General features: G+C 62.1%; 4 protein-coding genes and 1 long non-coding RNA gene across 5 annotated transcripts; all 5 read right to left on the reverse strand.

Annotated features, from left to right (window-relative positions):
- Positions 1 to 2,044: 2,044 nt before the first annotated feature.
- On the reverse strand, positions 2,045 to 2,549 carry LOC128780094 (uncharacterized). The gene is made up of 3 exons (XR_011650829.1): positions 2,493 to 2,549; positions 2,216 to 2,327; positions 2,045 to 2,101 (listed from the first exon to the last, which is right to left on the reverse strand). It is a non-coding gene; the product is annotated as an uncharacterized lncRNA (long non-coding RNA).
- An 18,111-nt stretch (positions 2,550 to 20,660) lies between these two features.
- On the reverse strand, positions 20,661 to 22,733 carry LOC128780096 (testis-specific Y-encoded protein 1-like). The gene is made up of 5 exons (XM_053917805.2): positions 22,400 to 22,733; positions 21,410 to 21,507; positions 21,133 to 21,244; positions 20,874 to 21,019; positions 20,661 to 20,774 (listed from the first exon to the last, which is right to left on the reverse strand). Exons 1-5 carry the CDS (start codon positions 22,731 to 22,733, stop codon positions 20,664 to 20,666), a joined length of 801 nt encoding a protein of 266 aa, XP_053773780.2. The 3' UTR covers positions 20,661 to 20,663.
- Positions 22,734 to 30,103: 7,370 nt separating this feature from the next.
- LOC128780097 (testis-specific Y-encoded protein 1-like) lies at positions 30,104 to 32,176 on the reverse strand. Its single transcript, XM_053917806.2, has 5 exons — positions 31,843 to 32,176; positions 30,853 to 30,950; positions 30,576 to 30,687; positions 30,317 to 30,462; positions 30,104 to 30,217 (listed from the first exon to the last, which is right to left on the reverse strand). The coding sequence occupies exons 1-5, from the start codon at positions 32,174 to 32,176 to the stop codon at positions 30,107 to 30,109; spliced, it is 801 nt and encodes a 266-aa protein (XP_053773781.2). The 3' UTR covers positions 30,104 to 30,106.
- A 7,372-nt stretch (positions 32,177 to 39,548) lies between these two features.
- On the reverse strand, positions 39,549 to 41,621 carry LOC128780098 (testis-specific Y-encoded protein 1-like). The gene is made up of 5 exons (XM_053917807.2): positions 41,288 to 41,621; positions 40,298 to 40,395; positions 40,021 to 40,132; positions 39,762 to 39,907; positions 39,549 to 39,662 (listed from the first exon to the last, which is right to left on the reverse strand). The coding sequence occupies exons 1-5, from the start codon at positions 41,619 to 41,621 to the stop codon at positions 39,552 to 39,554; spliced, it is 801 nt and encodes a 266-aa protein (XP_053773782.2). The 3' UTR covers positions 39,549 to 39,551.
- Positions 41,622 to 48,989: 7,368 nt separating this feature from the next.
- LOC112303981 (testis-specific Y-encoded protein 1-like) lies at positions 48,990 to 57,117 on the reverse strand. The gene is made up of 9 exons (XM_053917808.2): positions 57,077 to 57,117; positions 54,936 to 55,035; positions 54,721 to 54,807; positions 54,498 to 54,600; positions 50,743 to 50,976; positions 49,746 to 49,843; positions 49,466 to 49,577; positions 49,203 to 49,348; positions 48,990 to 49,103 (listed from the first exon to the last, which is right to left on the reverse strand). The coding sequence occupies exons 1-9, from the start codon at positions 57,115 to 57,117 to the stop codon at positions 48,993 to 48,995; spliced, it is 1,032 nt and encodes a 343-aa protein (XP_053773783.1). The 3' UTR covers positions 48,990 to 48,992.
- Between the last annotated feature and the right edge of the window lie 1,773 nt (positions 57,118 to 58,890).

Genomic DNA, 58,890 nt, shown 5'->3' on the forward strand with positions numbered 1-58,890 from the left:
CAAGGTGCACTTCCCTCCTTCTCACAGGCCCTTCTCCACAAGCCTCCTCCGCAAGCGCTTCCTCCTCCATGCCTTCGGCTTCTGCCCAACGGCCTCACCCCGCTCTTCCATCTTTGCCTCCCTGCTCGTCCTCGGAAATCCTCCTTCTGCACCACTTACCCGCCCTCCCACCCCCTACCCCGTAGACTTACTCCTACTCCCACCGGAACTCCCTATCTGCACACTGCTTACACTTCCCAGGCATCGCCCTCCCCTTCATTACGGGGAACAACCACAGCCCTACTCCAAGGCCACCATGTCCCCCTTCCACCAACACTTCATTCCCTCACCTCACCTCAGTCCAGCTGCATGAGGTCCTCCAGATCAAACATTTCAGCGCTGCCTCCGCCCTCAGCCTGGGGCATGGATTCCTGACACTCATCCTACAGGAACACGAAAGCGTCCCCCTCCGGGCAGAACTGAAGCAGATCCTCTTATCTGCGACTGCACCCTCGGAGCCCGGAGCCCGACACTCTCTGTCACATCAAGTGCCCATTTACAAGCAGAGGCAAAGGAAGGCGCCTGGGGAGTCCCTGAGTGCACACATGCAGCCTACCCGCTGCATAAACTTCGTCCTCAGTCGAGGAACTACGTAGCAGCAGGTGTTGGGAGCACGGCAACTATACAGATGGACAAGCCCAAAGTACACTGACAGGACCCTATCTGGATTCTGGCTCATGACCCTGAGCTGGAGCTGCTTGGGTGAGGAAACAGGTTGCTGAAGTCGTAAGGTGGCATGGACGGGGCCGTGATGGGGCAAGGGAGTCTGCAGGCCCTGCCCGGCCTGCTACATCACACATCTCCTCCAGTCAGAGATGGGACCGTGGGCAGGATTCCACGTGCACTGGATGTGTGAATGGGGGCGCGGCCCTTGTGCTTAAGAGTGGCGCGTGACCCGGCTACAAAAGACACAGAGGCGGAAGCACTGCTGAGACCTTTATGTGTCTTTCCCCGTCACTCAGGCACACGGTGCCATCTGTCTGTGCGTCCACATCCACAGGCGATCCCCGGGGCAGCCTTTGTTCCTGTGCGGGAAAACCACACAGAATCCTTCGGCCATCACTGGCGCGGGAAGACCGCGCCCAGGCCGTGTCCTCCCTGGCCGGTTGCATGGTCTGCCCTCTTCACCGCATGCTCTGGACTGCCCCCCCCGAGACTCTCACCCCAACAAGAATGCCCAGTCGCGCACTCAGCGGCAGGGGCACACCACCCAATGGTGGTGTCTCGGGCCACTCTGTGACCCATGGTGTCCCCAGTCATTGCACCGTGCCTGAGAGGCCCCAGGACGTGAAAAGCGTGCTGCCTGGAGCCTGAGGCCACCAGAAGGTAGGTGGGATCGGCTGAAGGAGCCCTGGCTTAGACAGGGACCCCGGGCCACAGGCTGCAGAGCAGGTGCAGCATGGCTGCGTACAAGTTTGTGTGGAGAGCTGGGGAGGGGGCGCGCGGTACGGCGGCCCACTGAGTGCTTCCGGGCCCCGGTAGGGGGGGCGCCCAAATTGCCAGAGACAGGGAATCGCAGAAACGTGTTAAAGTATCCCGCTTTGGGTAAGCACTCCCTTGGCACAGGGGCCGGCCCCTGCCCTTTGAAATATCCCCGCGGACCACGTGGGGCCCTGGGGAACGTCCAGATGTCCTGAGCTTGACTTTTCCCTGCTGTTTCTCAGAGGAGTCTCCTGGGTGCAACCACTGACTGACCTGGGAACGCCTAGCCCCTGGGCTCCTCGGCAACGGGTCCTCTTGCAGCTCCCTCCAGTGGGGCCTTTGTACCCCTGAGGTAGTGCCTCAGGGGACTGGGCCACAGGTCCTCACTTATGAGCTGAAATGAAACAGCCCCTGCAAGCACTGTCCCTGACAGCTCCAAACACCCCGGGGCCTCCAGCATCGCCCTTTCTGACCATGGCCAGTGCAGCCTCACCTCAGCAATCTTGCCCCGAGCCGAGGAAGACTGTGCTCTGACAGCCAGTTGAAGAGGTTGACGCTGCTTGTGTCCTGCTGCGGCTGGGAACTCCGCGTTCATAGTCCCAGAACCAGTCGACGGCAGTGGAACGAGTGGCCCGATAGCCTGAAGCGAAGGACCTGCCTGTGTGCTTTCCTACTGCCCGGTGTCCACACCGGTCTCCCACCCCCACCCCTTCTCCTTGCCCTCCCACACCCGAGTCCAGCAACCCCACCTCACCTGCAAGGCTCACATGGTACTCCTTGATGATCACTTCATTCAGGAAGTAGGGGTTGCTCCGAAAGAAGAACTTCAGCCTGCAGCGGTGCTTCGGACCAACCAGTTCCTGCACCTGTGGAGACGTGGTGGGCGCAGGTGTCATCTGACCCAGCTGCCTGACTTTGCCTGCTGGCGGGAAGCACCCGCCTCCCCCTCCCTTCCTCCCTGTGCTCGACCACTCCCGCCTGGAGCCCAGGCCCCCCCACACCTGACTGCCCCTCTGCCACCCCAGTCTGACCTCCACAGTGAGCAAGTACTCAAGCATGTCTTCGTCTTGGTCACTGATGATGGCTGATATCTGGGGGTGGTTCTGAATCTGCTCTTTGGTCAAGAAGCCTTCAGAGCCAAGGCCACGCACAGCTGAGAGCCACGGATTTCGACTGAACCCGAAACAGAGACCTGCCGAGGCCCTCCCACCTGGACTCCGCACGTGTGCCCTCTTGCTGTGCCCTCCCCGACTGCCTTTACTCACACTGGCTCCCCAGTCTGCTACCTCTGGGCTCATGTTCTCCTGAGGCTGCCTGCACTGCGACGGCAGGCGCCCCCTCCACTCCTTCCCAGACACCAGCCCTTCGGGAGGCTGTGCTGGCGCAGAGGACTCAGCGCTGAGGTCCTCTGCCCGTGCCCTTTCCCTGTCCCTTGGGGTCCCAGAGAAAGCAGTGGCGCCTGTTCCGCAGATGACCGTGTCACCACGCAGTCGTTTCCAGACACCCCTGCGCTGCAGGAAGGCAGCGTTCCCCTTTGGAACTCCCCCAAACAGGCGGCTTGCCACCAAAAGGGTGTGTCTGCGCGTCTGTGTGTGTGTGCACGTGCCCGGACGAGGCTCGCCTGGGTGTGCCTAGGGAAGGAGGGTGGGAACAGGCTCTGTGGCCTGCCCCCAAACCTTCTTGGGACCTGCCCGTCTGACAAGAACACGGGAAGGAAGGCATCAGGGAGGTGGGCGCGGGCCACGTGTCTCCTTCCCCGAGCCCCCTGGGCAAAGCTCTCCTCTGGGCTCTTGGGTTGTAGCAATGCGCCCCGGATATCTGCAGGCGCGGGAATGGTGGCTGGTGCCCACACCTTCTGCTCTGACGGCCAGAGACAGCCCTTCCCTCCCTGCCCGGCCCTCCCTCTCCATGCCTCCCATCACCCGCCACGGCCCCTCTCCCCTGTCTTCCTATGCCTCTGCAGGTGCCAGGCTCTGTCCTCCGCGCACAACCCCCTCACAAGCCCGGACCCTCCTCCTCGCCCTCTCACCACAGCCGTCCTCCTCCACCATGCCAACCACCACCACACACAGCACGGGGAAGGATATGGCTTTGGCCCAGAAACCGGGGATGCGCTGGATGACGCTCCGCCTACGCTCCAGAATGGGCTTCCGCCGCTGGGCCGTGGCCAGCTTCACAGCAAGGTAGTCCCTGCGGGCCTCGGGCACTCTCGGCGCTCAGCTGCCACTGCAGGGCCTCCAGCACCTCCAGTGGCGGCCGCGCGCTGCTCCCACCTGGCTTCTCCTCGGCCCTTAATGGGGCCTCTTCTGCAGCCGACTTCTGGCCTCCTGCCCCCACTTCCAGCACCTGCACGAGACCCCCGCATGTCCAGCACCAACCCCGCCCGCAGCGCCACCCTCCACCCAGCCAGGCTCGCCCCCTCCAGCAGGCTCTGAGGGCCTGGGCTTCTGCATAGCATTCGCCCTTCCCTTGTAGCGATCCTTGGCCAGCCCTCCGCCACCTGGCCCCCAACGCCACCCCCGGCGGCCGCCACGGTCCCCTCGTGCTGCACTGCCTCGGCACCCCGGCAGCCCTGTCACCTGGAGGGCCCTGGCAGGGGCTGTGGTCACCCCCATAGCGCACGATGCACCGCCGATTGCGTGCCCAGCAGGACTCGCCATGTCTGCGGGCTCGGCGGCCGGGCAGCTGCCAAGGGGGCACCGCCCTTATCCCTGCTCTGTCAGCATTCCTGGGGCCCTGGCGACCCCAGGTTCTGGCGGGATCCCGCGCGCGCGCCTGTACCTTTCAGTCGCCCCCTAGTGGAGAGGAAGACCAGGGATCAAGGAGCGGGCTGTCAGCCACGCCCAGCCTGCTCGCCTCCTCTGGGGTCCTCCAACCGAGGCTCCCCTGAGCGGCACACTCCTAGTCCCGCCTGTCAGCCCCCTCCCTTGCGCAGCTAACCCTCTCTCGCATCAAGGCGGTGCCCACGAAGTTCACTCTCTGACCTTTTGCGGCCCTTCCCTGGCCGTGGCCGTCTGCTGTGTGTTTCCTGCAGGTGCTAACTAGAGCTGCTCACTACCTCTTCACCTCTCCATGGCACCTTCCCAGGGTCCCTGGGTAAACCAAGGGAGAGAGGCACAGGGACGCGCGTCCTGGGAGCAGAGGCTATTCCTGGGAGGACAGCCCCTGCAAGGGGGCCGGGGCCAGCCAGAGGGAAAGCCCGTGCCAGAAGAAGACTCTGGCCTCCCTTCAAGAGGGCAAAGAGCCAAGCAAAGGGTGCATTCAGTCTTCTGTCCATGTGTCACCTTCTCCCTGTTCCCTCTTTCAGTCCCGCTCCCTGTCTGTCCTTGCGCCCGGCTCTCTGTCCCCTCCCCACCTGGGGATTCCAGTGAGCTACAGCAACACGCTGCCTTAAGTAGGCAAGGCAGCTCCTTCTTACGGGGTTGCTGCGTTTCACACAGCACCCATCTCGGCCCTCTGCCCCAGTGACCCGTTCAGGTGTGGGAATGCCGTTGGGAACTCTGCGTCGCCAACTCTTTCTACCCTGCTTCCGCTAAGGGAAAGATGGGCCCCAGGTGTCCCCATTTCAGGCTGCGTTGCTGAAAGAAACTAAGGCCTGCTGGCCCTCTGAGAGCAGGAGTGAAGGCAAGGGGTTCGTGACCGGTATGTCCCCCTCTCTTCAGCTACCCTGCATTTCTCACGCGCCCCTGCTCTCGAAAATCTGCCCTTGCTCACGGACATCTAACCCGTTCGTCGCAGGGGACTGGTGCCCGGGGCCGGTGGGCTCCACCGCTACCGGGAGCGGCAGGGCGAGTAACGGGAACCAAGGGAGTTCACGGGCAGAGCCAACGCCAGGCTGTGGGGTAGGTTTCCAGGGAAGGGTGCAGGAGTAGGAGTGTGAGGTGTGTGGTGGCCGGCCCGGGAGGCTGCTCAGGCCCTGCTGTGTGCAAGCAGGTGCCCGGGGCAGCGCCACGCAGCACTCAGTCACACCAAAGGGAGACGTGGAAATCCGTGTCAGCGCACGGAGGTCTTGCACACTGAAGCAGAATGTGCAACGGTGGGCACACCCCGGAAACCAAAGTTGACGTTCCTGTCAAGTGAAGGTGCAGCCGTTCAAGCAAGGAGAGTGCACAGAGGCTGAAACACCTTGCGGTGTCACTGGGTAGCCTGCTGTGTGCACTCCACCCCAGGATGTTCGGCTTGATTCTGCCAGTGGGAAAATGAGATGGCCTTCCGTGAGGGTGGTGGTATGGGTGGACCTGTCATCACATGGCCATTATGAGGGTTGCACCTGTTGCCGGGGGGTCGGCTGGGCTGCAAGTAAGGGGTGGGGGTCAGCCGTGGGGCTTGCAGACTGGGCAACATCTGGACCACCCTCCAGAGAACCCGTATCGTAGGCAGGATTGCATTCCTTCTGCGTGCAGGAGCAAAAGCCCGCAGGGCCATCGGCCGCTGACTGGGAGGGGCCCGTCCTGCCTGGCCCAGCTCGCCAAACCCTCGGGCTTCCCTGTGTCACCCAGGGTGGACGGAGTAACTAACCCTCACTCCCACGTAGGGGAGAGATCCCCAGCGGGGATGTTGATGGCCGGGCTCGTCCCCGAATCACTCAAACATTGCCCGAGTCTCGAATTCCGGAAAGCTGTGCGCGCAATCTACGCTCTAAGATGTGCAGTCCATGTGCTTCTTTGCTCCTCGTCTCAAATGAATCCGAACACCGCACAGAGTGCATTTGTGGGTGATTTGCACATTGCATGCGGATCGAAGAGCCCAACCACAGGGTCCCTCACCCTGGCCTGTGCCCTGTGTAACTAACAGGAGCCCCGAGGGCGAAATGTCTTTCACAAAGGTGCAAGCCTCTAGGAATGAGAGAGCATGGCACCTGCAGCGCAGACCTCTTCGATGCCCTGCACCCTTGTGTTCAACACTTTCCTCCACAATGACCAGGTTCCGTGGTGGTGGAGGGCGCAGGAGGCCCAGAAGCATGCCCGCGATGGCTGTGAGGATCTGAAGGGGGCACAGGAGGGACTCGAGGAACCTCTCATGCTTCCTACACATGTGTGGGAGTGGAGGTGGCAAGAGCATTGTGCAGGCCACCGATCAAGGGGTGGAAGGTGGGCCGCAGGGTGGGGTGGTTGGCCTGGAATGGGAAGGTCAGGGTAGCGGAGTCACCGCAGCAGTATGAGTGCGGAGATACTCTGGGCACGCACGGTCCTTCGTCCAAGGCGGGCTTCGCCAGACAGAACCCGCTTTCTACTGCACCAACGAAGTGGTGCAGGCTGCCGTTTGCAATGGAACGGAGGCCCGCTCCGGGCTTCCCGTCTTACCCTGATGGCCTGGAGACCTGGGGTCCTGGGCTTTAGTCCTCCCTGTCTCGACGGGTCCAGGGAAGAATGAAATGGCCCATCTGTGGGTCACTCCTCCGCAGAGTGCCCTGCCAAGGGTGGTCTCCTCGCCAAGCTGCCCTTTCTCCTGCGCTTCTCCTGCCGCCAGCTTCCTCACACAGGACTGCAGAGGATTGGGCCACAGTCCACGGCAGACCCACTTGCAGAAGAAACAGAAAAGGTGAGGGGCCCGGGGCCGAGCTCTCACCCAAATCCTAGACTGCTGGCTCACACACCAAGGATTTTCCCGGCATTGCCAGGGAGGCCTGACCTCCGCAATCCCGCCAGCACCCCACCCCCCCCCCCCCCCCGCCCCCCGCCGCCTCCCCCCGGCCAAGCTCTGGGATGGGGAACGACAGCAGTGAGGACTACGGCCGCACGTCCTTAGGGCTGCCCTAGCGGTGGGTCCAGCACCGCTGGGTGCTGGCGCGGGTCCTAGCGCTGCCTCCAGCGGAGAGGCTGGAGGCCTCTCATTGGTCATGCTCACGCCACCGAGTGGCCCGGCAAACGGACAGCCTAGACCGTCAGGAAGAAAGGCAGCTGGAAAGAGGGCCGCCTGCAACAAGTTCAACCCGCCGGCTTCTGCCAGCCATGCGGGGATCCTGCAAATATCAGGATGTCAGGGAGCCTACTGACATACGGCTTCACAATCACATCACAGAGGAAGTGGGACCAAGTGCCAAACAAGAGCAGGGTCTGGCCTCGCTCACCGCCTTTATCCACCTGCTGGAAGAGTGGGCGCCCAGGGAGGAATCTCACTCCAGGTGCGTGCCATGTCCTGTTCCCGGGCACGGCGGCTGATCCTCCCCAGCTCCCTCCCTGCCCCGCCTTGCTCTACCCAGCCTCACCTTCAGATCGATCATGAGGTTTCCCCGTGTTCTTTTTCTCGCTCCCTGATCATGGCGGACAGCTCTAAGTGCTTGACAAACTGCTCTAGGTCAAGGAGCCTGCAGGCAGGGTCCTGAGCAGGGAGCGGCTAGGAAATGCAGTGTTTCTGGAGAACAGAGTGCCATCGCATCACCTCCGTTTTCCCCTAGGCCCATGCCTTGTCCTCACAGGGCAACGGAGCCTACGGTGGCTCTCCTTTGCTCCATTCCTGTTGCTCCCGAGAGGGGGGTTCCTGGCCCTCAGAGCCCCCATGGGCAGCCGAGCCTCCTCTTCATCACGCCACACACTCCTGCCTCTGACTGAGCATGTGGAACCTCAAGGCGCCCTCCTGCAGCCTTACTCACACAAGAACCTGTGCAGTACGAGCCTCGGTGTGTGTCCTGGTCTGGACTGCACTGTTTCCATGGGAGATGAGGCATGCCCTCAAAGCTCTGCATCTGCCTGTGGTGCCCACCCTGAGCTCTTCTGCACCATGTGGGAGCTCCGGAGCCCTTCTGGAAAATGCCCGTATCCTTTGCAAAGTAAGCCCGCTGATGCCTTACTCCGGGCCCTGCTCTGGCACCTTGTAGTCCCTGCGGTGCGGCCCCGAGGACTGCGCTTCGGCCCAGAATGCACACGTGCGCTGATGGACGTTGCTTCTGAGTTCCAGGTGGGACTTTCTCCTCTAAGAAGCCCCACACTCGAACCCAGAGAAGGCCCTGCTGGCTCGCTCATTCAAGGGCTCCATCTCCGCCTGCAGCGCCCCTGGAGGCTCCAGTGGCGTCCAGGTGCAGGGCCCCATGGGTCAAGGCCCAGCCTGCTCCTGTTTCGGTGAGTGCTGGCCTAGCCAATGTGCTTTGGCCTGGGCCCCGCCCTCGGGACCCTCCACCCGCCGGTCTCCCGGTGGGTCCCGCCGCTCTCCCGCACCAGCTGTCCCCCAGCAACCAATTGCCCCTGCAGCCTCTCCTCAGGGTGATTCTGCCCGTCCCTGCTCTCCCTCAGCAGAACTTCGTGTTACCCCACTCCTTCCACAAACAGAGTGTGAGCCTCTACTCGTCCTGCCTTCTTCTCACTTCTAGCTCTTGAAAACTCTCTCCCCCCTACCACCGCTTCCACTTGCAGGCCCTACGCTTCTCTCACTGCTACTCCTTCTTGGCTCCCTACTGCAGCACAAGCTGCGCCTCCTCCAGCAACTGCTCTTCAGTCACCACCATCCTCCTCCACACTTGCAGATTCCACCAGACATCCTTCCTTGCCACCAGCACTTCGCCCTAGGCCAAAACTGTCCCACTCGCATGAAGTCATCCACTTCGGCACCAACGTTGCCACTTCCACCTGTCCACGCTCTGGTCGCTGCTCTTGCTCGCACTGCTCAGCCCTCTAAGGTCCGTGTTTGGACCTCAGGCTCCTCATCGTCTTCAGGTGGTCTTCCGCCACCACCTCCTTCTGCGCGCGGCAACACCAGCTCCTGTAACACCCGGACCCGCAATTCCCCGCTTCTTCCCCCAACCCCTAAGCTTCCACAGCTCCTCTCTCTCTCGTTTCCCCTCCTGGGCGTTCTGTTCCTCTCCCACACTGATTGCTATTTTACCAGCACCTGCCTGCTCGCTCCCTACCTCCAGATCTCCTCTCCCACCACCCCAGCTGTTCCTCTGCTGACACATTTCCAAAGACCCTCCCCCACATGAACCAACCACACATCCAGTGCTAACTCCTTCCTTACCACCGTCACCTCGGGCACAACCTCTTCCCCAACTACCAGCCCCTCCTGCACCAAGTCCCCCAAGGTGCACTTCCCTCCTTCTCACAGGCCCTTCTCCACAAGCCTCCTCCGCAAGCGCTTCCTCCTCCATGCCTTCGGCTTCTGCCCAACGGCCTCACCCCGCTCTTCCATCTTTGCCTCCCTGCTCGTCCTCGGAATCCTCCTTCTGCACCACTTACCCGCCTCCCACCCCCTACCCCGTAGACTTACTCCTACTCCCACCGGAACTCCCTATCTGCACACTGCTACACTTCCAGGCATCGCCCTCCCCTTCATTACGGGGAACAACCACAGCCCTACTCCAAGGCCACCATGTCCCCTTCCACCAACACTTCATTCCCTCACCTCACCTCAGTCAGCTGCATGAGGTCCTCCAGATCAAACATTTCAGCGCTGCCTCCGCCCTCAGCCCTGGGGCATGGATTCCTGACACTCATCCTACAGGAACACGAAAGCGTCCCCTCCGGGCAGAACTGAAGCAGATCCTCTTATCTGCGACTGCACCTCGGAGCCCGGAGCCCGACACTCTCTGTCACATCAAGTGCCCATTTACAAGCAGAGGCAAAGGAAGGCGCCTGGGGAGTCCCTGAGTGCACACATGCAGCCTACCCGCTGCATAAACTTCGTCCTCAGTCGAGGAACTACGTAGCAGCAGGTGTTGGGAGCACGGCAACTATACAGATGGACAAGCCCAAAGTACACTGACAGGACCCTATCTGGATTCTGGCTCATGACCCTGAGCTGGAGCTGCTTGGGTGAGGAAACAGGTTGCTGAAGTCGTAAGGTGGCATGGACGGGGCCGTGATGGGGCAAGGGAGTCTGCAGGCCCTGCCCGGCCTGCTCATCACACATCTCCTCCAGTCAGAGATGGGACCGTGGGCAGGATTCCACGTGCACTGGATGTGTGAATGGGGGCGCGGCCCTTGTGCTTAAGAGTGGCGCGTGACCCGGCTACAAAAGACACAGAGGCGGAAGCACTGCTGAGACCTTTATGTGTCTTTCCCCGTCACTCAGGCACACGGTGCCATCTGTCTGTGCGTCCACATCCACAGGCGATCCCCGGGGCAGCCTTTGTTCCTGTGCGGGAAAACCACACAGAATCCTTCGGCCATCACTGGCGCGGGAAGACCGCGCCCAGGCCGTGTCCTCCCTGGCCGGTTGCATGGTCTGCCCTCTTCACCGCATGCTCTGGACTGCCCCCCCGAGACTCTCACCCCAACAAGAATGCCCAGTCGCGCACTCAGCGGCAGGGGCACACCACCCAATGGTGGTGTCTCGGGCCACTCTGTGACCCATGGTGTCCCCAGTCATTGCACCGTGCCCTGAGAGGCCCCAGGACGTGAAAAGCGTGCTGCCTGGAGCCTGAGGCCACCAGAAGTAGGTGGGATCGGCTGAAGGAGCCCTGGGCTTTAGACAGGGACCCCCGGGCCACAGGCTGCAGAGCAGGTGCAGCATGCTGCGTACAAGTTTGTGTGGAGAGCTGGGGAGGGGGCGCGCGGTACGGCGGCCCCACTGAGTGCTTCCGGGCCCCGGTAGGGGGGCGCCCAAAATTGCCAGAGACAGGGAATCGCAGAAACGTGTTAAAGTATCCCGCTTTGGGTAAGCACTACCCTTGGCACAGGGGCCGGCCCCTGCCCTTTGAAATATCCCCGCGGACCACGTGGGGCCCTGGGGAACGTCCAGATGTCCTGAGCTTGACTTTTCCCTGCTGTTTCTCAGAGGAGTCTCCTGGGTGCAACCACTGACTGACCTGGGAACGCCTAGCCCCTGGGCTCCTCGGCAACGGGTCCTCTTGCAGCTCCCTCCAGTGGGGCCTTTGTACCCCTGAGGTAGTGCCTCAGGGGACTGGGCCACAGGTCCTCACTTATGAGCTGAAATGAAACAGCCCCTGCAAGCACTGTCCCTGACAGCTCCAAACACCCCGGGGCCTCCAGCATCGCCCTTTCTGACCATGGCCAGTGCAAGCCTCACCTCAGCAATCTTGCCCGAGCCAGGAAGACTGTGCTCTGACAGCCAGTTGAAGAGGTTGACGCTGCTTGTGTCCCTGCTGCGGCTGGGAACTCCGCGTTCATAGTCCCAGAACCAGTCGACGGCAGTGGAACGAGTGGCCCGATAGCCTGAAGCGAAGGACCTGCCTGTGTGCTTTCCTACTGCCCCGGTGTCCACACCGGTCTCCCCACCCCACCCCTTCTCCTTGCCCTCCCACACCCGAGTCCAGCAACCCCACCTCACCTGCAAGGCTCACATGGTACTCCTTGATGATCACTTCATTCAGGAAGTAGGGGTTGCTCCCGAAAGAAGAACTTCAGCCTGCAGCGGTGCTTCGGACCAACCAGTTCCTGCACCTGTGGAGACGTGGTGGGCGCAGGTGTCATCTGACCCAGCTGCCTGACTTTGCCTGCTGGCGGGAAGCACCCGCCTCCCCCTCCCTTCCTCCCTGTGCTCGGACCACTCCCGCCTGGAGCCCAGGCCCCCCACACCTGACTGCCCCTCTGCCACCCCAGTCTGACCTCCACAGTGAGCAAGTACTCAAGCATGTCTTCGTCTTGGTCACTGATGATGGCTGATATCTGGGGGTGGTTCTGAATCTGCTCTTTGGTCAAGAAGCCTTCAGAGCCAAGGCCACGCACAGCTGAGAGCCACGGATTTCGACTGAACCCGAAACAGAGACTGCCGAGGCCCTCCCACCTGGACTCCGCACGTGTGCCCTCTTGCTGTGCCCTCCCCGACTGCCTTTACTCACACTGGCTCCCCAGTCTGCTACCTCTGGGCTCATGTTCTCCTGAGGCTGGCCTGCACTGCGGACGGCAGGCGCCCCCTCCACTCCTTCCCAGACACCAGCCCTTCGGGAGGCTGTGCTGGCGCAGAGGGACTCAGCGCTGAGGTCCTCTGCCCGTGCCCTTTCCCTGTCCCTTGGGGTCCCAGAGAAAGCAGTGCGCCTGTTCCGCAGAGACCGTGTCACCACGCAGTCGTTTCCAGACACCCCTGCGCTGCAGGAAGGCAGCGTTCCCCTTTGGAACTCCCCCAAACAGGCCGGCTTGCCACCAAAAGGGTGTGTCTGCGCGTCTGTGTGTGTGCACGTGCCCGGAGAGGCTCGCCCTGGGTGTGCCTAGGGAAGGAGGGTGGGAACAGGCTCTGTGGCCTGCCCCCAAACCTTCTTGGGACCTGCCGTCTGACAAGAACACGGGAAGGAAGGCATCAGGGAGGTGGGCGCGGGCCACGTGTCTCCTTCCCCGAGCCCCCTGGGCAAAGCTCTCCTCTGGGCTCTTGGGTTGTAGCAATGCGCCCCGGATATCTGCAGCGCGGGAATGGTGGCTGGTGCCCACAACCTTCTGCTCTGACGGCCAGAGACAGCCCTTCCCTCCCTGCCCGGCCCTCCCTCTCCATGCCTCCCCATCACCCGCCACGGCCCCCTCTCCCCTGTCTTCCTATGCCTCTGCAGGTGCCAGGCTCTGTCCTCCGCGCACAACCCCCTCACAAGCCCGGACCCTCCTCCTCGCCCTCTCACCACAGCCGTCCTCCTCCACCATGCCAACCACCACCACACACAGCACGGGGAAGGATATGGCTTTGGCCCAGAAACCGGGGATGCGCTGGATGACGCTCCGCCTACGCTCCAGAATGGGCTTTCCGCCGCTGGGCCGTGGCCAGCTTCACAGCAAGGTAGTCCCTGCGGCCTCGGGCACTCTCGGCGCTCAGCTGCCACTGCAGGGCCTCCAGCACCTCCAGTGGCGGCCGCGCGCTGCTCCCCACCTGGCTTCTCCTCGGCCCTTAATGGGGCCTCTTCTGCAGCCGACTTCTGGCCTCCTGCCCCCACTTCCAGCACCTGCACGAGACCCCGCATGTCCAGCACCACCCCCGCCGCAGCGCCACCCTCCACCCAGCCAGGCTCGCCCCCTCCAGCAGGCTCTGAGGGCCTGGGCTTTCTGCATAGCATTCGCCCTTCCCTTGTAGCGATCCTTGGCCAGCCCTCCGCCACCTGGCCCCCAACGCCACCACCCGGCGGCCGCCACGGTCCCCTCGTGCTGCACTGCCTCGGCACCCCGGCAGCCCTGTCACCTGGAGGGCCCTGGCAGGGGCTGTGGTCACCCCCATAGCGCACGATGCACCGCCGATTGCGTGCCCAGCAGGACTCGCCATGTCTGCGGGCTCGGCGGCCGGGCAGCTGCCAAGGGGCACCGCCCTTATCCCTGCTCTGTCAGCATTCCTGGGGCCCTGGCGACCCCAGGTTCTGGCGGGATCCCGCGCGCGCGCCTGTACCTTTCAGTCGCCCCCATAGTGGAGAGGAAGACCAGGGATCAAGGGAGCGGGCTGTCAGCCACGCCCAGCCTGCTCGCCTCCTCTGGGGTCCTCCAACCGAGGCTCCCCTGAGCGGCACACTCCTAGTCCCGCCTGTCAGCCCCCTCCCTTGCGCAGCTAACCCTCTCTCGCATCAAGGCGGTGCCCACGAAGTTCACTCTCTGACCTTTTGCGGCCCTTCCCTGGCCGTGGCCGTCTGCTGTGTGTTTCCTGCAGGTGCTAACTAGAGCTGCTCACTACCTCTTCACCTCTCCATGGCACCTTCCCAGGGTCCTGGGTAAACCAAGGGAGAGAGGCACAGGGACGCGCGTCCTGGGAGCAGAGGCTATTCCCTGGGAGGACAGCCCCTGCAAGGGGCCGGGGCCAGCCAGAGGGAAAGCCCGTGCCAGAAGAAGACTCTGGCCTCCCTTCAAGAGGGCAAAGAGCCAAGCAAAGGGTGCATTCAGTCTTTCTGTCCATGTGTCACCTTCTCCCTGTTCCCTCTTTCAGTCCCGCTCCCTGTCTGTCCTTGCGCCCGGCTCTCTGTCCCCTCCCCACCTGGGGATTCCAGTGAGCTACAGCAACACGCTGCCTTAAGTAGGCAAGGCAGCTCCTTCTTACGGGGTTGCTGCGTTTCACACAGCACCCATCTGGCCCTCTGCCCCAGTGACCCGTTCAGGGTGTGGGAATGCCGTTGGGAACTCTGCGTCGCCAACATCTTTCTACCCTGCTTCGCTAAGGGAAAAGATGGGCCCCAGGTGTCCCCATTTCAGGCTGCGTTGCTGAAAGAAACTAAGGCCTGCTGGCCCTCTGAGAGCAGGAGTGAAGGCAAGGGGTTCGTGACCGGTATGTCCCCCTCTCTTCAGCTACCCTGCATTCTCACGCGCCCCTGCTCTCGAAAATCTGCCCTTGCTCACGAGACATCTAACCCGTTCGTCGCAGGGGACTGGTGCCCGGGGCCGGTGGGCTCCACCGCTACCGGGGAGCGGCAGGGCGAGTAACGGGAACCAAGGGAGTTCACGGGCAGAGCCAACGCCAGGCTGTGGGGTAGGTTTCCAGGGAAGGGTGCAGGAGTAGGAGTGTGAGGTGTGTGGTGGCCGGCCCGGGAGGCTGCTCAGGCCCTGCTGTGTGCAAGCAGGTGCCCGGGGCAGCGCCACGCAGCACTCAGTCACACCAAAGGGAGACGTGGAAATCCGTGTCAGCGCACGGAGGTCTTGCACACTGAAGCAGAATGTGCAACGGTGGGGCACAACCCCGAAACCAAAGTTGACGTTCCTGTCAAGTGAAGGTGCAGCCGTTCAAGCAAGGAGAGTGCACAGAGGCTGAAACACCTTGCGGTGTCACTGGGTAGCCTGCTGTGTGCACTCCACCCCAGGATGTTCGGCTTGATTCTGCCAGTGGGAAAATGAGATGGCCTTCCGTGAGGGTGGTGGTATGGGTGGACCTGTCATCACATGGCCATTATGAGGGTTGCACCTGTGCCGGGGGGTCGGCCTGGGCTTGCAAGTAAGGGGTGGGGGTCAGCCGTGGGGCTTGCAGACTGGGCAACATCTGGACCACCCTCCAGAGAACCCGTATCGTAGGCAGGATTGCATTCCTTCTGCGTGCAGGAGCAAAAAGCCCGCAGGGCCATCGGCCGCTGACTGGGAGGGGCCCGTCCTGCCTGGCCCAGCTCGCCAAACCCTCGGGCTTCCCTGTGTCACCCAGGGTGGACGGAGTAACTAACCCTCACTCCCACGTAGGGGAGAGATCCCCAGCGGGGATGTTGATGGCCGGGCTCGTCCCCGAATCACTCAAACATTGCCCGAGTCTCGAATTCCCGGAAAGCTGTGCGCGCAATCTACGCTCTAAGATGTGCAGTCCATGTGCTTCTTTGCTCCTCGTCTCAAATGAATCCGAACACACCGCACAGAGTGCATTTGTGGGTGATTTGCACATTGCATGCGGATCGAAGAGCCCAACCACAGGGTCCCTCACCCTGGCCTGTGCCCTGTGTAACTAACAGGAGCCCCGAGGGCGAAATGTCTTTCACAAAGGTGCAAGCCCTCTAGGAATGAGAGAGCATGGCACCTGCAGCGCAGACCTCTTCGATGCCCTGCACCCTTGTGTTCAACACTTTCCTCCACAATGACCAGGGTTCCGTGGTGGTGGAGGGCGCAGGAGGCCCAGAAGCATGCCCGCGATGGCTGTGAGGATCTGAAGGGGGCACAGGAGGGACTCGAGGAACCTCTCATGCTTCCTACACATGTGTGGGAGTGGAGGTGGCAAGAGCATTGTGCAGGCCACCGATCAAGGGGTGGAAGGTGGGCCGCAGGGTGGGGTGGTTGGCCTGGAATGGGAGGTCAGGGTAGCGGAGTCACCGCAGCAGTATGAGTGCGGAGATACTCTGGGCACGCACGGTCCTTCGTCCAAGGCGGGCTTCGCCAGACAGAACCCGCTTTCTACTGCACCAACGAAGTGGTGCAGGCTGCCGTTTGCAATGGAACGGAGGCCCGCTCCGGGCTTCCCGTCTTAACCCTGATGGCCTGGAGACCTGGGGTCCTGGGCTTTAGTCCCTCCCTGTCTCGACGGGTCCAGGGAAGAATGAAATGGCCCATCTGTGGGTCACTCCTCCGCAGAGTGCCCTGCCAAGGGTGGTCTCCTCGCCAAGCTGCCCTTTCTCCTGCGCTTCTCCTGCCGCCAGCTTCCTCACACAGGACTGCAGAGGATTGGGCCACAGTCCACGGCAGACCCACTTGCAGAAGAAACAGAAAAGGTGAGGGGCCGGGGCCGAGCTCTCACCCAAATCCTAGACTGCTGGCTCACACACCAAGGATTTTCCCGGCATTGCCAGGGAGGCCTGACCTCCGCAATCCCGCCAGCACCCCACCCCCCCCCCCCCCCGCCCCCCGCCGCCTCCCCCCGGCCAAGCTCTGGGATGGGGAACGACAGCAGTGAGGACTACGGCCGCACGTCCTTAGGGCTGCCCTAGCGGTGGGTCCAGCACCGCTGGGTGCTGGCGCGGGTCCTAGCGCTGCCTCCAGCGGAGAGGCTGGAGGCCTCTCATTGGTCTTGCTCACGCCACCCGAGTGGCCCGGCAAACGGACCAGCCTAGACCGTCAGGAAGAAAGGCAGCTGGAAAGAGGGCCGCCTGCAACAAGTTCAACCCGCCGGCTTCTGCCAGCCATGCGGGATCCTGCAAATATCAGGATGTCAGGGAGCCTACTGACATACGGCTTCACAATCACATCACAGAGGAAGTGGGACCAAGTGCCAAACAAGAGCAGGGTCTGGCCCTCGCTCACCGCCTTTATCCACCTGCTGGGAAGAGTGGGCGCCCAGGGAGGAATCTCACTCCAGGTGCGTGCCTTGTCCTGTTCCCGGGCACGGCGGCTGATCCTCCCCAGCTCCCTCCCTGCCCCGCCTTGCTCTACCCAGCCTCACCTTCAGATCGATCATGAGGTTTCCCCGTGTTCTTTTTCTCGCTCCCTGATCATGGCGGACAGCTCTAAGTGCTTGACAAACTGCTCTAGGTCAAGGAGCCTGCAGGCAGGGTCCTGAGCAGGGAGCGGCTAGGAAATGCAGTGTTTTCTGGAGAACAGAGTGCCATCGCATCACCTCCGTTTTCCCCCCTAGGGCCCATGCCTTGTCCTCACAGGGCAACGGAGCCTAACGGTGGCTCTCCTTTGCTCCATTCCTGTTGCTCCCGAGAGGGGGGTTCCTGGCCCTCAGAGCCCCCATGGGCAGCCGAGCCTCCTCTTCATCACGCCACACACTCCTGCCTCTGACTGAGCATGTGGAACCTCAAGGCGCCCTCCTGCAGCCTTACTCACACAAGAACCTGTGCAGTACGAGCCTCGGTGTGTGTCCTGGTCTGGGACTGCACTGTTTCCATGGAGATGAGGCATGCCCTCAAAGCTCTGCATCTGCCTGTGGTGCCCCACCCTGAGCTCGTTCTGCACCATGTGGGAGCTCCGGAGCCCTTCTGGAAAATGCCCGTATCCTTTGCAAAGTAAGCCCGCTGATGCCTTACTCCGGGCCCTGCTCTGGCACCTTGTAGTCCCTGCGGTGCGGCCCCGAGGACTGCGCTTCGGCCCAGAATGCACACGTGCGCTGATGGACGGTTGCTTCTGAGTTCCAGGTGGGACTTTCTCCTCTAAGAAGCCCCCACACTCGAACCAGAGAAGGCCCTGCTGGCTCGCTCATTCAAGGGCTCCATCTCCGCCTGCAGCGCCCCTGGAGGCTCCAGTGGCGTCCAGGTGCAGGGCCCCATGGGTCAAGGCCCAGCCTGCTCCTGTTTCGGTGAGTGCTGGCCTAGCCAATGTGCTTTGGCCTGGGCCCCGCCCTCGGGACCCTCCACCCGCCGGTCTCCCGGTGGGTCCCGCCGCTCTCCCGCACCAGCTGTCCCCCAGCAACCAATTGCCCCTGCAGCCTCTCCTCAGGGGCAGAACTTCGTGTTACCCCACTCCTTCCACAAACAGAGTGTGAGCCTCTACTCGTCCTGCCTTCTTCTCACTTCTAGCTCTTGAAAACTCTCTCCCCCTACCACCAGCTTCCACTTGCAGGCCCTACGCTTCTCTCACTGCTACTCCTTCTTGGCTCCCTACTGCAGCACAAGCTGCGCCTCCTCCAGCAACTGCTCTTCAGTCACCACTCCTCCCTCCACACTTGCAGATTCCACCAGACATCCTTCCTTGCCACCAGCACTTCGCCCTAGGCCAAAACTGTCCCACTCGCATGAAGTCATCCACTTCGGCACCAACGTTGCCACTTCCACCTGTCCACGCTCTGGTCGCTGCTCTTTGCTCGCACTGCTCAGCCCTCTAAGGTCCGTGTTTGGACCTCAGGCTCCTCATCGTCTTCAGGTGGTCTTCCGCCACCACCTCCTTCTGCGCGCGCAACACCAGCTCCTGTAACACCCGGACCCGCATTCCCGCTTCTTCCCCAACCCCTAAGCTTCCACAGCTCCTCTCTCTCTCGTTTCCCCTCCTGGGGCGTTCTGTTCCTCCTCCCACACTGATTGCTATTTTACCAGCACCTGCCTGCTCGCTCCCTACCTCCAGATCTCCTCTCCCACCCCCAGCTGTTCCTCTGCTGACACATTTCCAAAGACCCTCCCCCACATGAACCAACCACACATCCAGTGCTAACTCCTTCCTTACCACCGTCACCTCGGGCACAACCTCTTCCCCAACTACCAGCCCCTCCTGCACCAAGTCCCCCAAGGTGCACTTCCCTCCTTCTCACAGGCCCTTCTCCACAAGCCTCCTCCGCAAGCGCTTCCTCCTCCATGCCTTCGGCTTCTGCCCAACGGCCTCACCCCGCTCTTCCATCTTTGCCTCCCTGCTCGTCCTCGGAATCCTCCTTCTGCACCACTTACCCGCCTCCCACCCCCTACCCCGTAGACTTACTCCTACTCCCACCGGAACTCCCTATCTGCACACTGCTACACTTCCAGGCATCGCCCTCCCCTTCATTACGGGGAACAACCACAGCCCTACTCCAAGGCCACCATGTCCCCTTCCACCAACACTTCATTCCCTCACCTCACCTCAGTCAGCTGCATGAGGTCCTCCAGATCAAACATTTCAGCGCTGCCTCCGCCCTCAGCCCTGGGCATGGATTCCTGACACTCATCCTACAGGAACACGAAAGCGTCCCCTCCGGGCAGAACTGAAGCAGATCCTCTTATCTGCGACTGCACCTCGGAGCCCGGAGCCCGACACTCTCTGTCACATCAAGTGCCCATTTACAAGCAGAGGCAAAGGAAGGCGCCTGGGGAGTCCCTGAGTGCACACATGCAGCCTACCCGCTGCATAAACTTCGTCCTCAGTCGAGGAACTACGTAGCAGCAGGTGTTGGGAGCACGGCAACTATACAGATGGACAAGCCCAAAGTACACTGACAGGACCCTATCTGGATTCTGGCTCATGACCCTGAGCTGGAGCTGCTTGGTGAGGAAACAGGTTGCTGAAGTCGTAAGGTGGCATGGACGGGGCCGTGATGGGGCAAGGGAGTCTGCAGGCCCTGCCCGGCCTGCTCATCACACATCTCCTCCAGTCAGAGATGGGACCGTGGGCAGGATTCCACGTGCACTGGATGTGTGAATGGGGGCGCGGCCCTTGTGCTTAAGAGTGGCGCGTGACCCGGCTACAAAAGACACAGAGGCGGAAGCACTGCTGAGACCTTTATGTGTCTTTCCCCGTCACTCAGGCACACGGTGCCATCTGTCTGTGCGTCCACATCCACAGGCGATCCCCGGGGCAGCCTTTGTTCCTGTGCGGGAAAACCACACAGAATCCTTCGGCCATCACTGGCGCGGGAAGACCGCGCCCAGGCCGTGTCCTCCCTGGCCGGTTGCATGGTCTGCCCTCTTCACCGCATGCTCTGGACTGCCCCCCCGAGACTCTCACCCCAACAAGAATGCCCAGTCGCGCACTCAGCGGCAGGGGCACACCACCCAATGGTGGTGTCTCGGGCCACTCTGTGACCCATGGTGTCCCCAGTCATTGCACCGTGCCCTGAGAGGCCCCAGGACGTGAAAAGCGTGCTGCCTGGAGCCTGAGGCCACCAGAAGGTAGGTGGGATCGGCTGAAGGAGCCCTGGGCTTAGACAGGGACCCCGGGCCACAGGCTGCAGAGCAGGTGCAGCATGGCTGCGTACAAGTTTGTGTGGAGAGCTGGGGAGGGGGCGCGCGGTACGGCGGCCCACTGAGTGCTTCCGGGCCCCGGTAGGGGGGCGCCCAAATTGCCAGAGACAGGGAATCGCAGAAACGTGTTAAAGTATCCCGCTTTGGGTAAGCACTCCCTTGGCACAGGGGCCGGCCCCTGCCCTTTGAAATATCCCCGCGGACCACGTGGGGCCCTGGGGAACGTCCAGATGTCCTGAGCTTGACTTTTCCCTGCTGTTTCTCAGAGGAGTCTCCTGGGTGCAACCACTGACTGACCTGGGAACGCCTAGCCCCTGGGCTCCTCGGCAACGGGTCCTCTTGCAGCTCCCTCCAGTGGGGCCTTTGTACCCCTGAGGTAGTGCCTCAGGGGACTGGGCCACAGGTCCTCACTTATGAGCTGAAATGAAACAGCCCCTGCAAGCACTGTCCCTGACAGCTCCAAACACCCCGGGGCCTCCAGCATCGCCCTTTCTGACCATGGCCAGTGCAGCCTCACCTCAGCAATCTTGCCCGAGCCAGGAAGACTGTGCTCTGACAGCCAGTTGAAGAGGTTGACGCTGCTTGTGTCCTGCCTGCGGCTGGGAACTCCGCGTTCATAGTCCCAGAACCAGTCGACGGCAGTGGAACGAGTGGCCCGATAGCCTGAAGCGAAGGACCTGCCTGTGTGCTTTCCTACTGCCCGGTGTCCACACCGGTCTCCCACCCCACCCCTTCTCCTTGCCCTCCCACACCCGAGTCCAGCAACCCCACCTCACCTGCAAGGCTCACATGGTACTCCTTGATGATCACTTCATTCAGGAAGTAGGGGTTGCTCCGAAAGAAGAACTTCAGCCTGCAGCGGTGCTTCGGACCAACCAGTTCCTGCACCTGTGGAGACGTGGTGGGCGCAGGTGTCATCTGACCCAGCTGCCTGACTTTGCCTGCTGGCGGGAAGCACCCGCCTCCCCCTCCCTTCCTCCCTGTGCTCGGACCACTCCCGCCTGGAGCCCAGGCCCCCCACACCTGACTGCCCCTCTGCCACCCCAGTCTGACCTCCACAGTGAGCAAGTACTCAAGCATGTCTTCGTCTTGGTCACTGATGATGGCTGATATCTGGGGGTGGTTCTGAATCTGCTCTTTGGTCAAGAAGCCTTCAGAGCCAAGGCCACGCACAGCTGAGAGCCACGGATTTCGACTGAACCCGAAACAGAGACTGCCGAGGCCCTCCCACCTGGACTCCGCACGTGTGCCCTCTTGCTGTGCCCTCCCCGACTGCCTTTACTCACACTGGCTCCCCAGTCTGCTACCTCTGGGCTCATGTTCTCCTGAGGCTGCCTGCACTGCGACGGCAGGCGCCCCCTCCACTCCTTCCCAGACACCAGCCCTTCGGGAGGCTGTGCTGGCGCAGAGGACTCAGCGCTGAGGTCCTCTGCCCGTGCCCTTTCCCTGTCCCTTGGGGTCCCAGAGAAAGCAGTGCGCCTGTTCCGCAGAGACCGTGTCACCACGCAGTCGTTTCCAGACACCCCTGCGCTGCAGGAAGGCAGCGTTCCCCTTTGGAACTCCCCCAAACAGGCGGCTTGCCACCAAAAGGGTGTGTCTGCGCGTCTGTGTGTGTGCACGTGCCCGGAGAGGCTCGCCTGGGTGTGCCTAGGGAAGGAGGGTGGGAACAGGCTCTGTGGCCTGCCCCCAAACCTTCTTGGGACCTGCCGTCTGACAAGAACACGGGAAGGAAGGCATCAGGGAGGTGGGCGCGGGCCACGTGTCTCCTTCCCCGAGCCCCCTGGGCAAAGCTCTCCTCTGGGCTCTTGGGTTGTAGCAATGCGCCCCGGATATCTGCAGCGCGGGAATGGTGGCTGGTGCCCACACCTTCTGCTCTGACGGCCAGAGACAGCCCTTCCCTCCCTGCCCGGCCCTCCCTCTCCATGCCTCCCATCACCCGCCACGGCCCCTCTCCCCTGTCTTCCTATGCCTCTGCAGGTGCCAGGCTCTGTCCTCCGCGCACAACCCCCTCACAAGCCCGGACCCTCCTCCTCGCCCTCTCACCACAGCCGTCCTCCTCCACCATGCCAACCACCACCACACACAGCACGGGGAAGGATATGGCTTTGGCCCAGAAACCGGGGATGCGCTGGATGACGCTCCGCCTACGCTCCAGAATGGGCTTCCGCCGCTGGGCCGTGGCCAGCTTCACAGCAAGGTAGTCCCTGCGGCCTCGGGCACTCTCGGCGCTCAGCTGCCACTGCAGGGCCTCCAGCACCTCCAGTGGCGGCCGCGCGCTGCTCCCACCTGGCTTCTCCTCGGCCCTTAATGGGGCCTCTTCTGCAGCCGACTTCTGGCCTCCTGCCCCCACTTCCAGCACCTGCACGAGACCCCGCATGTCCAGCACCAACCCCGCCCGCAGCGCCACCCTCCACCCAGCCAGGCTCGCCCCCTCCAGCAGGCTCTGAGGGCCTGGGCTTCTGCATAGCATTCGCCCTTCCCTTGTAGCGATCCTTGGCCAGCCCTCCGCCACCTGGCCCCCAACGCCACCCCCGGCGGCCGCCACGGTCCCCTCGTGCTGCACTGCCTCGGCACCCCGGCAGCCCTGTCACCTGGAGGGCCCTGGCAGGGGCTGTGGTCACCCCCATAGCGCACGATGCACCGCCGATTGCGTGCCCAGCAGGACTCGCCATGTCTGCGGGCTCGGCGGCCGGGCAGCTGCCAAGGGGCACCGCCCTTATCCCTGCTCTGTCAGCATTCCTGGGGCCCTGGCGACCCCAGGTTCTGGCGGGATCCCGCGCGCGCGCCTGTACCTTTCAGTCGCCCCCTAGTGGAGAGGAAGACCAGGGATCAAGGAGCGGGCTGTCAGCCACGCCCAGCCTGCTCGCCTCCTCTGGGGTCCTCCAACCGAGGCTCCCCTGAGCGGCACACTCCTAGTCCCGCCTGTCAGCCCCCTCCCTTGCGCAGCTAACCCTCTCTCGCATCAAGGCGGTGCCCACGAAGTTCACTCTCTGACCTTTTGCGGCCCTTCCCTGGCCGTGGCCGTCTGCTGTGTGTTTCCTGCAGGTGCTAACTAGAGCTGCTCACTACCTCTTCACCTCTCCATGGCACCTTCCCAGGGTCCCTGGGTAAACCAAGGGAGAGAGGCACAGGGACGCGCGTCCTGGGAGCAGAGGCTATTCCTGGGAGGACAGCCCCTGCAAGGGGCCGGGGCCAGCCAGAGGGAAAGCCCGTGCCAGAAGAAGACTCTGGCCTCCCTTCAAGAGGGCAAAGAGCCAAGCAAAGGGTGCATTCAGTCTTTCTGTCCATGTGTCACCTTCTCCCTGTTCCCTCTTTCAGTCCCGCTCCCTGTCTGTCCTTGCGCCCGGCTCTCTGTCCCCTCCCCACCTGGGGATTCCAGTGAGCTACAGCAACACGCTGCCTTAAGTAGGCAAGGCAGCTCCTTCTTACGGGGTTGCTGCGTTTCACACAGCACCCATCTGGCCCTCTGCCCCAGTGACCCGTTCAGGTGTGGGAATGCCGTTGGGAACTCTGCGTCGCCAACTCTTTCTACCCTGCTTCGCTAAGGGAAAGATGGGCCCCAGGTGTCCCCATTTCAGGCTGCGTTGCTGAAAGAAACTAAGGCCTGCTGGCCCTCTGAGAGCAGGAGTGAAGGCAAGGGGTTCGTGACCGGTATGTCCCCCTCTCTTCAGCTACCCTGCATTTCTCACGCGCCCCTGCTCTCGAAAATCTGCCCTTGCTCACGGACATCTAACCCGTTCGTCGCAGGGGACTGGTGCCCGGGGCCGGTGGGCTCCACCGCTACCGGGAGCGGCAGGGCGAGTAACGGGAACCAAGGGAGTTCACGGGCAGAGCCAACGCCAGGCTGTGGGGTAGGTTTCCAGGGAAGGGTGCAGGAGTAGGAGTGTGAGGTGTGTGGTGGCCGGCCCGGGAGGCTGCTCAGGCCCTGCTGTGTGCAAGCAGGTGCCCGGGGCAGCGCCACGCAGCACTCAGTCACACCAAAGGGAGACGTGGAAATCCGTGTCAGCGCACGGAGGTCTTGCACACTGAAGCAGAATGTGCAACGGTGGGGCACACCCCGGAAACCAAAGTTGACGTTCCTGTCAAGTGAAGGTGCAGCCGTTCAAGCAAGGAGAGTGCACAGAGGCTGAAACACCTTGCGGTGTCACTGGGTAGCCTGCTGTGTGCACTCCACCCCAGGATGTTCGGCTTGATTCTGCCAGTGGGAAAATGAGATGGCCTTCCGTGAGGGTGGTGGTATGGGTGGACCTGTCATCACATGGCCATTATGAGGGTTGCACCTGTGCCGGGGGGTCGGCTGGGCTGCAAGTAAGGGGTGGGGGTCAGCCGTGGGGCTTGCAGACTGGGCAACATCTGGACCACCCTCCAGAGAACCCGTATCGTAGGCAGGATTGCATTCCTTCTGCGTGCAGGAGCAAAAGCCCGCAGGGCCATCGGCCGCTGACTGGGAGGGGCCCGTCCTGCCTGGCCCAGCTCGCCAAACCCTCGGGCTTCCCTGTGTCACCCAGGGTGGACGGAGTAACTAACCCTCACTCCCACGTAGGGGAGAGATCCCCAGCGGGGATGTTGATGGCCGGGCTCGTCCCCGAATCACTCAAACATTGCCCGAGTCTCGAATTCCCGGAAAGCTGTGCGCGCAATCTACGCTCTAAGATGTGCAGTCCATGTGCTTCTTTGCTCCTCGTCTCAAATGAATCCGAACACCGCACAGAGTGCATTTGTGGGTGATTTGCACATTGCATGCGGATCGAAGAGCCCAACCACAGGGTCCCTCACCCTGGCCTGTGCCCTGTGTAACTAACAGGAGCCCCGAGGGCGAAATGTCTTTCACAAAGGTGCAAGCCTCTAGGAATGAGAGAGCATGGCACCTGCAGCGCAGACCTCTTCGATGCCCTGCACCCTTGTGTTCAACACTTTCCTCCACAATGACCAGGGTTCCGTGGTGGTGGAGGGCGCAGGAGGCCCAGAAGCATGCCCGCGATGGCTGTGAGGATCTGAAGGGGGCACAGGAGGGACTCGAGGAACCTCTCATGCTTCCTACACATGTGTGGGAGTGGAGGTGGCAAGAGCATTGTGCAGGCCACCGATCAAGGGGTGGAAGGTGGGCCGCAGGGTGGGGTGGTTGGCCTGGAATGGGAGGTCAGGGTAGCGGAGTCACCGCAGCAGTATGAGTGCGGAGATACTCTGGGCACGCACGGTCCTTCGTCCAAGGCGGGCTTCGCCAGACAGAACCCGCTTTCTACTGCACCAACGAAGTGGTGCAGGCTGCCGTTTGCAATGGAACGGAGGCCCGCTCCGGGCTTCCCGTCTTACCCTGATGGCCTGGAGACCTGGGGTCCTGGGCTTTAGTCCTCCCTGTCTCGACGGGTCCAGGGAAGAATGAAATGGCCCATCTGTGGGTCACTCCTCCGCAGAGTGCCCTGCCAAGGGTGGTCTCCTCGCCAAGCTGCCCTTTCTCCTGCGCTTCTCCTGCCGCCAGCTTCCTCACACAGGACTGCAGAGGATTGGGCCACAGTCCACGGCAGACCCACTTGCAGAAGAAACAGAAAAGGTGAGGGGCCGGGGCCGAGCTCTCACCCAAATCCTAGACTGCTGGCTCACACACCAAGGATTTTCCCGGCATTGCCAGGGAGGCCTGACCTCCGCAATCCCGCCAGCACCCCACCCCCCCCCCCCCCGCCCCCCGCCGCCTCCCCCCGGCCAAGCTCTGGGATGGGGAACGACAGCAGTGAGGACTACGGCCGCACGTCCTTAGGGCTGCCCTAGCGGTGGGTCCAGCACCGCTGGGTGCTGGCGCGGGTCCTAGCGCTGCCTCCAGCGGAGAGGCTGGAGGCCTCTCATTGGTCATGCTCACGCCACCGAGTGGCCCGGCAAACGGACAGCCTAGACCGTCAGGAAGAAAGGCAGCTGGAAAGAGGGCCGCCTGCAACAAGTTCAACCCGCCGGCTTCTGCCAGCCATGCGGGGATCCTGCAAATATCAGGATGTCAGGGAGCCTACTGACATACGGCTTCACAATCACATCACAGAGGAAGTGGGACCAAGTGCCAAACAAGAGCAGGGTCTGGCCTCGCTCACCGCCTTTATCCACCTGCTGGGAAGAGTGGGCGCCCAGGGAGGAATCTCACTCCAGGTGCGTGCCATGTCCTGTTCCCGGGCACGGCGGCTGATCCTCCCCAGCTCCCTCCCTGCCCCGCCTTGCTCTACCCAGCCTCACCTTCAGATCGATCATGAGGTTTCCCCGTGTTCTTTTTCTCGCTCCCTGATCATGGCGGACAGCTCTAAGTGCTTGACAAACTGCTCTAGGTCAAGGAGCCTGCAGGCAGGGTCCTGAGCAGGGAGCGGCTAGGAAATGCAGTGTTTCTGGAGAACAGAGTGCCATCGCATCACCTCCGTTTTCCCCCTAGGCCCATGCCTTGTCCTCACAGGGCAACGGAGCCTACGGTGGCTCTCCTTTGCTCCATTCCTGTTGCTCCCGAGAGGGGGGTTCCTGGCCCTCAGAGCCCCCATGGGCAGCCGAGCCTCCTCTTCATCACGCCACACACTCCTGCCTCTGACTGAGCATGTGGAACCTCAAGGCGCCCTCCTGCAGCCTTACTCACACAAGAACCTGTGCAGTACGAGCCTCGGTGTGTGTCCTGGTCTGGACTGCACTGTTTCCATGGAGATGAGGCATGCCCTCAAAGCTCTGCATCTGCCTGTGGTGCCCACCCTGAGCTCTTCTGCACCATGTGGGAGCTCCGGAGCCCTTCTGGAAAATGCCCGTATCCTTTGCAAAGTAAGCCCGCTGATGCCTTACTCCGGGCCCTGCTCTGGCACCTTGTAGTCCCTGCGGTGCGGCCCCGAGGACTGCGCTTCGGCCCAGAATGCACACGTGCGCTGATGGACGTTGCTTCTGAGTTCCAGGTGGGACTTTCTCCTCTAAGAAGCCCCACACTCGAACCCAGAGAAGGCCCTGCTGGCTCGCTCATTCAAGGGCTCCATCTCCGCCTGCAGCGCCCCTGGAGGCTCCAGTGGCGTCCAGGTGCAGGGCCCCATGGGTCAAGGCCCAGCCTGCTCCTGTTTCGGTGAGTGCTGGCCTAGCCAATGTGCTTTGGCCTGGGCCCCGCCCTCGGGACCCTCCACCCGCCGGTCTCCCGGTGGGTCCCGCCGCTCTCCCGCACCAGCTGTCCCCCAGCAACCAATTGCCCCTGCAGCCTCTCCTCAGGGTGATTCTGCCCGTCCCTGCTCTCCCTCAGCAGAACTTCGTGTTACCCCACTCCTTCCACAAACAGAGTGTGAGCCTCTACTCGTCCTGCCTTCTTCTCACTTCTAGCTCTTGAAAACTCTCTCCCCCTACCACCGCTTCCACTTGCAGGCCCTACGCTTCTCTCACTGCTACTCCTTCTTGGCTCCCTACTGCAGCACAAGCTGCGCCTCCTCCAGCAACTGCTCTTCAGTCACCACCTCCTCCCTCCACACTTGCAGATTCCACCAGACATCCTTCCTTGCCACCAGCACTTCGCCCTAGGCCAAAACTGTCCCACTCGCATGAAGTCATCCACTTCGGCACCAACGTTGCCACTTCCACCTGTCCACGCTCTGGTCGCTGCTCTTGCTCGCACTGCTCAGCCCTCTAAGGTCCGTGTTTGGACCTCAGGCTCCTCATCGTCTTCAGGTGGTCTTCCGCCACCACCTCCTTCTGCGCGCGCAACACCAGCTCCTGTAACACCCGGACCCGCATTCCCGCTTCTTCCCCCAACCCCTAAGCTTCCACAGCTCCTCTCTCTCTCGTTTCCCCTCCTGGGCGTTCTGTTCCTCCTCCCACACTGATTGCTATTTTACCAGCACCTGCCTGCTCGCTCCCTACCTCCAGATCTCCTCTCCCACCCCCCAGCTGTTCCTCTGCTGACACATTTCCAAAGACCCTCCCCCACATGAACCAACCACACATCCAGTGCTAACTCCTTCCTTACCACCGTCACCTCGGGCACAACCTCTTCCCCAACTACCAGCCCCTCCTGCACCAAGTCCCCCAAGGTGCACTTCCCTCCTTCTCACAGGCCCTTCTCCACAAGCCTCCTCCGCAAGCGCTTCCTCCTCCATGCCTTCGGCTTCTGCCCAACGGCCTCACCCCGCTCTTCCATCTTTGCCTCCCTGCTCGTCCTCGGAATCCTCCTTCTGCACCACTTACCCGCCTCCCACCCCCTACCCCGTAGACTTACTCCTACTCCCACCGGAACTCCCTATCTGCACACTGCTACACTTCCAGGCATCGCCCTCCCCTTCATTACGGGGAACAACCACAGCCCTACTCCAAGGCCACCATGTCCCCTTCCACCAACACTTCATTCCCTCACCTCACCTCAGTCAGCTGCATGAGGTCCTCCAGATCAAACATTTCAGCGCTGCCTCCGCCCTCAGCCCTGGGGCATGGATTCCTGACACTCATCCTACAGGAACACGAAAGCGTCCCCTCCGGGCAGAACTGAAGCAGATCCTCTTATCTGCGACTGCACCTCGGAGCCCGGAGCCCGACACTCTCTGTCACATCAAGTGCCCATTTACAAGCAGAGGCAAAGGAAGGCGCCTGGGGAGTCCCTGAGTGCACACATGCAGCCTACCCGCTGCATAAACTTCGTCCTCAGTCGAGGAACTACGTAGCAGCAGGTGTTGGGAGCACGGCAACTATACAGATGGACAAGCCCAAAGTACACTGACAGGACCCTATCTGGATTCTGGCTCATGACCCTGAGCTGGAGCTGCTTGGGTGAGGAAACAGGTTGCTGAAGTCGTAAGGTGGCATGGACGGGGCCGTGATGGGGCAAGGGAGTCTGCAGGCCCTGCCCGGCCTGCTCATCACACATCTCCTCCAGTCAGAGATGGGACCGTGGGCAGGATTCCACGTGCACTGGATGTGTGAATGGGGGCGCGGCCCTTGTGCTTAAGAGTGGCGCGTGACCCGGCTACAAAAGACACAGAGGCGGAAGCACTGCTGAGACCTTTATGTGTCTTTCCCCGTCACTCAGGCACACGGTGCCATCTGTCTGTGCGTCCACATCCACAGGCGATCCCCGGGGCAGCCTTTGTTCCTGTGCGGGAAAACCACACAGAATCCTTCGGCCATCACTGGCGCGGGAAGACCGCGCCCAGGCCGTGTCCTCCCTGGCCGGTTGCATGGTCTGCCCTCTTCACCGCATGCTCTGGACTGCCCCCCCGAGACTCTCACCCCAACAAGAATGCCCAGTCGCGCACTCAGCGGCAGGGGCACACCACCCAATGGTGGTGTCTCGGGCCACTCTGTGACCCATGGTGTCCCCAGTCATTGCACCGTGCCCTGAGAGGCCCCAGGACGTGAAAAGCGTGCTGCCTGGAGCCTGAGGCCACCAGAAGGTAGGTGGGATCGGCTGAAGGAGCCCTGGGCTTAGACAGGGACCCCGGGCCACAGGCTGCAGAGCAGGTGCAGCATGGCTGCGTACAAGTTTGTGTGGAGAGCTGGGGAGGGGGCGCGCGGTACGGCGGCCCACTGAGTGCTTCCGGGCCCCGGTAGGGGGGCGCCCAAATTGCCAGAGACAGGGAATCGCAGAAACGTGTTAAAGTATCCCGCTTTGGGTAAGCACTCCCTTGGCACAGGGGCCGGCCCCTGCCCTTTGAAATATCCCCGCGGACCACGTGGGGCCCTGGGGAACGTCCAGATGTCCTGAGCTTGACTTTTCCCTGCTGTTTCTCAGAGGAGTCTCCTGGGTGCAACCACTGACTGACCTGGGAACGCCTAGCCCCTGGGCTCCTCGGCAACGGGTCCTCTTGCAGCTCCCTCCAGTGGGGCCTTTGTACCCCTGAGGTAGTGCCTCAGGGGACTGGGCCACAGGTCCTCACTTATGAGCTGAAATGAAACAGCCCCTGCAAGCACTGTCCCTGACAGCTCCAAACACCCCGGGGCCTCCAGCATCGCCCTTTCTGACCATGGCCAGTGCAGCCTCACCTCAGCAATCTTGCCCGAGCCAGGAAGACTGTGCTCTGACAGCCAGTTGAAGAGGTTGACGCTGCTTGTGTCCTGCCTGCGGCTGGGAACTCCGCGTTCATAGTCCCAGAACCAGTCGACGGCAGTGGAACGAGTGGCCCGATAGCCTGAAGCGAAGGACCTGCCTGTGTGCTTTCCTACTGCCCGGTGTCCACACCGGTCTCCCACCCCACCCCTTCTCCTTGCCCTCCCACACCCGAGTCCAGCAACCCCACCTCACCTGCAAGGCTCACATGGTACTCCTTGATGATCACTTCATTCAGGAAGTAGGGGTTGCTCCGAAAGAAGAACTTCAGCCTGCAGCGGTGCTTCGGACCAACCAGTTCCTGCACCTGTGGAGACGTGGTGGGCGCAGGTGTCATCTGACCCAGCTGCCTGACTTTGCCTGCTGGCGGGAAGCACCCGCCTCCCCCTCCCTTCCTCCCTGTGCTCGGACCACTCCCGCCTGGAGCCCAGGCCCCCCACACCTGACTGCCCCTCTGCCACCCCAGTCTGACCTCCACAGTGAGCAAGTACTCAAGCATGTCTTCGTCTTGGTCACTGATGATGGCTGATATCTGGGGGTGGTTCTGAATCTGCTCTTTGGTCAAGAAGCCTTCAGAGCCAAGGCCACGCACAGCTGAGAGCCACGGATTTCGACTGAACCCGAAACAGAGACTGCCGAGGCCCTCCCACCTGGACTCCGCACGTGTGCCCTCTTGCTGTGCCCTCCCCGACTGCCTTTACTCACACTGGCTCCCCAGTCTGCTACCTCTGGGCTCATGTTCTCCTGAGGCTGCCTGCACTGCGACGGCAGGCGCCCCCTCCACTCCTTCCCAGACACCAGCCCTTCGGGAGGCTGTGCTGGCGCAGAGGACTCAGCGCTGAGGTCCTCTGCCCGTGCCCTTTCCCTGTCCCTTGGGGTCCCAGAGAAAGCAGTGCGCCTGTTCCGCAGAGACCGTGTCACCACGCAGTCGTTTCCAGACACCCCTGCGCTGCAGGAAGGCAGCGTTCCCCTTTGGAACTCCCCCAAACAGGCGGCTTGCCACCAAAAGGGTGTGTCTGCGCGTCTGTGTGTGTGCACGTGCCCGGAGAGGCTCGCCTGGGTGTGCCTAGGGAAGGAGGGTGGGAACAGGCTCTGTGGCCTGCCCCCAAACCTTCTTGGGACCTGCCGTCTGACAAGAACACGGGAAGGAAGGCATCAGGGAGGTGGGCGCGGGCCACGTGTCTCCTTCCCCGAGCCCCCTGGGCAAAGCTCTCCTCTGGGCTCTTGGGTTGTAGCAATGCGCCCCGGATATCTGCAGCGCGGGAATGGTGGCTGGTGCCCACACCTTCTGCTCTGACGGCCAGAGACAGCCCTTCCCTCCCTGCCCGGCCCTCCCTCTCCATGCCTCCCATCACCCGCCACGGCCCCTCTCCCCTGTCTTCCTATGCCTCTGCAGGTGCCAGGCTCTGTCCTCCGCGCACAACCCCCTCACAAGCCCGGACCCTCCTCCTCGCCCTCTCACCACAGCCGTCCTCCTCCACCATGCCAACCACCACCACACACAGCACGGGGAAGGATATGGCTTTGGCCCAGAAACCGGGGATGCGCTGGATGACGCTCCGCCTACGCTCCAGAATGGGCTTCCGCCGCTGGGCCGTGGCCAGCTTCACAGCAAGGTAGTCCCTGCGGCCTCGGGCACTCTCGGCGCTCAGCTGCCACTGCAGGGCCTCCAGCACCTCCAGTGGCGGCCGCGCGCTGCTCCCACCTGGCTTCTCCTCGGCCCTTAATGGGGCCTCTTCTGCAGCCGACTTCTGGCCTCCTGCCCCCACTTCCAGCACCTGCACGAGACCCCGCATGTCCAGCACCAACCCCGCCCGCAGCGCCACCCTCCACCCAGCCAGGCTCGCCCCCTCCAGCAGGCTCTGAGGGCCTGGGCTTCTGCATAGCATTCGCCCTTCCCTTGTAGCGATCCTTGGCCAGCCCTCCGCCACCTGGCCCCCAACGCCACCCCCGGCGGCCGCCACGGTCCCCTCGTGCTGCACTGCCTCGGCACCCCGGCAGCCCTGTCACCTGGAGGGCCCTGGCAGGGGCTGTGGTCACCCCCATAGCGCACGATGCACCGCCGATTGCGTGCCCAGCAGGACTCGCCATGTCTGCGGGCTCGGCGGCCGGGCAGCTGCCAAGGGGCACCGCCCTTATCCCTGCTCTGTCAGCATTCCTGGGGCCCTGGCGACCCCAGGTTCTGGCGGGATCCCGCGCGCGAGCGCCTGTACCTTTCAGTCGCCCCCTAGTGGAGAGGAAGACCAGGGATCAAGGAGCGGGCTGTCAGCCACGCCCAGCCTGCTCGCCTCCTCTGGGGTCCTCCAACCGAGGCTCCCCTGAGCGGCACACTCCTAGTCCCGCCTGTCAGCCCCCTCCCTTGCGCAGCTAACCCTCTCTCGCATCAAGGCGGTGCCCACGAAGTTCACTCTCTGACCTTTTGCGGCCCTTCCCTGGCCGTGGCCGTCTGCTGTGTGTTTCCTGCAGGTGCTAACTAGAGCTGCTCACTACCTCTTCACCTCTCCATGGCACCTTCCCAGGGTCCCTGGGTAAACCAAGGGAGAGAGGCACAGGGACGCGCGTCCTGGGAGCAGAGGCTATTCCTGGGAGGACAGCCCCTGCAAGGGGCCGGGGCCAGCCAGAGGGAAAGCCCGTGCCAGAAGAAGACTCTGGCCTCCCTTCAAGAGGGCAAAGAGCCAAGCAAAGGGTGCATTCAGTCTTTCTGTCCATGTGTCACCTTCTCCCTGTTCCCTCTTTCAGTCCCGCTCCCTGTCTGTCCTTGCGCCCGGCTCTCTGTCCCCTCCCCACCTGGGGATTCCAGTGAGCTACAGCAACACGCTGCCTTAAGTAGGCAAGGCAGCTCCTTCTTACGGGGTTGCTGCGTTTCACACAGCACCCATCTGGCCCTCTGCCCCAGTGACCCGTTCAGGTGTGGGAATGCCGTTGGGAACTCTGCGTCGCCAACTCTTTCTACCCTGCTTCGCTAAGGGAAAGATGGGCCCCAGGTGTCCCCATTTCAGGCTGCGTTGCTGAAAGAAACTAAGGCCTGCTGGCCCTCTGAGAGCAGGAGTGAAGGCAAGGGGTTCGTGACCGGTATGTCCCCCTCTCTTCAGCTACCCTGCATTTCTCACGCGCCCCTGCTCTCGAAAATCTGCCCTTGCTCACGGACATCTAACCCGTTCGTCGCAGGGGACTGGTGCCCGGGGCCGGTGGGCTCCACCGCTACCGGGAGCGGCAGGGCGAGTAACGGGAACCAAGGGAGTTCACGGGCAGAGCCAACGCCAGGCTGTGGGGTAGGTTTCCAGGGAAGGGTGCAGGAGTAGGAGTGTGAGGTGTGTGGTGGCCGGCCCGGGAGGCTGCTCAGGCCCTGCTGTGTGCAAGCAGGTGCCCGGGGCAGCGCCACGCAGCACTCAGTCACACCAAAGGGAGACGTGGAAATCCGTGTCAGCGCACGGAGGTCTTGCACACTGAAGCAGAATGTGCAACGGTGGGGCACACCCCGGAAACCAAAGTTGACGTTCCTGTCAAGTGAAGGTGCAGCCGTTCAAGCAAGGAGAGTGCACAGAGGCTGAAACACCTTGCGGTGTCACTGGGTAGCCTGCTGTGTGCACTCCACCCCAGGATGTTCGGCTTGATTCTGCCAGTGGGAAAATGAGATGGCCTTCCGTGAGGGTGGTGGTATGGGTGGACCTGTCATCACATGGCCATTATGAGGGTTGCACCTGTGCCGGGGGGTCGGCTGGGCTGCAAGTAAGGGGTGGGGGTCAGCCGTGGGGCTTGCAGACTGGGCAACATCTGGACCACCCTCCAGAGAACCCGTATCGTAGGCAGGATTGCATTCCTTCTGCGTGCAGGAGCAAAAGCCCGCAGGGCCATCGGCCGCTGACTGGGAGGGGCCCGTCCTGCCTGGCCCAGCTCGCCAAACCCTCGGGCTTCCCTGTGTCACCCAGGGTGGACGGAGTAACTAACCCTCACTCCCACGTAGGGGAGAGATCCCCAGCGGGGATGTTGATGGCCGGGCTCGTCCCCGAATCACTCAAACATTGCCCGAGTCTCGAATTCCCGGAAAGCTGTGCGCGCAATCTACGCTCTAAGATGTGCAGTCCATGTGCTTCTTTGCTCCTCGTCTCAAATGAATCCGAACACCGCACAGAGTGCATTTGTGGGTGATTTGCACATTGCATGCGGATCGAAGAGCCCAACCACAGGGTCCCTCACCCTGGCCTGTGCCCTGTGTAACTAACAGGAGCCCCGAGGGCGAAATGTCTTTCACAAAGGTGCAAGCCTCTAGGAATGAGAGAGCATGGCACCTGCAGCGCAGACCTCTTCGATGCCCTGCACCCTTGTGTTCAACACTTTCCTCCACAATGACCAGGGTTCCGTGGTGGTGGAGGGCGCAGGAGGCCCAGAAGCATGCCCGCGATGGCTGTGAGGATCTGAAGGGGGCACAGGAGGGACTCGAGGAACCTCTCATGCTTCCTACACATGTGTGGGAGTGGAGGTGGCAAGAGCATTGTGCAGGCCACCGATCAAGGGGTGGAAGGTGGGCCGCAGGGTGGGGTGGTTGGCCTGGAATGGGAGGTCAGGGTAGCGGAGTCACCGCAGCAGTATGAGTGCGGAGATACTCTGGGCACGCACGGTCCTTCGTCCAAGGCGGGCTTCGCCAGACAGAACCCGCTTTCTACTGCACCAACGAAGTGGTGCAGGCTGCCGTTTGCAATGGAACGGAGGCCCGCTCCGGGCTTCCCGTCTTACCCTGATGGCCTGGAGACCTGGGGTCCTGGGCTTTAGTCCTCCCTGTCTCGACGGGTCCAGGGAAGAATGAAATGGCCCATCTGTGGGTCACTCCTCCGCAGAGTGCCCTGCCAAGGGTGGTCTCCTCGCCAAGCTGCCCTTTCTCCTGCGCTTCTCCTGCCGCCAGCTTCCTCACACAGGACTGCAGAGGATTGGGCCACAGTCCACGGCAGACCCACTTGCAGAAGAAACAGAAAAGGTGAGGGGCCGGGGCCGAGCTCTCACCCAAATCCTAGACTGCTGGCTCACACACCAAGGATTTTCCCGGCATTGCCAGGGAGGCCTGACCTCCGCAATCCCGCCAGCACCCCACCCCCCCCCCCCCCGCCCCCCGCCGCCTCCCCCCGGCCAAGCTCTGGGATGGGGAACGACAGCAGTGAGGACTACGGCCGCACGTCCTTAGGGCTGCCCTAGCGGTGGGTCCAGCACCGCTGGGTGCTGGCGCGGGTCCTAGCGCTGCCTCCAGCGGAGAGGCTGGAGGCCTCTCATTGGTCATGCTCACGCCACCGAGTGGCCCGGCAAACGGACAGCCTAGACCGTCAGGAAGAAAGGCAGCTGGAAAGAGGGCCGCCTGCAACAAGTTCAACCCGCCGGCTTCTGCCAGCCATGCGGGGATCCTGCAAATATCAGGATGTCAGGGAGCCTACTGACATACGGCTTCACAATCACATCACAGAGGAAGTGGGACCAAGTGCCAAACAAGAGCAGGGTCTGGCCTCGCTCACCGCCTTTATCCACCTGCTGGGAAGAGTGGGCGCCCAGGGAGGAATCTCACTCCAGGTGCGTGCCATGTCCTGTTCCCGGGCACGGCGGCTGATCCTCCCCAGCTCCCTCCCTGCCCCGCCTTGCTCTACCCAGCCTCACCTTCAGATCGATCATGAGGTTTCCCCGTGTTCTTTTTCTCGCTCCCTGATCATGGCGGACAGCTCTAAGTGCTTGACAAACTGCTCTAGGTCAAGGAGCCTGCAGGCAGGGTCCTGAGCAGGGAGCGGCTAGGAAATGCAGTGTTTCTGGAGAACAGAGTGCCATCGCATCACCTCCGTTTTCCCCCTAGGCCCATGCCTTGTCCTCACAGGGCAACGGAGCCTACGGTGGCTCTCCTTTGCTCCATTCCTGTTGCTCCCGAGAGGGGGGTTCCTGGCCCTCAGAGCCCCCATGGGCAGCCGAGCCTCCTCTTCATCACGCCACACACTCCTGCCTCTGACTGAGCATGTGGAACCTCAAGGCGCCCTCCTGCAGCCTTACTCACACAAGAACCTGTGCAGTACGAGCCTCGGTGTGTGTCCTGGTCTGGACTGCACTGTTTCCATGGAGATGAGGCATGCCCTCAAAGCTCTGCATCTGCCTGTGGTGCCCACCCTGAGCTCTTCTGCACCATGTGGGAGCTCCGGAGCCCTTCTGGAAAATGCCCGTATCCTTTGCAAAGTAAGCCCGCTGATGCCTTACTCCGGGCCCTGCTCTGGCACCTTGTAGTCCCTGCGGTGCGGCCCCGAGGACTGCGCTTCGGCCCAGAATGCACACGTGCGCTGATGGACGTTGCTTCTGAGTTCCAGGTGGGACTTTCTCCTCTAAGAAGCCCCACACTCGAACCCAGAGAAGGCCCTGCTGGCTCGCTCATTCAAGGGCTCCATCTCCGCCTGCAGCGCCCCTGGAGGCTCCAGTGGCGTCCAGGTGCAGGGCCCCATGGGTCAAGGCCCAGCCTGCTCCTGTTTCGGTGAGTGCTGGCCTAGCCAATGTGCTTTGGCCTGGGCCCCGCCCTCGGGACCCTCCACCCGCCGGTCTCCCGGTGGGTCCCGCCGCTCTCCCGCACCAGCTGTCCCCCAGCAACCAATTGCCCCTGCAGCCTCTCCTCAGGGTGATTCTGCCCGTCCCTGCTCTCCCTCAGCAGAACTTCGTGTTACCCCACTCCTTCCACAAACAGAGTGTGAGCCTCTACTCGTCCTGCCTTCTTCTCACTTCTAGCTCTTGAAAACTCTCTCCCCCTACCACCGCTTCCACTTGCAGGCCCTACGCTTCTCTCACTGCTACTCCTTCTTGGCTCCCTACTGCAGCACAAGCTGCGCCTCCTCCAGCAACTGCTCTTCAGTCACCACCTCCTCCCTCCACACTTGCAGATTCCACCAGACATCCTTCCTTGCCACCAGCACTTCGCCCTAGGCCAAAACTGTCCCACTCGCATGAAGTCATCCACTTCGGCACCAACGTTGCCACTTCCACCTGTCCACGCTCTGGTCGCTGCTCTTGCTCGCACTGCTCAGCCCTCTAAGGTCCGTGTTTGGACCTCAGGCTCCTCATCGTCTTCAGGTGGTCTTCCGCCACCACCTCCTTCTGCGCGCGCAACACCAGCTCCTGTAACACCCGGACCCGCATTCCCGCTTCTTCCCCCAACCCCTAAGCTTCCACAGCTCCTCTCTCTCTCGTTTCCCCTCCTGGGCGTTCTGTTCCTCCTCCCACACTGATTGCTATTTTACCAGCACCTGCCTGCTCGCTCCCTACCTCCAGATCTCCTCTCCCACCCCCCAGCTGTTCCTCTGCTGACACATTTCCAAAGACCCTCCCCCACATGAACCAACCACACATCCAGTGCTAACTCCTTCCTTACCACCGTCACCTCGGGCACAACCTCTTCCCCAACTACCAGCCCCTCCTGCACCAAGTCCCCCAAGGTGCACTTCCCTCCTTCTCACAGGCCCTTCTCCACAAGCCTCCTCCGCAAGCGCTTCCTCCTCCATGCCTTCGGCTTCTGCCCAACGGCCTCACCCCGCTCTTCCATCTTTGCCTCCCTGCTCGTCCTCGGAATCCTCCTTCTGCACCACTTACCCGCCTCCCACCCCCTACCCCGTAGACTTACTCCTACTCCCACCGGAACTCCCTATCTGCACACTGCTACACTTCCAGGCATCGCCCTCCCCTTCATTACGGGGAACAACCACAGCCCTACTCCAAGGCCACCATGTCCCCTTCCACCAACACTTCATTCCCTCACCTCACCTCAGTCAGCTGCATGAGGTCCTCCAGATCAAACATTTCAGCGCTGCCTCCGCCCTCAGCCCTGGGGCATGGATTCCTGACACTCATCCTACAGGAACACGAAAGCGTCCCCTCCGGGCAGAACTGAAGCAGATCCTCTTATCTGCGACTGCACCTCGGAGCCCGGAGCCCGACACTCTCTGTCACATCAAGTGCCCATTTACAAGCAGAGGCAAAGGAAGGCGCCTGGGGAGTCCCTGAGTGCACACATGCAGCCTACCCGCTGCATAAACTTCGTCCTCAGTCGAGGAACTACGTAGCAGCAGGTGTTGGGAGCACGGCAACTATACAGATGGACAAGCCCAAAGTACACTGACAGGACCCTATCTGGATTCTGGCTCATGACCCTGAGCTGGAGCTGCTTGGGTGAGGAAACAGGTTGCTGAAGTCGTAAGGTGGCATGGACGGGGCCGTGATGGGGCAAGGGAGTCTGCAGGCCCTGCCCGGCCTGCTCATCACACATCTCCTCCAGTCAGAGATGGGACCGTGGGCAGGATTCCACGTGCACTGGATGTGTGAATGGGGGCGCGGCCCTTGTGCTTAAGAGTGGCGCGTGACCCGGCTACAAAAGACACAGAGGCGGAAGCACTGCTGAGACCTTTATGTGTCTTTCCCCGTCACTCAGGCACACGGTGCCATCTGTCTGTGCGTCCACATCCACAGGCGATCCCCGGGGCAGCCTTTGTTCCTGTGCGGGAAAACCACACAGAATCCTTCGGCCATCACTGGCGCGGGAAGACCGCGCCCAGGCCGTGTCCTCCCTGGCCGGTTGCATGGTCTGCCCTCTTCACCGCATGCTCTGGACTGCCCCCCCGAGACTCTCACCCCAACAAGAATGCCCAGTCGCGCACTCAGCGGCAGGGGCACACCACCCAATGGTGGTGTCTCGGGCCACTCTGTGACCCATGGTGTCCCCAGTCATTGCACCGTGCCCTGAGAGGCCCCAGGACGTGAAAAGCGTGCTGCCTGGAGCCTGAGGCCACCAGAAGGTAGGTGGGATCGGCTGAAGGAGCCCTGGGCTTAGACAGGGACCCCGGGCCACAGGCTGCAGAGCAGGTGCAGCATGGCTGCGTACAAGTTTGTGTGGAGAGCTGGGGAGGGGGCGCGCGGTACGGCGGCCCACTGAGTGCTTCCGGGCCCCGGTAGGGGGGCGCCCAAATTGCCAGAGACAGGGAATCGCAGAAACGTGTTAAAGTATCCCGCTTTGGGTAAGCACTCCCTTGGCACAGGGGCCGGCCCCTGCCCTTTGAAATATCCCCGCGGACCACGTGGGGCCCTGGGGAACGTCCAGATGTCCTGAGCTTGACTTTTCCCTGCTGTTTCTCAGAGGAGTCTCCTGGGTGCAACCACTGACTGACCTGGGAACGCCTAGCCCCTGGGCTCCTCGGCAACGGGTCCTCTTGCAGCTCCCTCCAGTGGGGCCTTTGTACCCCTGAGGTAGTGCCTCAGGGGACTGGGCCACAGGTCCTCACTTATGAGCTGAAATGAAACAGCCCCTGCAAGCACTGTCCCTGACAGCTCCAAACACCCCGGGGCCTCCAGCATCGCCCTTTCTGACCATGGCCAGTGCAGCCTCACCTCAGCAATCTTGCCCGAGCCAGGAAGACTGTGCTCTGACAGCCAGTTGAAGAGGTTGACGCTGCTTGTGTCCTGCCTGCGGCTGGGAACTCCGCGTTCATAGTCCCAGAACCAGTCGACGGCAGTGGAACGAGTGGCCCGATAGCCTGAAGCGAAGGACCTGCCTGTGTGCTTTCCTACTGCCCGGTGTCCACACCGGTCTCCCACCCCACCCCTTCTCCTTGCCCTCCCACACCCGAGTCCAGCAACCCCACCTCACCTGCAAGGCTCACATGGTACTCCTTGATGATCACTTCATTCAGGAAGTAGGGGTTGCTCCGAAAGAAGAACTTCAGCCTGCAGCGGTGCTTCGGACCAACCAGTTCCTGCACCTGTGGAGACGTGGTGGGCGCAGGTGTCATCTGACCCAGCTGCCTGACTTTGCCTGCTGGCGGGAAGCACCCGCCTCCCCCTCCCTTCCTCCCTGTGCTCGGACCACTCCCGCCTGGAGCCCAGGCCCCCCACACCTGACTGCCCCTCTGCCACCCCAGTCTGACCTCCACAGTGAGCAAGTACTCAAGCATGTCTTCGTCTTGGTCACTGATGATGGCTGATATCTGGGGGTGGTTCTGAATCTGCTCTTTGGTCAAGAAGCCTTCAGAGCCAAGGCCACGCACAGCTGAGAGCCACGGATTTCGACTGAACCCGAAACAGAGACTGCCGAGGCCCTCCCACCTGGACTCCGCACGTGTGCCCTCTTGCTGTGCCCTCCCCGACTGCCTTTACTCACACTGGCTCCCCAGTCTGCTACCTCTGGGCTCATGTTCTCCTGAGGCTGCCTGCACTGCGACGGCAGGCGCCCCCTCCACTCCTTCCCAGACACCAGCCCTTCGGGAGGCTGTGCTGGCGCAGAGGACTCAGCGCTGAGGTCCTCTGCCCGTGCCCTTTCCCTGTCCCTTGGGGTCCCAGAGAAAGCAGTGCGCCTGTTCCGCAGAGACCGTGTCACCACGCAGTCGTTTCCAGACACCCCTGCGCTGCAGGAAGGCAGCGTTCCCCTTTGGAACTCCCCCAAACAGGCGGCTTGCCACCAAAAGGGTGTGTCTGCGCGTCTGTGTGTGTGCACGTGCCCGGAGAGGCTCGCCTGGGTGTGCCTAGGGAAGGAGGGTGGGAACAGGCTCTGTGGCCTGCCCCCAAACCTTCTTGGGACCTGCCGTCTGACAAGAACACGGGAAGGAAGGCATCAGGGAGGTGGGCGCGGGCCACGTGTCTCCTTCCCCGAGCCCCCTGGGCAAAGCTCTCCTCTGGGCTCTTGGGTTGTAGCAATGCGCCCCGGATATCTGCAGCGCGGGAATGGTGGCTGGTGCCCACACCTTCTGCTCTGACGGCCAGAGACAGCCCTTCCCTCCCTGCCCGGCCCTCCCTCTCCATGCCTCCCATCACCCGCCACGGCCCCTCTCCCCTGTCTTCCTATGCCTCTGCAGGTGCCAGGCTCTGTCCTCCGCGCACAACCCCCTCACAAGCCCGGACCCTCCTCCTCGCCCTCTCACCACAGCCGTCCTCCTCCACCATGCCAACCACCACCACACACAGCACGGGGAAGGATATGGCTTTGGCCCAGAAACCGGGGATGCGCTGGATGACGCTCCGCCTACGCTCCAGAATGGGCTTCCGCCGCTGGGCCGTGGCCAGCTTCACAGCAAGGTAGTCCCTGCGGCCTCGGGCACTCTCGGCGCTCAGCTGCCACTGCAGGGCCTCCAGCACCTCCAGTGGCGGCCGCGCGCTGCTCCCACCTGGCTTCTCCTCGGCCCTTAATGGGGCCTCTTCTGCAGCCGACTTCTGGCCTCCTGCCCCCACTTCCAGCACCTGCACGAGACCCCGCATGTCCAGCACCAACCCCGCCCGCAGCGCCACCCTCCACCCAGCCAGGCTCGCCCCCTCCAGCAGGCTCTGAGGGCCTGGGCTTCTGCATAGCATTCGCCCTTCCCTTGTAGCGATCCTTGGCCAGCCCTCCGCCACCTGGCCCCCAACGCCACCCCCGGCGGCCGCCACGGTCCCCTCGTGCTGCACTGCCTCGGCACCCCGGCAGCCCTGTCACCTGGAGGGCCCTGGCAGGGGCTGTGGTCACCCCCATAGCGCACGATGCACCGCCGATTGCGTGCCCAGCAGGACTCGCCATGTCTGCGGGCTCGGCGGCCGGGCAGCTGCCAAGGGGCACCGCCCTTATCCCTGCTCTGTCAGCATTCCTGGGGCCCTGGCGACCCCAGGTTCTGGCGGGATCCCGCGCGCGCGCCTGTACCTTTCAGTCGCCCCCTAGTGGAGAGGAAGACCAGGGATCAAGGAGCGGGCTGTCAGCCACGCCCAGCCTGCTCGCCTCCTCTGGGGTCCTCCAACCGAGGCTCCCCTGAGCGGCACACTCCTAGTCCCGCCTGTCAGCCCCCTCCCTTGCGCAGCTAACCCTCTCTCGCATCAAGGCGGTGCCCACGAAGTTCACTCTCTGACCTTTTGCGGCCCTTCCCTGGCCGTGGCCGTCTGCTGTGTGTTTCCTGCAGGTGCTAACTAGAGCTGCTCACTACCTCTTCACCTCTCCATGGCACCTTCCCAGGGTCCCTGGGTAAACCAAGGGAGAGAGGCACAGGGACGCGCGTCCTGGGAGCAGAGGCTATTCCTGGGAGGACAGCCCCTGCAAGGGGCCGGGGCCAGCCAGAGGGAAAGCCCGTGCCAGAAGAAGACTCTGGCCTCCCTTCAAGAGGGCAAAGAGCCAAGCAAAGGGTGCATTCAGTCTTTCTGTCCATGTGTCACCTTCTCCCTGTTCCCTCTTTCAGTCCCGCTCCCTGTCTGTCCTTGCGCCGGCCTCTCTGTCCCCTCCCCACCTGGGGATTCCAGTGAGCTACAGCAACACGCTGCCTTAAGTAGGCAAGGCAGCTCCTTCTTACGGGTTGCTGCGTTTCACACAGCACCCATCTGGCCCTCTGCCCCAGTGACCCGTTCAGTGTGGGAATGCCGTTGGGAACTCTGCGTCGCCAACTCTTTCTACCCTGCTTCGCTAAGGGAAAGATGGGCCCCAGGTGTCCCCATTTCAGGCTGCGTTGCTGAAAGAAACTAAGGCCTGCTGGCCCTCTGAGAGCAGAGTGAAGGCAAGGGGTTCGTGACCGGTATGTCCCCTCTCTTCAGCTACCCTGCATTTCTCACGCGCCCCTGCTCTCGAAAATCTGCCCTTGCTCACGGACATCTAACCCGTTCGTCGCAGGGGACTGGTGCCCGGGGCCGGTGGGCTCCACCGCTACCGGGAGCGGCAGGGCGAGTAACGGGAACCAAGGGAGTTCACGGGCAGAGCCAACGCCAGGCTGTGGGTAGGTTTCCAGGGAAGGGTGCAGGAGTAGGAGTGTGAGGTGTGTGGTGGCCGGCCCGGGAGGCTGCTCAGGCCCTGCTGTGTGCAAGCAGGTGCCCGGGGCAGCGCCACGCAGCACTCAGTCACACCAAAGGGAGACGTGGAAATCCGTGTCAGCGCACGGAGGTCTTGCACACTGAAGCAGAATGTGCAACGGTGGGGCACACCCCGGAAACCAAAGTTGACGTTCCTGTCAAGTGAAGGTGCAGCCGTTCAAGCAAGGAGAGTGCACAGAGGCTGAAACACCTTGCGGTGTCACTGGGTAGCCTGCTGTGTGCACTCCACCCAGGATGTTCGGCTTGATTCTGCCAGTGGGAAAATGAGATGGCCTTCCGTGAGGGTGGTGGTATGGGTGGACCTGTCATCACATGGCCATTATGAGGGTTGCACCTGTGCCGGGGGGTCGGCTGGGCTGCAAGTAAGGGGTGGGGGTCAGCCGTGGGGCTTGCAGACTGGGCAACATCTGGACCACCCTCCAGAGAACCCGTATCGTAGGCAGGATTGCATTCCTTCTGCGTGCAGGAGCAAAAGCCCGCAGGGCCATCGGCCGCTGACTGGGAGGGGCCCGTCCTGCCTGCCCAGCTCGCCAAACCCTCGGGCTTCCCTGTGTCACCCAGGGTGGACGGAGTAACTAACCCTCACTCCCACGTAGGGGAGAGATCCCCAGCGGGGATGTTGATGGCCGGGCTCGTCCCCGAATCACTCAAACATTGCCCGAGTCTCGAATTCCCGGAAAGCTGTGCGCGCAATCTACGCTCTAAGATGTGCAGTCCATGTGCTTCTTTGCTCCTCGTCTCAAATGAATCCGAACACCGCACAGAGTGCATTTGTGGGTGATTTGCACATTGCATGCGGATCGAAGAGCCCAACCACAGGGTCCCTCACCCTGGCCTGTGCCCTGTGTAACTAACAGGAGCCCCGAGGGCGAAATGTCTTTCACAAAGGTGCAAGCCTCTAGGAATGAGAGAGCATGGCACCTGCAGCGCAGACCTCTTCGATGCCCTGCACCCTTGTGTTCAACACTTTCCTCCACAATGACCAGGGTTCCGTGGTGGTGGAGGGCGCAGGAGGCCCAGAAGCATGCCCGCGATGGCTGTGAGGATCTGAAGGGGGCACAGGAGGGACTCGAGGAACCTCTCATGCTTCCTACACATGTGTGGGAGTGGAGGTGGCAAGAGCATTGTGCAGGCCACCGATCAAGGGGTGGAAGGTGGGCCGCAGGGTGGGGTGGTTGGCCTGGAATGGGAGGTCAGGGGTAGCGGAGTCACCGCAGCAGTATGAGTGCGGAGATACTCTGGGCACGCACGGTCCTTCGTCCAAGGCGGGCTTCGCCAGACAGAACCCGCTTTCTACTGCACCAACGAAGTGGTGCAGGCTGCCGTTTGCAATGGAACGGAGGCCCGCTCCGGGCTTCCCGTCTTACCCTGATGGCCTGGAGACCTGGGGTCCTGGGCTTTAGTCCTCCCCTGTCTCGACGGGTCCAGGGAAGAATGAAATGGCCCATCTGTGGGTCACTCCTCCGCAGAGTGCCCTGCCAAGGGTGGTCTCCTCGCCAAGCTGCCCTTTCTCCTGCGCTTCTCCTGCCGCCAGCTTCCTCACACAGGACTGCAGAGGATTGGGCCACAGTCCACGGCAGACCCACTTGCAGAAGAAACAGAAAAGGTGAGGGGCCGGGGCCGAGCTCTCACCCAAATCCTAGACTGCTGGCTCACACACCAAGGATTTTCCCGGCATTGCCAGGGAGGCCTGACCTCCGCAATCCCGCCAGCACCCCACCCCCCCCCCCCCGCCCCCCGCCGCCTCCCCCCGGCCAAGCTCTGGGATGGGGAACGACAGCAGTGAGGACTACGGCCGCACGTCCTTAGGGCTGCCCTAGCGGTGGGTCCAGCACCGCTGGGTGCTGGCGCGGGTCCTAGCGCTGCCTCCAGCGGAGAGGCTGGAGGCCTCTCATTGGTCATGCTCCAGCCACCGAGTGGCCCGGCAAACGGACAGCCTAGACCGTCAGGAAGAAAGGCAGCTGGAAAGAGGGCCGCCTGCAACAAGTTCAACCCGCCGGCTTCTGCCAGCCATGCGGGGATCCTGCAAATATCAGGATGTCAGGGAGCCTACTGACATACGGCTTCACAATCACATCACAGAGGAAGTGGGACCAAGTGCCAAACAAGAGCAGGGTCTGGCCTCGCTCACCGCCTTTATCCACCTGCTGGGAAGAGTGGGCGCCCAGGGAGGAATCTCACTCCAGGTGCGTGCCATGTCCTGTTCCCGGGCACGGCGGCTGATCCTCCCCAGCTCCCTCCCTGCCCCGCCTTGCTCTACCCAGCCTCACCTTCAGATCGATCATGAGGTTTCCCCGTGTTCTTTTTCTCGCTCCCTGATCATGGCGGACAGCTCTAAGTGCTTGACAAACTGCTCTAGGTCAAGGAGCCTGCAGGCAGGGTCCTGAGCAGGGAGCGGCTAGGAAATGCAGTGTTTCTGGAGAACAGAGTGCCATCGCATCACCTCCGTTTTCCCCCTAGGCCCATGCCTTGTCCTCACAGGGCAACGGAGCCTACGGTGGCTCTCCTTTGCTCCATTCCTGTTGCTCCCGAGAGGGGGGTTCCTGGCCCTCAGAGCCCCCATGGGCAGCCGAGCCTCCTCTTCATCACGCCACACACTCCTGCCTCTGACTGAGCATGTGGAACCTCAAGGCGCCCTCCTGCAGCCTTACTCACACAAGAACCTGTGCAGTACGAGCCTCGGTGTGTGTCCTGGTCTGGACTGCACTGTTTCCATGGAGATGAGGCATGCCCTCAAAGCTCTGCATCTGCCTGTGGTGCCCACCCTGAGCTCTTCTGCACCATGTGGGAGCTCCGGAGCCCTTCTGGAAAATGCCCGTATCCTTTGCAAAGTAAGCCCGCTGATGCCTTACTCCGGGCCCTGCTCTGGCACCTTGTAGTCCCTGCGGTGCGGCCCCGAGGACTGCGCTTCGGCCCAGAATGCACACGTGCGCTGATGGACGTTGCTTCTGAGTTCCAGGTGGGACTTTCTCCTCTAAGAAGCCCCACACTCGAACCCAGAGAAGGCCCTGCTGGCTCGCTCATTCAAGGGCTCCATCTCCGCCTGCAGCGCCCCTGGAGGCTCCAGTGGCGTCCAGGTGCAGGGCCCCATGGGTCAAGGCCCAGCCTGCTCCTGTTTCGGTGAGTGCTGGCCTAGCCAATGTGCTTTGGCCTGGGCCCCGCCCTCGGGACCCTCCACCCGCCGGTCTCCCGGTGGGTCCCGCCGCTCTCCCCGCACCAGCTGTCCCCCAGCAACCAATTGCCCCTGCAGCCTCTCCTCAGGGTGATTCTGCCCGTCCCTGCTCTCCCTCAGCAGAACTTCGTGTTACCCCACTCCTTCCACAAACAGAGTGTGAGCCTCTACTCGTCCTGCCTTCTTCTCACTTCTAGCTCTTGAAAACTCTCTCCCCCTACCACCGCTTCCACTTGCAGGCCCTACGCTTCTCTCACTGCTACTCCTTCTTGGCTCCCTACTGCAGCACAAGCTGCGCCTCCTCCAGCAACTGCTCTTCAGTCACCACCTCCTCCCTCCACACTTGCAGATTCCACCAGACATCCTTCCTTGCCACCAGCACTTCGCCCTAGGCCAAAACTGTCCCACTCGCATGAAGTCATCCACTTCGGCACCAACGTTGCCACTTCCACCTGTCCACGCTCTGGTCGCTGCTCTTGCTCGCACTGCTCAGCCCTCTAAGGTCCGTGTTTGGACCTCAGGCTCCTCATCGTCTTCAGGTGGTCTTCCGCCACCACCTCCTTCTGCGCGCGCAACACCAGCTCCTGTAACACCCGGACCCGCATTCCCGCTTCTTCCCCCAACCCCTAAGCTTCCACAGCTCCTCTCTCTCTCGTTTCCCCTCCTGGGCGTTCTGTTCCTCCTCCCACACTGATTGCTATTTTACCCAGCACCTGCCTGCTCGCTCCCTACCTCCAGATCTCCTCTCCCACCCCCCAGCTGTTCCTCTGCTGACACATTTCCAAAGACCCTCCCCCACATGAACCAACCACACATCCAGTGCTAACTCCTTCCTTACCACCGTCACCTCGGGCACAACCTCTTCCCCAACTACCAGCCCCTCCTGCACCAAGTCCCCCAAGGTGCACTTCCCTCCTTCTCACAGGCCCTTCTCCACAAGCCTCCTCCGCAAGCGCTTCCTCCTCCATGCCTTCGGCTTCTGCCCAACGGCCTCACCCCGCTCTTCCATCTTTGCCTCCCTGCTCGTCCTCGGAATCCTCCTTCTGCACCACTTACCCGCCTCCCACCCCCTACCCCGTAGACTTACTCCTACTCCCACCGGAACTCCCTATCTGCACACTGCTACACTTCCAGGCATCGCCCTCCCCCTTCATTACGGGGAACAACCACAGCCCTACTCCAAGGCCACCATGTCCCCTTCCACCAACACTTCATTCCCTCACCTCACCTCAGTCAGCTGCATGAGGTCCTCCAGATCAAACATTTCAGCGCTGCCTCCGCCCTCAGCCCTGGGGCATGGATTCCTGACACTCATCCTACAGGAACACGAAAGCGTCCCCTCCGGGCAGAACTGAAGCAGATCCTCTTATCTGCGACTGCACCTCGGAGCCCGGAGCCCGACACTCTCTGTCACATCAAGTGCCCATTTACAAGCAGAGGCAAAGGAAGGCGCCTGGGGAGTCCCTGAGTGCACACATGCAGCCTACCCGCTGCATAAACTTCGTCCTCAGTCGAGGAACTACGTAGCAGCAGGTGTTGGGAGCACGGCAACTATACAGATGGACAAGCCCAAAGTACACTGACAGGACCCTATCTGGATTCTGGCTCATGACCCTGAGCTGGAGCTGCTTGGGTGAGGAAACAGGTTGCTGAAGTCGTAAGGTGGCATGGACGGGGCCGTGATGGGGCAAGGGAGTCTGCAGGCCCTGCCCGGCCTGCTCATCACACATCTCCTCCAGTCAGAGATGGGACCGTGGGCAGGATTCCACGTGCACTGGATGTGTGAATGGGGGCGCGGCCCTTGTGCTTAAGAGTGGCGCGTGACCCGGCTACAAAAGACACAGAGGCGGAAGCACTGCTGAGACCTTTATGTGTCTTTCCCCGTCACTCAGGCACACGGTGCCATCTGTCTGTGCGTCCACATCCACAGGCGATCCCCGGGGCAGCCTTTGTTCCTGTGCGGGAAAACCACACAGAATCCTTCGGCCATCACTGGCGCGGGAAGACCGCGCCCAGGCCGTGTCCTCCCTGGCCGGTTGCATGGTCTGCCCTCTTCACCGCATGCTCTGGACTGCCCCCCCGAGACTCTCACCCCAACAAGAATGCCCAGTCGCGCACTCAGCGGCAGGGGCACACCACCCAATGGTGGTGTCTCGGGCCACTCTGTGACCCATGGTGTCCCCAGTCATTGCACCGTGCCCTGAGAGGCCCCAGGACGTGAAAAGCGTGCTGCCTGGAGCCTGAGGCCACCAGAAGGTAGGTGGGATCGGCTGAAGGAGCCCTGGGCTTAGACAGGGACCCCCGGGCCACAGGCTGCAGAGCAGGTGCAGCATGGCTGCGTACAAGTTTGTGTGGAGAGCTGGGGAGGGGGCGCGCGGTACGGCGGCCCACTGAGTGCTTCCGGGCCCCGGTAGGGGGGCGCCCAAATTGCCAGAGACAGGGAATCGCAGAAACGTGTTAAAGTATCCCGCTTTGGGTAAGCACTCCCTTGGCACAGGGGCCGGCCCCTGCCCTTTGAAATATCCCCGCGGACCACGTGGGGCCCTGGGGAACGTCCAGATGTCCTGAGCTTGACTTTTCCCTGCTGTTTCTCAGAGGAGTCTCCTGGGTGCAACCACTGACTGACCTGGGAACGCCTAGCCCCTGGGCTCCTCGGCAACGGGTCCTCTTGCAGCTCCCTCCAGTGGGGCCTTTGTACCCCTGAGGTAGTGCCTCAGGGGACTGGGCCACAGGTCCTCACTTATGAGCTGAAATGAAACAGCCCCTGCAAGCACTGTCCCTGACAGCTCCAAACACCCCGGGGCCTCCAGCATCGCCCTTTCTGACCATGGCCAGTGCAGCCTCACCTCAGCAATCTTGCCCGAGCCAGGAAGACTGTGCTCTGACAGCCAGTTGAAGAGGTTGACGCTGCTTGTGTCCTGCCTGCGGCTGGGAACTCCGCGTTCATAGTCCCAGAACCAGTCGACGGCAGTGGAACGAGTGGCCCGATAGCCTGAAGCGAAGGACCTGCCTGTGTGCTTTCCTACTGCCCGGTGTCCACACCGGTCTCCCCACCCCACCCCCTTCTCCTTGCCCTCTCCCACACCCGAGTCCAGCAACCCCACCTCACCTGCAAGGCTCACATGGTACTCCTTGATGATCACTTCATTCAGGAAGTAGGGGTTGCTCCGAAAGAAGAACTTCAGCCTGCAGCGGTGCTTCGGACCAACCAGTTCCTGCACCTGTGGAGACGTGGTGGGCGCAGGTGTCATCTGACCCAGCTGCCTGACTTTGCCTGCTGGCGGGAAGCACCCGCCTCCCCCCCTCCCTTCCTCCCTGTGCTCGGACCACTCCCGCCTGGAGCCCAGGCCCCCCACACCTGACTGCCCCCTCTGCCACCCCAGTCTGACCTCCACAGTGAGCAAGTACTCAAGCATGTCTTCGTCTTGGTCACTGATGATGGCTGATATCTGGGGGTGGTTCTGAATCTGCTCTTTGGTCAAGAAGCCTTCAGAGCCAAGGCCACGCACAGCTGAGAGCCACGGATTTCGACTGAACCCGAAACAGAGACTGCCGAGGCCCTCCCACCTGGACTCCGCACGTGTGCCCCTCTTGCTGTGCCCTCCCCGACTGCCTTTACTCACACTGGCTCCCCAGTCTGCTACCTCTGGGCTCATGTTCTCCTGAGGCTGCCTGCACTGCGACGGCAGGCGCCCCCCTCCACTCCTTCCCAGACACCAGCCCTTCGGGAGGCTGTGCTGGCGCAGAGGACTCAGCGCTGAGGTCCTCTGCCCGTGCCCCTTTCCCTGTCCCTTGGGGTCCCAGAGAAAGCAGTGCGCCTGTTCCGCAGAGACCGTGTCACCACGCAGTCGTTTCCAGACACCCCCTGCGCTGCAGGAAGGCAGCGTTCCCCTTTGGAACTCCCCCAAACAGGCGGCTTGCCACCAAAAGGGTGTGTCTGCGCGTCTGTGTGTGTGCACGTGCCCGGAGAGGCTCGCCTGGGTGTGCCTAGGGAAGGAGGGTGGGAACAGGCTCTGTGGCCTGCCCCCAAACCTTCTTGGGACCTGCCGTCTGACAAGAACACGGGAAGGAAGGCATCAGGGAGGTGGGCGCGGGCCACGTGTCTCCTTCCCCGAGCCCCCTGGGCAAAGCTCTCCTCTGGGCTCTTGGGTTGTAGCAATGCGCCCCGGATATCTGCAGCGCGGGAATGGTGGCTGGTGCCCACACCTTCTGCTCTGACGGCCAGAGACAGCCCTTCCCTCCCTGCCCGGCCCTCCCTCTCCATGCCTCCCATCACCCGCCACGGCCCCCTCTCCCCTGTCTTCCTATGCCTCTGCAGGTGCCAGGCTCTGTCCCTCCCGCGCACAACCCCCTCACAAGCCCGGACCCTCCTCCTCGCCCTCTCACCACAGCCGTCCTCCTCCACCATGCCAACCACCACCACACACAGCACGGGGAAGGATATGGCTTTGGCCCAGAAACCGGGGATGCGCTGGATGACGCTCCGCCTACGCTCCAGAATGGGCTTCCGCCGCTGGGCCGTGGCCAGCTTCACAGCAAGGTAGTCCCTGCGGCCTCGGGCACTCTCGGCGCTCAGCTGCCACTGCAGGGCCTCCAGCACCTCCAGTGGCGGCCCGCGCGCTGCTCCCACCTGGCTTCTCCTCGGCCCTTAATGGGGCCTCTTCTGCAGCCGACTTCTGGCCTCCTGCCCCCACTTCCAGCACCTGCACGAGACCCCGCATGTCCAGCACCAACCCCGCCCCGCAGCGCCACCCTCCACCCAGCCAGGCTCGCCCCCTCCAGCAGGCTCTGAGGGCCTGGGCTTCTGCATAGCATTCGCCCTTCCCTTGTAGCGATCCTTGGCCAGCCCTCCGCCACCTGGCCCCCCAACGCCACCCCCCGGCGGCCGCCACGGTCCCCTCGTGCTGCACTGCCCTCGGCACCCCCGGCAGCCCTGTCACCTGGAGGGCCCTGGCAGGGGCTGTGGTCACCCCCATAGCGCACGATGCACCGCCGATTGCGTGCCCAGCAGGACTCGCCATGTCTGCGGGCTCGGCGGCCGGGCAGCTGCCAAGGGGCACCGCCCTTATCCCTGCTCTGTCAGCATTCCTGGGGCCCTGGCGACCCCAGGTTCTGGCGGGATCCCGCGCGCGCGCCTGTACCTTTCAGTCGCCCCCTAGTGGAGAGGAAGACCAGGGATCAAGGAGCGGGCTGTCAGCCACGCCCAGCCTGCTCGCCTCCTCTGGGGTCCTCCAACCGAGGCTCCCCTGAGCGGCACACTCCTAGTCCCGCCTGTCAGCCCCCCTCCCTTGCGCAGCTAACCCTCTCTCGCATCAAGGCGGTGCCCACGAAGTTCACTCTCTGACCTTCTTGCGGCCCTTCCCTGGCCGTGGCCGTCTGCTGTGTGTTTCCTGCAGGTGCTAACTAGAGCTGCTCACTACCTCTTCACCTCTCCATGGCACCTTCCCAGGGTCCCTGGGTAAACCAAGGGAGAGAGGCACAGGGACGCGCGTCCTGGGAGCAGAGGCTATTCCTGGGAGGACAGCCCCTGCAAGGGGCCGGGGCCAGCCAGAGGGAAAGCCCGTGCCAGAAGAAGACTCTGGCCTCCCTTCAAGAGGGCAAAGAGCCAAGCAAAGGGTGCATTCAGTCTTTCTGTCCATGTGTCACCTTCTCCCTGTTCCCTCTTTCAGTCCCGCTCCCTGTCTGTCCCTTGCGCCCCGGCTCTCTGTCCCCTCCCCACCTGGGGATTCCAGTGAGCTACAGCAACACGCTGCCTTAAGTAGGGCAAGGCAGCTCCTTCTTACGGGGTTGCTGCGTTTCACACAGCACCCATCTGGCCCTCTGCCCCAGTGACCCGTTCAGGTGTGGGAATGCCGTTGGGAACTCTGCGTCGCCAACTCTTTCTACCCTGCTTCGCTAAGGGAAAGATGGGCCCCAGGTGTCCCCCATTTCAGGCTGCGTTGCTGAAAGAAACTAAGGCCTGCTGGCCCTCTGAGAGCAGGAGTGAAGGCAAGGGGTTCGTGACCGGTATGTCCCCCTCTCTTCAGCTACCCTGCATTTCTCACGCGCCCCTGCTCTCGAAAATCTGCCCTTGCTCACGGACATCTAACCCGTTCGTCGCAGGGGACTGGTGCCCGGGGCCGGTGGGCTCCACCGCTACCGGGAGCGGCAGGGCGAGTAACGGGAACCAAGGGAGTTCACGGGCAGAGCCAACGCCAGGCTGTGGGGTAGGTTTCCAGGGAAGGGTGCAGGAGTAGGAGTGTGAGGTGTGTGGTGGCCGGCCCGGGAGGCTGCTCAGGCCCTGCTGTGTGCAAGCAGGTGCCCGGGGCAGCGCCACGCAGCACTCAGTCACACCAAAGGGAGACGTGGAAATCCGTGTCAGCGCACGGAGGTCTTGCACACTGAAGCAGAATGTGCAACGGTGGGGCACACCCCGGAAACCAAAGTTGACGTTCCTGTCAAGTGAAGGTGCAGCCGTTCAAGCAAGGAGAGTGCACAGAGGCTGAAACACCTTGCGGTGTCACTGGGTAGCCTGCTGTGTGCACTCCACCCCAGGATGTTCGGCTTGATTCTGCCAGTGGGAAAATGAGATGGCCTTCCGTGAGGGTGGTGGTATGGGTGGACCTGTCATCACATGGCCATTATGAGGGTTGCACCTGTGCCGGGGGGTCGGCTGGGCTGCAAGTAAGGGGTGGGGGTCAGCCGTGGGGCTTGCAGACTGGGCAACATCTGGACCACCCTCCAGAGAACCCGTATCGTAGGCAGGATTGCATTCCTTCTGCGTGCAGGAGCAAAAGCCCGCAGGGCCATCGGCCGCTGACTGGGAGGGGCCCGTCCTGCCTGGCCCAGCTCGCCAAACCCTCGGGCTTCCCTGTGTCACCCAGGGTGGACGGAGTAACTAACCCTCACTCCCACGTAGGGGAGAGATCCCCAGCGGGGATGTTGATGGCCGGGCTCGTCCCAGAATCACTCAAACATTGCCCGAGTCTCGAATTCCCCGGAAAGCTGTGCGCGCAATCTACGCTCTAAGATGTGCAGTCCATGTGCTTCTTTGCTCCTCGTCTCAAATGAATCCGAACACCGCACAGAGTGCATTTGTGGGTGATTTGCACATTGCATGCGGATCGAAGAGCCCAACCACAGGGTCCCTCACCCTGGCCTGTGCCCTGTGTAACTAACAGGAGCCCCGAGGGCGAAATGTCTTTCACAAAGGTGCAAGCCTCTAGGAATGAGAGAGCATGGCACCTGCAGCGCAGACCTCTTCGATGCCCTGCACCCTTGTGTTCAACACTTTCCTCCACAATGACCAGGGTTCCGTGGTGGTGGAGGGCGCAGGAGGCCCAGAAGCATGCCCGCGATGGCTGTGAGGATCTGAAGGGGGCACAGGAGGGACCTCGAGGAACCTCTCATGCTTCCTACACATGTGTGGGAGTGGAGGTGGCAAGAGCATTGTGCAGGCCACCGATCAAGGGGTGGAAGGTGGGCCGCAGGGTGGGGTGGTTGGCCTGGAATGGGAGGTCAGGGTAGCGGAGTCACCGCAGCAGTATGAGTGCGGAGATACTCTGGGCACGCACGGTCCTTCGTCCAAGGCGGGCTTCGCCAGACAGAACCCGCTTTCTACTGCACCAACGAAGTGGTGCAGGCTGCCGTTTGCAATGGAACGGAGGCCCGCTCGGGCTTCCCGTCTTACCCTGATGGCCTGGAGACCCTGGGGTCCTGGGCTTTAGTCCTCCCTGTCTCGACGGGTCCAGGGAAGAATGAAATGGCCCATCTGTGGGTCACTCCTCCGCAGAGTGCCCTGCCAAGGGTGGTCTCCTCGCCAAGCTGCCCTTTCTCCTGCGCTTCTCCTGCCGCCAGCTTCCTCACACAGGACTGCAGAGGATTGGGCCACAGTCCACGGCAGACCCACTTGCAGAAGAAACAGAAAAGGTGAGGGGCCGGGGCCGAGCTCTCACCCAAATCCTAGACTGCTGGCTCACACACCAAGGATTTTCCCCGGCATTGCCAGGGAGGCCTGACCTCCGCAATCCCGCAGCACCCCACCCCCCCCCCCCCCCCGCCCCCCCGCCGCCTCCCCCCGGCCAAGCTCTGGGATGGGGAACGACAGCAGTGAGGACTACGGCCGCACGTCCTTAGGGCTGCCCTAGCGGTGGGTCCAGCACCGCTGGGTGCTGGCGCGGGTCCTAGCGCTGCCTCCAGCGGAGAGGCTGGAGGCCTCTCATTGGTCATGCTCACGGCCACCGAGTGGCCCGGCAAACGGACAGCCTAGACCGTCAGGAAGAAAGGCAGCTGGAAAGAGGGCCGCCTGCAACAAGTTCAACCCGCCGGCTTCTGCCAGCCATGCGGGGATCCTGCAAATATCAGGATGTCAGGGAGCCTACTGACATACGGCTTCACAATCACATCACAGAGGAAGTGGGACCAAGTGCCAAACAAGAGCAGGGTCTGGCCTCGCTCACCGCCTTTATCCACCTGCTGGGAAGAGTGGGCGCCCAGGGAGGAATCTCACTCCAGGTGCGTGCCATGTCCTGTTCCCGGGCACGGCGGCTGATCCTCCCCAGCTCCCTCCCTGCCCCCGCCTTGCTCTACCCAGCCCTCACCTTCAGATCGATCATGAGGTTTCCCCCGTGTTCTTTTTCTCGCTCCCTGATCATGGCGGACAGCTCTAAGTGCTTGACAAACTGCTCTAGGTCAAGGAGCCTGCAGGCAGGGTCCTGAGCAGGGAGCGGCTAGGAAATGCAGTGTTTCTGGAGAACAGAGTGCCATCGCATCACCTCCGTTTTCCCCCTAGGCCCATGCCTTGTCCTCACAGGGCAACGGAGCCTACGGTGGCTCTCCTTTGCTCCATTCCTGTTGCTCCCGAGAGGGGGGTTCCTGGCCCTCAGAGCCCCCATGGGCAGCCGAGCCTCCTCTTCATCACGCCACACCACTCCTGCCTCTGACTGAGCATGTGGAACCTCAAGGCGCCCCTCCTGCAGCCTTACTCACACAAGAACCTGTGCAGTACGAGCCTCGGTGTGTGTCCTGGTCTGGACTGCACTGTTTCCATGGAGATGAGGCATGCCCTCAAAGCTCTGCATCTGCCTGTGGTGCCCACCCTGAGCTCTTCTGCACCATGTGGGAGCTCCGGAGCCCTTCTGGAAAATGCCCGTATCCTTTGCAAAGTAAGCCCGCTGATGCCTTACTCCGGGCCCTGCTCTGGCACCTTGTAGTCCCTGCGGTGCGGCCCCGAGGACTGCGCTTCGGCCCAGAATGCACACGTGCGCTGATGGACGTTGCTTCTGAGTTTCCAGGTGGGACTTTCTCCTCTAAGAAGCCCCACACTCGAACCCAGAGAAGGCCCTGCTGGCTCGCTCATTCAAGGGCTCCATCTCCGCCTGCAGCGCCCCTGGAGGCTCCAGTGGCGTCCAGGTGCAGGGCCCCCATGGGTCAAGGCCCAGCCTGCTCCTGTTTCGGTGAGTGCTGGCCTAGCCAATGTGCTTTGGCCTGGGCCCCGCCCTCGGGGACCCTCCACCCGCCGGTCTCTCCGGTGGGTCCCGCCGCTCTCCCCGCACCAGCTGTCCCCCAGCAACCAATTGCCCCTGCAGCCTCTCCTCAGGGTGATTCTGCCCGTCCCTGCTCTCCCTCAGCAGAACTTCGTGTTACCCCCACTCCTTCCACAAACAGAGTGTGAGCCTCTACTCGTCCTGCCTTCTTCTCACTTCTAGCTCTTGAAAACTCTCTCCCCCCTACCACCGCTTCCACTTGCAGGCCCTACGCTTCTCTCACTGCTACTCCTTCTTGGCTCCCTACTGCAGCACAAGCTGCGCCTCCTCCAGCAACTGCTCTTCAGTCACCACCTCCTCCCTCCACACTTGCAGATTCCACCAGACATCCTTCCTTGCCACCAGCACTTCGCCCTAGGCCAAAACTGTCCCACTCGCATGAAGTCATCCACTTCGGCACCAACGTTGCCACTTCCACCTGTCCACGCTCTGGTCGCTGCTCTTGCTCGCACTGCTCAGCCCTCTAAGGTCCGTGTTTGGACCTCAGGCTCCTCATCGTCTTCAGGTGGTCTTCCGCCACCACCTCCTTCTGCGCGCGCAACACCAGCTCCTGTAACACCCCGGACCCGCATTCCCGCTTCTTCCCCCCAACCCCTAAGCTTCCACAGCTCCTCTCTCTCTCGTTTCCCCTCCTGGGCGTTCTGTTCCTCCTCCCCACACTGATTGCTATTTTACCAGCACCTGCCTGCTCGCTCCCTACCCTCCAGATCTCCTCTCCCACCCCCCAGCTGTTCCTCTGCTGACACATTTCCAAAGACCCTCCCCCCACATGAACCAACCACACATCCAGTGCTAACTCCTTCCTTACCACCGTCACCTCGGGCACAACCTCTTCCCCAACTACCAGCCCCTCCTGCACCAAGTCCCCCCAAGGTGCACTTCCCTCCTTCTCACAGGCCCTTCTCCACAAGCCTCCTCCGCAAGCGCTTCCCTCCTCCATGCCTTCGGCTTCTGCCCAACGGCCTCACCCCGCTCTTCCATCTTTGCCTCCCTGCTCGTCCTCGGAATCCTCCTTCTGCACCACTTACCCGCCTCCCACCCCCCTACCCCGTAGACTTACTCCTACTCCCACCGGAACTCCCTATCTGCACACTGCTACACTTCCAGGCATCGCCCCTCCCCTTCATTACGGGGAACAACCACAGCCCTACTCCAAGGCCACCATGTCCCCTTCCACCAACACTTCATTCCCTCACCTCACCTCAGTCAGCTGCATGAGGTCCTCCAGATCAAACATTTCAGCGCTGCCTCCGCCCTCAGCCCTGGGGCATGGATTCCTGACACTCATCCTACAGGAACACGAAAGCGTCCCCTCCGGGCAGAAACTGAAGCAGATCCTCTTATCTGCGACTGCACCTCGGAGCCCGGAGCCCGACACTCTCTGTCACATCAAGTGCCCATTTACAAGCAGAGGCAAAGGAAGGCGCCTGGGGAGTCCCTGAGTGCACACACATGCAGCCTACCCGCTGCATAAACTTCGTCCTCAGTCGAGGAACTACGTAGCAGCAGGTGTTGGGAGCACGGCAACTATACAGATGGACAAGCCCAAAGTACACTGACAGGACCCTATCTGGATTCTGGCTCATGACCCTGAGCTGGAGCTGCTTGGGTGAGGAAACAGGTTGCTGAAGTCGTAAGGTGGCATGGACGGGGCCGTGATGGGGCAAGGGAGTCTGCAGGCCCTGCCCGGCCTGCTCATCACACATCTCCTCCAGTCAGAGATGGGACCGTGGGCAGGATTCCACGTGCACTGGATGTGTGAATGGGGGCGCGGCCCTTGTGCTTAAGAGTGGCGCGTGACCCGGCTACAAAAGACACAGAGGCGGAAGCACTGCTGAGACCTTTATGTGTCTTTCCCCGTCACTCAGGCACACGGTGCCATCTGTCTGTGCGTCCACATCCACAGGCGATCCCCGGGGCAGCCTTTGTTCCTGTGCGGGAAAACCACACAGAATCCTTCGGCCATCACTGGCGCGGGAAGACCGCGCCCAGGCCGTGTCCTCCCTGGCCGGTTGCATGGTCTGCCCTCTTCACCGCATGCTCTGGACTGCCCCCCCCCGAGACTCTCACCCCAACAAGAATGCCCAGTCGCGCACTCAGCGGCAGGGGCACACCACCCAATGGTGGTGTCTCGGGCCACTCTGTGACCCATGGTGTCCCCAGTCATTGCACCGTGCCCTGAGAGGCCCCAGGACGTGAAAAGCGTGCTGCCTGGAGCCTGAGGCCACCAGAAGGTAGGTGGGATCGGCTGAAGGAGCCCTGGGCTTAGACAGGGACCCCGGGCCACAGGCTGCAGAGCAGGTGCAGCATGGCTGCGTACAAGTTTGTGTGGAGAGCTGGGGAGGGGGGCGCGCGGTACGGCGGCCCACTGAGTGCTTCCGGGCCCCGGTAGGGGGGCGCCCAAATTGCCAGAGACAGGGAATCGCAGAAACGTGTTAAAGTATCCCGCTTTGGGTAAGCACTCCCCTTGGCACAGGGGCCGGCCCCTGCCCTTTGAAATATCCCCGCGGACCACGTGGGGCCCTGGGGAACGTCCAGATGTCCTGAGCTTGACTTTTCCCTGCTGTTTCTCAGAGGAGTCTCCTGGGTGCAACCACTGACTGACCTGGGAACGCCTAGCCCCTGGGCTCCTCGGCAACGGGTCCTCTTGCAGCTCCCTCCAGTGGGGCCTTTGTACCCCTGAGGTAGTGCCTCAGGGGACTGGGCCACAGGTCCTCACTTATGAGCTGAAATGAAACAGCCCCTGCAAGCACTGTCCCTGACAGCTCCAAACACCCCGGGGGCCTCCAGCATCGCCCTTTCTGACCATGGCCAGTGCAGCCTCACCTCAGCAATCTTGCCCGAGCCAGGAAGACTGTGCTCTGACAGCCAGTTGAAGAGGTTGACGCTGCTTGTGTCCTGCCTGCGGCTGGGAACTCCGCGTTCATAGTCCCAGAACCAGTCGACGGCAGTGGAACGAGTGGCCCCGATAGCCTGAAGCGAAGGACCTGCCTGTGTGCTTTCCTACTGC

Source organism: Desmodus rotundus, unplaced genomic scaffold (genome assembly GCF_022682495.2).
Source record: "Desmodus rotundus isolate HL8 unplaced genomic scaffold, HLdesRot8A.1 manual_scaffold_300, whole genome shotgun sequence".
In the NCBI taxonomy this organism is placed as follows: Eukaryota; Metazoa; Chordata; class Mammalia; order Chiroptera; family Phyllostomidae; genus Desmodus; species Desmodus rotundus.

Bases quoted from the DNA above. Each gene is read 5' to 3' on its own strand.
- LOC112303981 (XM_053917808.2), bottom strand. From the start codon at position 57,117: ATGTTTGATCTGGAGGACCTCATGCAGCTGACTGAGGTGAG. The intron at 54,808-54,935 runs GTGAGGGCTGGG...TCTTCCCAGCAG, and splicing joins ACCTCATGATCGATCTGAAG to GTGGATAAAGGCGGTGAGCG. The intron at 49,844-50,742 runs GTGAGAGGGCGA...TTGGCTCTGAAG, and splicing joins GGTGGAGGAGGACGGCTGTG to GCTTCTTGACCAAAGAGCAG.
- LOC128780098 (XM_053917807.2), bottom strand. From the start codon at position 41,621: ATGCGGGGTCTCGTGCAGGTGCTGGAAGTGGGGGCAGGAGGCCAGAAG. The intron at 40,133-40,297 runs GTCAGACTGGGG...ACGTCTCCACAG, and splicing joins AGTACTTGCTCACTGTGGAG to GTGCAGGAACTGGTTGGTCC. The intron at 39,663-39,761 runs GTGAGGCTGCAC...GTTTCATTTCAG, and splicing joins GCTCGGGCAAGATTGCTGAG to CTCATAAGTGAGGACCTGTG.
- LOC128780096 (XM_053917805.2), bottom strand. From the start codon at position 22,733: ATGCGGGGTCTCGTGCAGGTGCTGGAAGTGGGGGCAGGAGGCCAGAAG. The intron at 21,245-21,409 runs GTCAGACTGGGG...ACGTCTCCACAG, and splicing joins AGTACTTGCTCACTGTGGAG to GTGCAGGAACTGGTTGGTCC. The intron at 21,020-21,132 runs GTGAGGTGGGGT...CCTTCGCTTCAG, and splicing joins GTACCATGTGAGCCTTGCAG to GCTATCGGGCCACTCGTTCC.
- LOC128780097 (XM_053917806.2), bottom strand. From the start codon at position 32,176: ATGCGGGGTCTCGTGCAGGTGCTGGAAGTGGGGGCAGGAGGCCAGAAG. The intron at 30,951-31,842 runs GTGAGAGGGCGA...TTGGCTCTGAAG, and splicing joins GGTGGAGGAGGACGGCTGTG to GCTTCTTGACCAAAGAGCAG. The intron at 30,688-30,852 runs GTCAGACTGGGG...ACGTCTCCACAG, and splicing joins AGTACTTGCTCACTGTGGAG to GTGCAGGAACTGGTTGGTCC.